Genomic DNA, 70,486 nt, shown 5'->3' with positions numbered 1-70,486 from the left:
TGCAGAAGATGACATTGATTCTTCTCTTTCCTGTAATCAATCTTAAGTAAAATGTCCAACTGTTACAATGTTTTCTTGTGTTATCATTGGGTATTTGACTCTCCTTCTTTAAATTTCCTCTCAAGGTATTATGAGAACCGCACAGGTGAGCGCTTCTCAGCGTTGGACAGCCGTCTGAACTCCATCGCTATGGAGATTGACACAGTCTCCTCCAGCATCAACGCCACTGTCAGCCACGTCCAGAGTATGTACAAGTACATCAACATCGAGAGCTCGTCCTGCCAGAGTCGCCTGGGCAGACACACAGAGGATCTACAGGTACTGATAAGTGAAGGGTTAAATCTACTTGCTTAAGCTTAAGGTGCTTTCACAACGGTGTCAAGAGTCTAGATTTATTACTGACACCACCTTTGCCACCAAAAGAGTCCCTCCTTTGAATTACTATTTGAGGCACAGAAAGTCTCCCAAGGAGATCTTTCAGAGCTTCATCGTAAGATTCCTGTCTTTGCATTCTATAGATTTTGACCTTGGTACCAATAATTTTTCTTCCTTTTTTCAGAACCTTAACAACACGGTCTTGTTACTGCTGCACTTGGCCGACACACTGAGGCAGCAGAACATGTTGTTGAACGTCCGACTGGATGTGGATGTCAGGAACCTCTCCATGGTGATGGAGGAGTTGAAGCTTGTGGATATTCACCACACCCAGCTCATAAAGAACTTCACTATAGTGAAAGGTACAGCTTTACAATAACAGTCCCATTCCACACCATGTATGGTTCTGGACAGTGGATTAAGGGGACATCAGTGTCCAGTATCTTACAGTTGGTCACACCCTATGCAGACGACTCTATCTTTTACCGAGCACTCTTTAAATATGTGTAACACACAAAAGCAGGAAATGTAAACATTGTTGTGTATTTCAACTCATCATTCTCTCTCAAAAGGAGCTCCTGGACCACCAGGGCCCAAAGGAAACCGTGGTGAGAATGGCGCAAAAGGACCAATTGGGTTGACTGGCAGCAAAGGTGACAGAGGCCCAATAGGAAGTCGTGGATCTGCTGGGGAGAAGGGTGCTGTCGGAGCCAGAGGAGCACAAGGTGAAACAGGCACTATTGGCACTAGAGGGACACCTGGAATCAAAGGAGCCAAAGGGGCTCCTGGTCTCCCAGGACCACGTGGTGAGAGGGGCCAGAAGGGTGACATGGGACCTTCTGGTAGAAGTGGTGACGTAGGACCTGCAGGGCCAACAGGAATGCGGGGCCAGGAAGGACTTCCTGGCATTATTGGACCACCAGGGCCAAGGGGAAAACCAGGACCAGTGGGCCCACCTGGGCCACCAGGAACTCCTGGACCTCCAGGCCTGCCATACCACCACGATCGAGTCAACACCCAGCAACGAGCTGTGACGCCGGCTAATGGGTCCAAGAGGCAGTAGATATATGCTCCGTGGGGGATTTGTTTGGTACGAAGAAACTGAAGGGAGGTATGAACCTGAGGAATACTGTCAACTTAGACTTAAAGGGGGAAGTTCTGTTTCTTTGGGAGTGAAAGACGATCAAGAGGCTTTGGACAAATTCAACCCATTAAAATTTGAAGTTGGCCTTTTAAGGTACTGACACTGACGCTGAGAAGAGGGTCTTAGAATGGACCAAAAAACTGCTGCCGCAAGATGAACTGTCAAGAAGTATGCATGAACAGATTTTGAAGTCAGCATGTTGGTTTGTTGGCAAATACTGCCCTCTTACACTTTCCCAAATAGACCAAGCCTCGTACAGATATCAGTACCTTTCTGGTAGGATCTTACCAGAATCACCGTCTGTCTTTGACGAAGAGATTTCAAGAGTTCAGCTCATCCCTTGTTGAATGTACAGGAAGCAAAGACTGCGTTAGGACTGATGTCAAGCCACCAAAACTTCATTAAGGGTTGAACAGATAAAAGATTAAGATGAAGGTAATGTTTTTGACTCAAGTAGTGGTCTTTCCAGTCTAGACTACTCAAGACCTTATTTCCCCATGCACTACTATATGGGTGTTGACAGTTTTGTGTTTGCTATAACATTTCGTACACATTGACACATCCTAATGGATGGCACTTTATTGGTTGTCTTAGTGTAAAAATTAAGTGCAGTGGTCTTATCTTTGACACTTCAGAGCAGGTACTCTGTAGCAATTACACCTTTGGGTGAAACTGTCATTTAATGATCTGTAGATCTCAGAATTTGACCTCTGATTTTCTTTTTTTCACACCTTTCTGGGTGACCGTTGATAATGATTGTACGTAGGAGGCAGAAGTTGATTAGCCTAGCTTGCCATAAAAACTGAACTCAAAGGAAATGTCTTTTTATGACTTTCAAAATTGTGATATCATGTGTTCAGTCCGTTGTCCACTGGTGTAAAAAGTGAAGACAGATTACAGCCTCGATGGGCCCCAAGTCTTGGGTCAAACATTAAAGGAAGAAGAGTTACCTGGCCTCGTTTCCACCAAGTGGTTCAGTTTGGTTCATCTCGATATGGCGTGCATTTTGTGGCGTTTCCACTGACTTATCCCGGTACAGAACCCCAAATAACCGAAACGAGCCGTCCCACTTTTTGGGACCCTTTCATAGGGACTGCCAGATTAAACCGATCCGATCCCGGAAGATGGAGCTACAACTCTTCAGCCCGTTGACTGGTCGAAAGAATCACCACTTACCGTGCGACAGCGGCTGTATTTCTCCTCCTTCTCTGAAACAAATTGGTGGATGTCTTCCATTGTTGCTCTTTGTTTACTGTGTCGCGTTTCTCTTCTTCAGTGGATTTATTAGCAGGGTAGACTGTCGGGCGGCTGTGGCGTCATGCATCCAGCTTACACACCACCTACCACAAGGGGGCATAGTTGGCTGACAGGACCAGACTAAACCGAGCCAACCTGTACGAAACCATACCGTTCTAAACCGGACTGCCTGGTGGAAACAGGGCTATATATGCAACAGTCACATGGACTTGAGTATCTTGGTTTTGATCATAATTGGATCCTGGGCTCTGCATCCATTGCACCAGAGAAACCAACAAATATACCCCAGTCTGTACTGGTGGCAAGTGGGTACCGATGAAGTTTCTCATCCAAGATTTTGCAAAATTCAAAAGTTGCAAAATCAGAGCCACTTTTTTGTTCTGATGATTGATGATTTCGAACCAGACCTGACTTGCTCTACCATACGCATTGGGAGACTAGCGTCCTGTATAGGGATGGGTACCTTTCACATTTGAAATGATATGATACCGATGCCTGGTACCTGGTAATTGGTACCGGTACTCAACGGTACCAATTTTTGGTACTTTTTCATGTTTATGTGGTAAAAAATATCAATTTAATTAATAATAAAATGCAAAAAAAAGCCAATTTGACAAATTTGTCCTTCAATATACAACCTTTCAATGCTGTGTTCATGTTCAGGATGGAAAATCACCTTCTCTTCCACTCCTTCACAGTCACAAGGATGCATTTAGGTACCTAAACATGGGACCTTTTGGTTTTATGTGAATCAATATCTGGTACTTTTTACAGAATTCGGTACCCATCCCTACTTGCAAGTTTCCTGTTTTATTCAGAAATTCTGGGGGTTACATAAAAAACTCAATTTAAACATTGATTTTTGAGTCCATAGAAGACGTTGTTTATTTTTTTCCAATATCTATTTCACACTTTTAACAGTTTCTACCATTAACAAAGTGGAGACACAGTGGTGACTTGTACCATCTGGACTTCATGACTTTGAGTCTAATGAAACACAAATATTTTTTTTGCCACTGAAAAAAGTAAATTACAAGAATGGAAACATGCTATTTTTGTAAACCTGAGTGTTGTAATGAAATGCGACTGGCTTGCATTGAACTTCAATAAAGATTCTTTTAACCGTCTTTTCTTTGTTACTGTCCCACTGAACTTCCACAGCAGAGTCCTAACGTTGCCCAGAAAGGGGAAGGGAGTGGACATTAATTTAAAACACATGTCCCCCCTCCCGTTACATTTTTGAGGTTTGCTTCCACTGCGTTCAAGATATTTGATTGTCTCGATTTACTTTGTTGTATTAAAGTATTTCAACAACAGGAAATGAACCTTACAGTTAACATTTTAGAGCTCTTAGAAAATACATTGATGAAAAGTTTGATGGTAGTTGTAAAAACTGGTTTGATGACATGTATTTGTGTTATGGTAGAAAGCAGATGATAACCTCCACAGCTCTGGTCTCCTGCAGGAGGAAACTTTCAGTGTTTCTCTCCTCTTCACTCAGAGCTGGAACATGACAGACCTTGTGGGATGTCAGGAACCTGAGCTCCTACAAAAACTTCCTCCAAGAATCCACCCAAATCCCTTATTCCTGCAGTCCTTATAACTGAGGAATAAATGCTCTGAATCACACGGCATTTTCACCCCAGAAACCTCAAACTAAAGCTGAAAACTTCTGCTGTTTCTGATCAGGGAAGCAATAAAATACAGCCGAGATAAAATCCAGGATTGTTCCTTTCCTCGTTGATTTATTCTCACAATGTAGAACTTTCAATTTCACTTGCTTTATTTCTTGGCCTTTCTGTCTGGGCATGTGGGAAGGGTGATATGTCGAGCACTTTCCTCACACAGGGAGCCATTTATCAAGATGTTTTATGCTGTTTTAAGTGTTGAACAGATGTCGTCAAATCCAGCCTCAGAGGAGGAACACTGACAAAGCAAAGACAAACTGAAGAAAGGAAAAGAGAAACAACAAGAGAAGAAAGGAATGATATATAACGTAGTTGTAATGACCGCTGATTTGCAGATAATTATTTGGTTTGTGTCATTGTTTTGTCCTCTTGGTGACATTCCTGGTCTGGTTCAGCTCATTATGTCCGTACGATCCGGTTTTGATACGGTTTGTTTTATTTTGAAAGTCACAGGGCGTATTTAGGTAGTGTCTGTGCACAACTTCCTGTTCGGCTTGATTTGCCTGACAGTGAATTGATGCATCGCCACTTGGCCATTGAGCAAAGTAGGATGGAGCTGGACCACAGCAGAGCAGATCCAGTGTGAGGTGACACATGGACTTGAATGGAAACCTGTCTGATCTGGTGCCGTGACTGAGAGGATCAGAGACACTTCAACCGTTTCAATTTGAAAAAAAATGTTTTGCACTTAATAAGACTTTTAGATCAGAGTCTGCAGGACTTTCCTTAAAAAAAAATAAACTCAACTTTTACGGGAGTAATCCTACTCGGTTGTCCTCTATGGGCCTTTATACACATGTGTCAGTGTCTATGTATGCCTCAACCCCCTCCTTTGCTAGTATGTTGACGTTTTGGTTGTATCAGGACGTTTCTGGGTGGAGAGTCAGCATGGTTACCTCAGTCAATCACAGCGTGCCCAGTGCTCAAGTGACTTTGTGTGTTGATAATAGCAAGTGGAAGCTAATTAGAGCAGCTACAATAGTAGACGTAGCACAAACAGGAAAAGCTTTTTCTTAAAGGATAAGTTAATACAGTTTTTACGATGTTTATAGAATGAACTAGAACAAAATACTCACCCAGAAGGCTTTCCTGATGCAAGCAGTGCTTCGTGAGAGCATGCGCAGTACTCTCTGGGGAGCTGACCCCACTTCCTCCTTTCTTTGAGGGGCAAACATAAACAAAGTCTGCGTCAGTTCAGAGGTCATTACAGCCACATAGCGCTGTCTGGAGTGACACAGACTGCAGCAGAGGACTAACCCGGAGCGGACCATGATAGAACATTGGTGAAAAACACGAGTTTTTGGACGATTAACGCAGTTTTAGGAGCAGCGCTGTCTATCCCCAAATGGATCCCATCATATGGACGTCCGCTGCACGATTTTGGATCTAAATATCTCCCGAAGCACTGCTTGGATCAGGAAAGCCTTCTGGGTGAGTATTTGGTCTACTTCATTCTATAAACAATGTTAAAGCTGTATAAACCGAAATTATCCTTTAAATGAGGATGATGCAAGCGATGCAAGTTAGCTTTCTGCTAACCGGGTATGTGTCAAATACCTGTGATTAGCTTGCGCTAAGATGCTAAGTCAGGTGCACGGCTCTCGAGTCTCTCCCATGTAGAAATGCGATGCTACAGGTGATTGCTGGCCCAGTGGATGTGTTCGCAAAGTCATGGTCGGAGGCTCTGGGTGTGTGCTGCAGCTGGCACTGAACCAAGGAGGAGGAGCCTGGTTTGGATGTTGTGTTTACCAACAATTAAGATACATTTTTGCAGACCCTACCTTTAAAATATACTGAATCAAAACCACCAAACTTGATACTTGAAGCTCATGCAATTTTGGCGCCCCCTGTGGAGAAATAGATATCTTTTTATTTCTTTGTCCTGTACAAAAAAGTATTTCATTTATTTTTTAAACTTTCTTACACACAACAGATAAACTTAACTGTGGTTTTGAGCTGCTGGTACACTCACATGCTGACAGTCTGGTGCCAATCATGAGATGTTTGGCATTGGCAGAAGGGATATGATAAGTCTGTCATTGACGTAACCCACAGATTTGGCTCTGCTTCCAAACAAACAGGCTGTCCAAGACTTAAGATTAGTATAGCAAAGACATAGTCTACAAACCTTTGCTTACTTTTTGTGCTACGTTTAGCATAAAGCGGTTTAAAAAACTGCCAAAGATACAGCCCAGAGTCCAACTCTTATCCTGACTTGTGTACTGACCTGGTAAAACTCCACTTGGTGACTGAGACTTGACTTGGACTTGAGGTTTGGTGACTCAACTAAAACCTTGGCTGACATAAAAGCAGTATTTATTCTAGTCAAGCCATGTACGAAAGAAAATAGGGACAAATATTTCACATTTTCAGCTTTTCAAGCGTCACTCAGTCTTCAGTGTCAGTCATCATGAATGGACTCATGTTTCAGATCATCCAGTGACAGCCCTGATCGACTCTGGTAAACTGGAGTATGGAGAGAAAAAGATAAGGTATCAGAGGCCTGTTTGGACTGGCAGCTGTCACTTTTTAATTTGGGTTCACCGTGTAAACCACTGGCTTAGTCTGGAAGTATATTTGGAAAACTTAAAGCTGCCAGAGGTCACAGAAGGGGGTATTTTAGAGAAGCTTAATTATTGTTTTCTAGTTATTACAGCGGCTCAGCATCTTTGATCCAGGCCTGAGAAAAACAGCATTGTTCGTATCGTACTGCTTTGAATTTTTCCTGTGTTCTGAAAAGGTGTCATTAACCTGAAAGTACAACGAGTTCCCAAAGCAGCTGAATGAAGTTATAACATTAAGAAATGTGAAACAGAGAGAAGCAGAGCAGATCTTTGCTTCGACAAAGGAAGTGAAGTGAGAAGTGAAGTGAGGAGTGTGAGAAGGGGGCATGAAGCTCTGTAGCTGTGGTGAAAAACACCAAACCCAGCCAGCACAAACTATGTGGCCAGATGTGCTTTCTGGAAACCTCGGCCAGGTCGGACTTTCCCAGGTGGAATTCATTTCACCGCTTCACCGTATATGTGTAGTTTTCTAACCCTGTGGGCTCAGCCGGGGTCTGGAAGCTCTAACTTACATAATTCATCGTTAATGACCGGGATGTAACACCTCTCTGGCTCTCTCCACATGAACACTTCAGGCCTGGTTGGCTGTGAAGGGGATTAAGTAGCTGTGATGTTCTGGAGAGGAGAAAACGGTTTGTTGCCGAATGTGCCTCGCAGGATCAGCGCTTTGTGCTGACTCTGTGGAGTGATGTCATCTCTGCACATGGTTCAGGATACATCACGTCTTCTTACATAAACCTCAACACAGGCCAATCATCTATGACTCCCAAATGATATACATGATAGTTCAACCAAAATTTTATACGGCTCTTGAGATTTACAGAGGTATCGCATCACAGCATTAGCAGCTCTGACCTCTCAGTGTCAGCCATCATTATCTGCAAAGTTGATGTCAGGAGTTTGGCCCATCTCTTGATTCTGACTGGTCGTGATCAAGAAGCACAGCAGTGGGTGTACCTAAATTTTAACTAATGCTGAAAACGCGAGATGTCATTTTGTTTGAACAGTAAAATGAAGGATATGACATGCACATGCAGAAAATTATTAATTCTTTTTAATTATTTAATTATTAATTCTATTATTTTTTTTTGTTTGTTTGTTTTTTTGTTTGTTTGTTTGGTCTTCCCTTTTGTTTTTATCCTCTGTGAGGCACTTTGTGTTGCACAAGCATGAAAAGTGCCATACAAATAAAATAAAGTTGAAAGTTGAAGTTAAATTCTGTCATCACCATGATTAATCCTTGGTCTTATGACTCCTACTGTCGCCTTCCTGAACACAGATCAGGTGGAAGTCTGGTGTCAGCTATTACTTTATAAGCTTTTCCAACTTGGAGCTTGCACGTCCTCTGTGTTGGGCAGAGGTGAGTGTAATTGGTCCCAACTTATTTAAGACATTTCATTTATTCTGAGTCACATGTCCAATAGAAAGCAAGTGCTTGGGCCACTTTGAGGTCATTTCTTTCCATTGTTTACAGTAATGTAAATATACAGTATATACCTTGTAGGGATGGGTATCCAAAACTGGTTCTTGCTAAGAATAGATAAGAAATGGTTCAGTGAATCGACATTGTTAGCCTTTTTTGCTTTTCAATTCCCTTCCCTTTTTGGTTCTTTAATTTCCCCCGGAGCTGCTGAGCCTAGTAAATGGATAACTGTTTTCAAAAAGAAACTGATTTTCCACTGAAGTTTTACTAAAGAACTATACATAAAAAGAAATTTACATTACTCTCTCATATAAGATTCCTGTTCAATACATTTATTATGTTATACAATTCCAAATGTACCAAGAACGATATGGGAAAAATAGTGCTAGCTTGCTGCTATTCTTTTACTGGAAATTGCATTGATATGCTAGCGGTAGGCTTACACTTGACACAAATACCTGTTTCTTATATTGATGTTCTTATTTGATTTTAATTGTGCAGCACTTTAGTAAACTTCATTGCTTTTAAAATGTATTATATAAATAAAGCAGATTGGATTTTACACATTGATGTAACTTAAGTGTTACATCAGAATTTCAACTTTTGTCAAAGAAACATATCATAGTCTTTGTCAATAATACTGAAAACTGTGAACGTCAAAATTCTAACAAGCAAGAAAGAAGAAAAGGTACGTGCAGGCTGACGGCTCACTTCATATCTACAGCTCAGTGTTCCAAACAACTCAAATCATTGCTATAACTACTTGGAGACACTAGATGGCCTACTTCAGTCAAAAATCTGCGTTTCCACCAAGCTGTACGGTTTGGTTCAGTACAGTTTTGCACGATTTGGTACAGTTAAGTCTGATCCCGTTTGCAAACTGTGCCCTCTTGTGGTAGGCGGCGTGTAAGCTGGATGCCGCAAGCCGCAGCTGTTAAACAATAGTGTGACGCCGTAGCAGCGCGACACAGTTTACCCCGCTAATAAATCCAACGAAGAAGAAAAACGCGATACAGTAAACAAAGAGCACAGATGGAAGACATGCAGCATTTTGTCCTCTCTGTGATTGGCATGTAGCTCTTTGATAGAAAGTCCAATCAGAGAAGACTATGTGCCGCTGTCGCAGGGTAAGTGACGATTCTTTTGACCAATCAACGGTCTGCAGTGTTGTAACTCCACCTTCTGAGAGTGGATCGGTTCAGTCTGGCACCCATACAAAAGGGTCCCAAAAAGAGTGACAGCTCGTCTCGGTTATTTCGGGATCTGTCCCAAGATTAGTCACTAACCCGCCACAAAATGCGCGCTGTACCGAGACGAACTGAACTGGTCTCCTTGGTGGAAACGCAGCTTATGTGACATGACGTGTGATTTTTACTCAATTTTATTTATTTATTTACGTCCATAGATATCCAGATCCAGTGACCAATTTCATATTTATTGACTCATAAACTTGATAAAATGTTGACACAGAAAACCTGTAAAGCTACTTTTAATAAAGAGAAATTTCACAGGACACTTATGACTGATAAGCAGAATCAATAAAGGCACCGGAGGATTGGACATAAGTGTTTGCTCTGAAGAGTCATTAACTTTTTACATTTATTAAACTGGACTGAAGAGGTAACTGAACCCTTCAGCTCAGCTGTGTCTGTACAGATTAGTGTCAAATAAATTAGATTTACAGCTGTCCTCTTGGTCTCCACGCAGGAAGCTGGTGTGTGTGATCAGAATAACTGAATCTCGTTTCTATGTGACTTTTACAACCCACGTTTTCTCTCAGCCCTCCTGTCATTTTGATTCCCGGCTCAGACGGTGTAATTTCACTCATTATAACTTCAAATCTGCCAGGAGTGTGAGGTGGCACATGGAGACATTACCTAACATGGACACACACTCACACACACACACAGTTACACATGTCCACATACAGTTAGACGTTAGCTAACCGCTGAGCTGACAGGCCCCCGAAGAGCTCATTACGTAGACAGCTGTAAAAACACACTTGGCCTTTCACTGCGGCTCAGGTAACAATTATTCTGTATATTTATGTGTGTTCAAGGGAGAGAAAGTAGAGATCACACCTGCTGCAAAGTGTCCAATGAGTCAGCATGTAGCTCTGAAAATAAACAGAGATTTTATCCATGATTGAAGGAGAAAGAAAGAAAATGTGATTACAGAGCGCTCAAATAAGACAAATGATGAGAGCACCGAGCAGCATCCACTCAGAAAATAAAAGGTCTGGACAACCTCCTGAACTCGAGTCATCCAGCTCGAGACGTTATTCTCTGTTGGCAAAGGCTGGAGTCAGGAGTGGGAGGATGGAGGGTTCAGTCAGTGCACGAGAGCGTCTGCAGAGTCACGACAGACATTAAAAAGCTCTAAATCCTGACCTTGTCCTTTCTGGATGAAGCATTTTTACAAGTTTCTCCTCTTGTTAGACGGATAACAGATGTTTTAAATCCGCATGACCTCACTGGAAGATGCATCAGTTTGTTATGAAAGAGATATAGTGGGGAAAATAACTTTTTTTTCATTACATTAATTTCCAAAGCTGCAACTCAAACAAAATTTCTACCAGACATTGGTATTAACTCAAATAATCCACACATGAAAAGAAATCACAACGTTCAGGTCCATAAATAATGATTATGTGGAATTAAGTACGATAACACAGTAAAAAAGTATTGAACACACCATGGAAAGGCTGTATACTTTGGCAAGGAAATGCACCAAACCACCTGAAATCTGTCAGTAATTATTACTTGAACTTCCAATTAGTGCAAACCAACATCAGCTGGGCTAGAGCAAATTGATGGTCCTATAAAAAAGGTTGTTTTTTCACCAAGCAGTTAAATACCACACACCTCATGATGGGTAAAGGCAAAGAGCTCTCTGAAGACATTCACAACCTGATTGTTGCTCAGCATCAGAATGGAACTGGTTACAGACTTATATCAAAGCACCTGAATATTCCAGTCAGCACCGTTGGGGCCATTATTCACAAGTGGAAGAAGCACCACCTTACCATCAACAGGCCACGCACAGGAGCTCCTTGAAGATTTCTGACCAGGGAGTCAGAAAGATAGTCAGAGAGTACTCAACCAGCCAAGGACCACCCTGAAAGTGCTCCAGAAAGACTTGGAGGCAGCAGGTATAATTGTTACAGAGAAAACAATAGGCGATGCACTCCACTGCCAAGGCCTCTATGGACGCTCAGCCTGCAGGACTCCATTCCTCAAGAAAAGGCATGTTGAAGCTGGTTTAAAGTTTGCTAAACAGCATCTTGACAAGCCTGTAGAATACTGGGAGAATGTTGTCTGGTCAGATGAGACCAAAACTGAACTTTTGGGCTGTCATACTACAGACCATGTTTGGAGGAGAAATGGCACTGCACATCAGCCAAAAAACACTACACCAACAGTGAAGTTTGGAGGTGGAAGCATCATGGCATGGGGTTGTTTCTCATCTCATGGTGTTGGCAAACTTCATATAATTGACGGAGCAATGAATGGAGCCATGTATGGGGAAATTCTTGATCTGAATCTGCTGCCATCCACCAGGATGATGAAGATGAGACGTGGCTGGACCTTCCAGCAGGACAACGATCCAAAGCACACGGCAAAGTTGACTCTCAAATGGTTTCACAAAAAGAAAATATTCCAGATTTAAAGACAATCTGTGCAGAGGAATGGGCCAAAATCACACCTGAGCAGTGTGGGTGTTAAGTTAAAACATACGAGAAGCTTCTGGAAGCTGTCATTGCAAACAAAGGCTTCTCCACTAAGTATTAAATGAGTCTCAGTTAGCGTGTTCAATACTTCTTTCCTGTGTTATCATACTTAATTCCACATAATCAGTGTTTAAGGACCTGAACGTTATGATTTCTTTTCATGTGTGGATTATTTGAATTAATACCAATGTCTGGTAGAGATTTGTTTGAATTGCAGCTTTGGAAATAAATGTGATGAGAAAAAAAAGTTGACGCATTCAATACTTATTTTTTTCCCCACTGTACTTTGAAATACGCAGGTTTTTTCACTTCTTCATAAGATGTGATGAAGTTTAGACGACAACATTTGAACTCAAACTTTGAGGATTCAGGACTCGACTCAGCCGTATGATCAAGAGATGGTGAAATGAAAATCTGAGTAATACACATGAAAACACAGAGCTTCTATTCTCACGTCACACACCTGTTTACCTTGAGCGGCAGCCCGGCCTCTGATCTGCTCTAAGACCGTTTTCCTCCACCAGAGGAAAATTAATTTCCCTCTAAAAAGGAGCTTTCTCTTTGCTCTGAAGTCATTTCAATACGCAACTCAACATTTAATACAGACACTAAATTAAAGTCTTATATGTTTGTTTGCTTTGTATGGCAGCAGGGGAGGAATTAAGCTTGTGTATCATTATTCCCATGTGTTTGGAGTTTGGAGTGAAGCTGCAGCCAGAGGAAGGTTAGACTTCAGTCACCGACTTCAGAACATTTCTGGCGTATGAGTCCAAGCGAGTACGTCTCATTTAACTGAGGCTGAATCAAATAAATGTTGTTTTCTGGGGTTTAGAAGCCTGGCAAGAAATTATAATGAGGAATGCTTCAGAAGCAGCACAACACATGTGGAGGAATCTTGTAAACTTCGTTAAAATACTTTATAAAAAAGTCAAAATAACTTGATGTAAACACGCTGTATGTGGTCAGAGTGCCAGGAAGTGATACCGTGTTATTTCAGGTCGCAATCACACACTCATCACCCCCATAGGTTACGCAAATCAGGCCACTGACCTGTGTCAAAGAAAAAAGGTAATTGCAAAAAACTGCAAGACCAGTAGAGGGCAGTCAGATATCAACACAGAGGGTTGTTCAGCAAAAAGACACCATAGAAGGAGAAGACTTTCCAGCATTATTATGCGTAGCATCACAGTTAGCCTGTTAGCATGTTGGATATGCAGCCTGTGCTGGTTTTGATGGTGTTTTTTTGGACTGCAGATGGATTTGTCGACATTTGAAAGCAAAGAAGCGTGAGAAGCCATTGTTAGTATAACCATGAAACACCTTCGACCCGGGATACAGGTTTGTTCCTGATAGATGACTTTCAGTGGGACGCATCCTTCTCAGACAGATTAAGATTATCATTAAATACTTATCTGCAGAGGAAACTTTGACACATACCCATTCAAAACTAATCTAGGATGTATCCCTGTGGACTTCTTCTGCTTCTACTGCTGTTGTAAACTTGATATCCACTGACATGTTCAGCTGAAGATCTCCAGGTGACAGGGTCACTCTTTAAACTGTAACATCTCAGAGCTGAAGAATCCCCAATAAAATAATAAAATAAAATAAAATTAAATTAAATTAAATTAAATTAAATTAAATTAAATTAAATTAAATTAAATTAAATTAAATTATTAAATTAAATTAATTAAATAAAAAATGAAATAAAATAAAATAAATTAAATTAATTAAATAAAAAATAAAATAAAATAAAATAATATTCAACTAAATTAAATTAATTAAAATAAATGAAATGAAATAAAATAAAATTAAAATTAAAAATAAAAAAATGAATAAATAAATAGAAAAAAATAAATAAAATACATATATTGAATTAAATTGAAAATAAAAATAAATAAATAAATAAATAAAATAAAATAAATAAATAAAACTCAGAGACCACCGAGCTAATTTGCCCCAGAACAACAGCCAAGATAGCAAACAGAGGGGTTATTATTATAAACTCAGATTTCAAAGCCCCTTCAGCTAATGATTCACAGCACTTAACACAGTGTGGTTTAGGGTCTACTTAGGCCCTGTTTCCACCAAGCAGTCTGGTTTAGATCAGTAAGGTTTGATATGGGTTTGTTTAGATAAGCCTGGTCCTGTTTGTGTTTCCACAGCCAACCGTGCTCCCTAGTGGTAGACGGCGTGTAAGCCGGACGTTGATAGCCGTACCAGTTACATAATATCGTGATGCCATTGCAGCATGACACAGCGTACCCTTCTAATAAATTCAACAAAGATGAAAAATGTGACATAGTAAACAAAGAGCAACGATGGAAGAAATCCAGTGGTTCGTTTTCTTTGTGGTTGTTAGAAAAGCGCAATCAAGTTTTGTTTCAGAGAAGTCTGTGTGCCGCCAGGAGAAATACAGCCACTGTCACACTAAGGTGAGGAGTGTTGTAGATACACTTTCTGGGATCAGATCAGTTCAGTCTGGTACCCCTATGGACGGGTCCCATAAAGTGGTTCCTCTCGGTTATTTGGGGATCTGTCCTTGGATTTGTCAATGGAAACACCACAAAATGTTTGTTCCCGGTCCTAAAAAATCTTGTAATCAGTAAATTGTATTTACTCACTGTGGTATTGTTGTTTCACTTTGAAAGTGGACTTTTCGTTTACCGACAACGTTTCAACTGAAAAAAACACTAAACACTAACACTAAGTGAAAAAAATCTGCGTTTACACAGAAACACTGAGGGACTGAAAACACTGTAGTAAGCAAGCCAGGTCTGTTGTCTGCTCTATAACTGTCTTGTCCAGAAGCCGCTTTTGGGAGATCTCCACCGAAGTAGAGTTGGGTTGATCATCTGGTGTATTGCGGAATACTAAGTGCAAAAGTGGAGCAACAGATGCTCATTTTGTATAAAGACAGTCAGTGTTTCCACTGAAAACGCCAGCTCAATGTTTTCATGGCAACGGTGTCGGCAGAGTTTCAGAAAAATCTCACTCTGTGGGGCTGTTTTCAAAAGTTTGCTTTTTAAACGCGAGGCTGAAACGCAACAAAACTTTTGTGTTTCACCCTAAAATCGTTGTTGTATAAATGGCCCCTAAATTTTCATGTTGATTCAGTTAGCTTCTACGGTGTCTACAATGCTAAATGCAGCTAAATCTTATCACTGTTGTACCTTCTTCTGACCAGTGCTGGAGGTTTCCTCTTCCTCATTTGATTTTCTTGTAACTGTCCCCATCTTAAGAAAATGATACATGTAAAACAAAACAAAAAAACAATCAACGAAAAAAACCTCAGGGTCATAGCTTACCACAATTTGAGAAACACTGTTTTAGAAATCATTAAATCAGAAATACTCAGCTTCTGGGATTGGACAACCAACGTTCCTAGACACCCAAAAAGTACCACCAGGGCTGATTTAAGGAGTGAATTTATGACCCTGGAACTTATTTCATCACTGGTGAGGATCAAGATGTTTTCCTGATATCCCCTCTTCTTCTACCTAAGGTGTTTTGTTTACAGCTGACTTCCGCATCCGTCTTTGTTCATCGTCTCTTCCAGACAACCTCTGTGAATGTAGAAGCTGAGGCTCTGGGTTTTGTACATCAACAGTGCTCTTCAGCAGCAGCACGATGGTGGTCTTGTTGTGGGTTGCTGGGTTTTCTCCCACATGGCAGACAGCTGTGGTAACCCAGAGGATGAGCCGTGACAGTCTCCGAACATTAAAATCCAGCTATTTGTTCTCTGACGAAAGAACATATTTCTCTTCTTCTTCGCCATCTTCTATAAACCTTCATCATCCTGCTCATAAAATACTTCTGACAGCTGAAAACTCTGGTGTTCATCAATGAGCAGTCAAAAGCAATTTTGCGAAGATTTAACACACATGAGAGGCTTCACTATTAAAGAAACAATACATCTGTATATCACTATGTCATTACATGTTGAGCAAGAAGAATGTCCCTGCTGGTTCAGATTGTACTTTTCATTCCTCGTCTTTGAGCTGTGATTGATTTCGGTTGAAGAGCTGATTATAAATTCAACATAGCGAGAGATTTTCAAGCTATGTCATCTTTGAATTGGTTTGTCTTCTAGAAGCTGCATTTACTGATGTTTTTACGTCAACAAATGGTCAAGGGATACTGCACAATGTGAAAAATGTTGCTTAAGGCAGAGATGGAGTGCTTTTTAAGGCTTTACACGATTAGAAAACCTTATCTGAAACGCTTTGTTTGAGCTACTGTCTCTTTAAGGCTCCTGTAATGTTCCACAAACCCCCTTCATTCTGATTGGCCAGCCCTCTAGAGGCCTGTCAGGGGTGGAGCTATGAGCAGACCTTGATGTTTAAGGCCCACTCCTAGTTCGTAGAGCCTTATGTGATGACCTCATCATTTAAAAAAGTCTTATGGAGATCTTGTGTTATTTTTAGAACCTGCACACGTTCAGTCTGAACATCCAGTGTTGTAATTTTGAATCTTTATTTAAAACATGGGAAAACACAACACTCCCTCTTTAAACATATTGTTCTACCCTTCTTTAAAAGATCCACCCAACACATGACCCTGAGCAGACACAGACCCTCAGTTAACCTCCTTCCACTGTTTTTGGGAGGAGCTCCTCCTCCTCCTCATTTCCCTCACTGCGTTTAGAAAAACAGAGCACAGCTGCTCCTCTGCAAACTTCACCTTTCAGGCCCTTCACTCTGCTCTCCTCTGTTTCATTTTAAGCAGAGCCGTGCCTCGGTGATTCAGCAGCTCTGCCAGAGGAATGATGTTGGCCATAACAAATCTACATGACCCCTCCTCTGTATTATGCAACATCTGAGTTTCTCCAACTCAGACTTAACATAAATATTTGCAGAGATATACACACGTACATTACATTACTTTTGTGCTTTTCTTTTATTTCTAAAAGTCATCCTATTTGTCTTGCTCCATCATTATTTGCACATCTTGTTGTTTTTATAGATTATATAGAAAGTAAACAGTCTCAGTGACGTCACCCAGAAATGGACAAACAGCCACATCATGTCCACCTACCAGTCAAATAAGCCACGCCCGTTAATCAGGACCAACCATGAAAGGTCTCAGTCCTTTTATTGTACAAAAATCTGACCTTTTCATTACATATCGATTAAAAAAGATCAAGGTTTACACATGAAAAACTATATCTTGTACTAAGATGTGATAATAAACTGTAAAAAAATAAATAAAAAAAAACTAGAAAAAAAAATGGACGTCATATCACTTGGCTTGAAGTGAGGTGGCCACAAAATTGCTCCCCCTGGTGGCTGGCTGTAGCATAGGTCAAAAACTCCATCACCCCAGCCATTCCAGATGAGCTGTGGTTGAAATTACTACAAACTGGTACACCTCATAGAAATTTTTCTCACATCTGTTTGCTGTGGTGACATGAGGCTATAAGGATATTGAGCTGCCTTGGGTTCAAGTCGTTTTTTTTTTCTGAAAAGTTTCTTTTTCATTAGTTATAGCCTAAGTCAAAAACGGGGTATTACATCACATTACACGATAAATGACAGCTGATGTTTTTGCATAGTTCGGGAATAGTAAGGTAGTAAGATAGGTTGAAAAGGAGAGCCAAGAAGAGATTAGACTGTGGAAAGAAAAAAAAGACGTATTTGTTACCCGGCTCCACACAGATTCCCTGCGGCATATACTGTCTGCAAGATGGTGGCGCTTCAGATAGGGGTATTTTGGCTACAAAACCATATAACAAGATAAGATAATACTTCATTGTCTGATTGCTCAGAAATTTGTTTTGCACTGTCCAGCTCATGCAAACAACACACTGTCAATCAAATTCAAAATAAAAGCATCACGTTAAAATTAAAATGTCCCAGAAAGTTAAGATAGTGCAACTGTCCAACAAAGGGCCAAATACAAGTACCCAAGAATGTCCAACATTGGTGTAAGGGTGTATGTGTTCATGTAACGAGCTGTGTGTGAAGCAGTCCCTCCTCTCCTCTACTGTTTGTTCCATAGAGATATAGAGTAAGAAACCAAAGAGAATTTGATAGATTCATATATATATATATATATATATATATATATATATATATATATATATATATATATATATATATATATATATATATATATATATATATATGTGGTGTGCCGACCAATACTTGAGTGATGAGATAGATACTTAAGTTTCAGTTTCACTTCTCTACATGCGCTCCTCTCATCCTCTCAATCACTCATGTGCTCATAGCTATCAACATAGATAGATAGATAGATAGATAGATAGATAGATAGATAGATAGATAGATAGATAGATAGATCGATAGATAGATAGATAGATAGATAGATAGATAGATAGATAGATAGATAGATAGATAGATAGAACTTTGTCTCTTCTGCAATAAAAACAGAAATTTGTCTTTGACACTGCTCCAGATACAAATTTAAACACACAAACAGCAAATCTCGATTTGAAAACTGGAAATGTATTGATTTTAATTTTATGGCATTTTCATGGCTTTTGTAAGACCACGCTTGTGATGGGGCTCTTTGTAGTACCACTGTAATTTTGTGGCTCTTGGTCTCTGACTGGTTAGCCACCCTTAGCCACACAGTCTATGGTTGTCACCACTTTAAAATGGGTTCTAATGGAGGTTCTTCTGCTTTACAGCCACCCTCCAGTGGATGCTTGAGGAACAGCATTTTGTTGCTCTTCCACAGTGAATTCTCTTTTGGACACAGGAGGTTGCAGCTTGATGTTTTTCTTCTTTACTTATTGTATCACAGCAGTTGACAGCTTCATTGTCCCTTTTTGTTGTAAGTTCAGTGTTGATGTCAGAACATCGATCTTTCTGAATCCCACTCAGGCCCCAAACTCCCTTGGAAAATTTCAAAAACAAACCCCAAGTTCCCATAAAACCCTTTTATTGATTTTTGGAATTTTCCATAAAGCTTTCATTCCTCAGATTGACTCCCGATGGAAACAGCCGTATTGAAATGTGACAAACAAGAGTCCTTTTATGTAAACAGGATGTAATTATTTCCATGGGAAGCTGATTGTGGTGAAGCTGTAAATGTGACAGGGCCTCAAATATCCTCACTGCAGCTGAAATCTGTGGCTTTGTAGGAGTTGGGGGTCTATCAGCCAATCAGAGGTAATTATGGGATCTCTGTTAGGTCGCTGCATGAAATACACAAACATGTTTGCACACAGACACCTACACAACACATTCCTGTACGCTCCCTCATGTAAACAGGAAGAAAAGACACAAGATTGTCCTCTAAATGTCTGCAGAGCCTTCTTATTTAGATGTGATTTGTTGGGTATTTGGAGCTAAGTCGTCCAGTCTTAAGAGCTCAAAGTGTTGGTATCCAGATAACCCTTTGATTCCTCAGAATGATGATTAAAATCTCGTCTACAAGGAGGCTAATGCTAACCCAGCTGAGTTTTTCCTGTACTTAAATTCACTCAGCTGCATCACAAACATTTCCCTCTTTTAAATGCAAACGGCCTCGTCCAGCGGTCCAAACATTCCTCTCACAGACTCTCAGGAACCCCTCCGCTGTCAGGCCCGGCCTCTGCAGACCTGGCTCCCATTAGCATTTGGAAACAGTTTAGATATTTGTATCTGTGCTCGATCGAGAGAGCCTGTTATTTACCCTGGAGTGTGTAGAGGAGTCACGAGTGGGAGTGCTGACACTTCCTCATACTCCTGCTGATACTTTGGGAAGATTTAGGGGAGAGTGGTGGAGTGTCGAGCCCTTGCCTGACCTCAGGAGGCTTCATCGTGCTGTCAGGAAGATACACGACTGTGTGAGTCATCTTTGTTACTTTAGACATGGTTTATACCTTTGACTGAAATGACTCCAAAGCCCACACTCTATGTTCACAGCCTGCAAATCCTGTGATTGGTCAACTGAGTCTCATCATTTCCTGCATCTAAAAAAAAATTGTAAACAACTTCTGCATATGACACCATCACCATTCATGGTCTGTTCATGGTATTCAACCTTCCCATCCCTCTTCACAGCTCTTATCATTTTTCAGCCTCTACTTTAGCATGCTATGCTAACAGTCACCTTAATTCCTTGGAAAAAAGCAAGCAGAAAACTTATCAGGACCATAAACATGGGATCAAGTGAAAACCATAGAAATCCCATCACCTACAACCATTTTGGTGGAGTAGTGTGGAGCAATGATATGCTCACGACCACATTGGTCACTGGCGTAGGGTCATCCCCGTAGTATCAACCAAGAATTATCTGTCATTTCAGAGAAAAACTTGCTCAAAAACCAACAAAATCATGGATCCATAGACAGGAAAAAGCAAGAGGAAGAGACAGACATGGACTATCCTAGTCTGAAACATCCAGAAGTACATAAATAGAGTAAAAAAGCTGGATTGATAGAGATGTTAATGCATTACTTAAGATTTATGGTTTTCTTTGCCCACCACAGGACATGTAACAGGTTTTTAGTGGGAATGTGGTCAAAGGAATTCATATTAGTAGTTTTTTGAGTCTCGAATGTTGGTCAAACGCTGTGTCTAAGATGTAGCAAAACCACCCCCCACCCCTTTACACATACAGGAAATTTGAATTGGTGTATTGGTGAAACAAAACACATGGGAACAATATGAGACTAGTTTAAGAAAAACAAAACAAAACAAAAAAAAAACAAAAAAAAAAAAAAAAACATGAGACTAGCAACAATTAGAAGCTAATACAATTAGAATACAATATACAAAATAATATATATAAAAAAGTCCAGACATAAAAGATATGATAGTATAAGAAAATTAAAGAAGAGATAATTTAAAAAAAAACAACACAAAATTGTTATATTTTGAATGTATACAATCATTTTTTATGCAATCACATGCTATATATGTGATGTCACTGAGTTTACACAGTTTGCTTCACAAAGTTTTATACTCACATAGTTTGTTTCACATATTTAAAGGTCCCATATTGTGCAAAAATCACTTTAAGTTTTTTAGTGAAATTTGTGGGTCCCTGGCTTTCCTTCCAGTCCACAAAATGTGATATTTAATGACAAAACCTGTACTTAGTAGTGCTTGTGAATGTAAAATCCTGACCTAAAACGCGCCGTTTGGATTTTGGGGATTTGCCGACGTCAGCGTTTCCCTTTTTTGACCAATCAGGAGCAAGTCTGTCCTGACTGGTCCACCGGAGCAGAGACCCCCGAACCCCCTCCCTGGGAGGGGAATGCCAAAGTTGAAGAGCCATCACTGCTCTGTTTTTGGCTGTAAACAGCCACATAGTTCCATGCACAAGTTTCCCATCTCGGAAGAAGACAGACTAAGTGCCTAGAGTTCATTTATCAAGGAAATGTTCCAGCTACACTCAGTAAAACTGTGCATGTGTGTGCTAGTCACTTCACGGCCGACTGCTTTTCCAACTTTGGACAGCATAACAGACCTTAGATCCTGGAAATGTGAGTATTTTAAATGCTGTGTGCTGTGGAGCAGATTTTCCTCAGTGTCCCCCCTGTCTCTGTGTTAGCTTCAGGATGCTAACTTAAGCTGCAGTTAGCCTGTTGTTTTAGCCTGTAATGTTATGGTAAACGAGCTCAGCTGTTTTCTGAACATTGTGCACTCGGAGCTCGTGGCGCCGCTCTGAGTGACGCTGAAGAGCGGGGCGGTATCAGCGGTGGCTCATTTACATATGAAGGTCACGCCCACTAAATCAGAGCGTTCTGAACAGAGGGGCTATGAGAGCCTGGAAACAATGCTGCTGTGCTTGATTTATTGGCTTTTTGGACCAAAACATGTTACTACCATTTCATGAAGACATCAATGATCCATATTAAACTGCAGAAAAGGAGCCGAATATGGGACCTTTAAAGTCTACAGCCATAATGCTAGTGCTTTACTACCCTTATATAAACAAGCAGAGATGACAAATAACAGTTTTAAACTCATAATGCAGCATTGTTTGGTTGTGGTCTATTAAACTAAGATAATGTAATAGTAACCCCTCAATTGGAGGTTGGCAACAGAGATTCATTTCACTTGTATGAATATAGTTGTTTACTTTTGTTGGTTACATTGTATTAATTGTTGTCCTTGAAGTACCACTGCAGCTTTTTCTTGTTTTCTCAACTATGTGGGAAAACATACAGTCCACAAAAGTATGGAACGTTTCATCCATGTTTTGTCATCTACATCTTAAATGCATTTATGTGACTCAAAATGAAGTATATGAGGAGGTAAAGCTGTCATATATCACAGCAGGCATATTTTAAATAACCAAGCAATCATAAACATGTTGATGCTTTGTCACGCAGGCCGACGACAATAACCCACTGCCAGATCAAACAGCAGGCGCGCACATGCTGAGGAGAAAAGATGGAGAAAGATCTCACAGGATGTCACTGCAAAACATCACCTGGTTTGTGTTAGCCGAGTTCACAACAAGTTTGTCATGAAGAGGAGGGAAACTTTTTCCTAAACTGAAAAAGGAGACAACACTTGACCCAGTCAAACAACCATGCTGTCACATAAAACTGAAATAGTTTTATTACAAAGGGGACGAGCTTTTTGAAGCCTGGCTTTAATGATGTTTCACTGGAGGTAGAGGATGGTTTATATTTGCTGTCATGATCAAAATAAGAAAATTCCCCTCAGATTCAATGTGCCAAAAAGAAAAAATAAATCATTTTCCTTGTACAAACAGCATCTGAAGTTGTATTTGTGGATGTATCATAGAGATCTGTACCGTGCACTTCCTCTCTGCACCACTCATTTCCAGTTTTGCCTGGTGGCTGTTTGAGGTACTGCAGTGTTAACTCCTCTGTGGTCTGAGGAAGGGGTGGAGCCAGGATTTCAGGTCTGGGGAGGCCAGACTAATTTTAGCTAGGCCTTAAATTACAAAAGTCAGTGGATCACTAATTATATTAATAAAAATGACTGACAGATAAATACATCAGATAGTATTTGAGTTTCAAAGCAAACGTTGCTTTGTACATTCTTAATATTTGATAGTCGTTGTTTTAAGTGAGTGTGTTTTTTTAGGCTAAAATAGTGTGGACTTCAACAACGGTTAAAAAAAAAAAAAAAAAAAAAAAAATCTTCAATCTTTCCCCAAACCGTTCCCCAGTCTTGTGTATACAACATGAGGCTAAATGTTATGTCATTACACTGTTTAGTATTATTTATTGTTTTTATTTGCTCATTTTACAAAGACAGGCCATTTAACATTAACAAAACAAATGAAAAAAATGGACATTGTTTCTTTTAAATCAATGAAAATAAATAAATAGATAAATAAATAAAAATGATAAATGAATAAAGAATAAGTAAATAAATGGATAAATTTCAAGATTTTTTTTATATTAAACTTTTGAAAAAAAACTTTAATTTCTTTCTCTTGAAAGCAGTTTTCTTTGTCACAATGTAACAAATTAAAAAAAACAAAAAAATATGTTGTTATAATAATAATAATAATAATAATAATAATAATAATAATAATAATAATAATAATAATAATAATAATTTAATGTTAATAAAAACATAAATAAATAAAAAATAAGTAAGTAAGTAAATAAAAATAAATAAATAAATAAATAAATAAAGTAAGTAAATAAATAAATGAATAAATTCAAGAAAAGTTTTGGCTGGGCCTGTTAAAAGGGTTGGGCCTGATACCTCTGGGGCCACCCATAATGCCACCCCTGCTCTTAGGAGCACTTACACAGAGCCGTCTGTGAATCTGTAGACTACTGTAAACCATGACTCCTCGTACTTTAAAGTTTTGACTCATAGAGCCTTTTTTATTGTTGGACTTTTCCAGTGCCGGGAAAATGATTTCAAAAATCAGTGACCTCATCACTCTTTAAGTCTGTGTGCAGAGCGGGAACGTGGCCTTACACAGCAGGAAAAGCACTCCTGAGCACATTAAGGAGACCGCAAACTCTCTAACAGGAAACACCGAAGCTAATAACTTTTACAAAGTACGCACCCAGTGAGTTATTCTTATGGAAATGATAACTTGTACTCTTTGGGTTTCTTATCCAAGACATTATAAAACTATGGATGTGTTTTTGCTAAGGGGTGGTGTAAAAAATGTCAATTCGTTTGAACTGAAAATCTTTAATTTTCCCAATAAGGAAAATTTGGTTTAAAACAGAAGTTAAAACACATATTCTAACAACCCTGACAAGCTCAGAAAAACAACAACTAGAAATGTATTTCAACTTAAAATTCTATGTCCACATCAATCAGAAATGCATGTCAACTTGACCATGAAGGTATTTAGGTGGAAGTGGGATTAAAACACACCTACATCATCATGTTTCTGCAAGTGTTACCCAGGTGCATTGTTGGCCTTTTTTGTTTTGTGTCAGTGACATTTTTTCAAATTTCATTTGAGTGAATGACCTTTTGTATCTTTTAATTGTAACTTGATTTAATTTAAAACCTTAGAAAAAAAAATCTTTATTACAGTGTTACAAATTACTGTAAATTTACTTGAAAATTTCAACTGTAGAATCCTGTTATTTTTGAATACAGCACTGAAAAATTACGTTGTAATAATAATAATAATAATAATAATAATAATAATAATAATAATAATAATGATAATGATGATAATAATATTTTACTATTATAAATAGATATAAATAGATAAATAAATAAATGAACAAATAATCATAACAACAACAATAATAATAATAATAATAATAATAATAATAATAATAATAGAATTAATAGTTGATTACAATAATAATATTTTACTATTATACACAAATAAATAAATTAATGAATAAATAATAAATAAATAGATAAATAAATAAATGAGTAAATAATAACAATAATAATTATAATACTGAATTTTATTTGTTACTTACTTTTTATTACTTAGAACTCTCATAGTGCTATAAGAAAAGCCAAAAAGTAAAAAAAAAAAAAACAAGAACGACAATCTGTGTGTGACAATTTAAGCATGTTTAGGGGGTCTAATAAGCGTGTGTGTGGAATAATAATAATAAGAAAGAAACGGACGAAATACAATTATGCCCTCTTCCTTTGGGTGAGGACCCTAACTAACAAGTTTAAATCAACCAAACTAAGACAAGGGTTGACACAAACATTTTATTTGATCAAGTCAGCCTCAACTAAATTTATTTTTTGTCCTAATTTTAAATTTCAAGGCAGACCTTTAACTCAAATTTTTATGTTGCAACAACAACTTACATTTATACTTCAGATAAATACAGAGTCAGCACATTTTCACTGGTGCTTCATTTCATCAACCAGGCTCTCATACAACCTGTGTAAACATCATTTTACCAGCTGCACAGACTCTTCATGCTGCCCTGCAAACTGCTTCAAACCAATGAAAGTTGACCTTTAGGTCCCTCCATGGGTGACCGCTCTGAACGCACTGTGAAGCGTGTCTGTGTGCAGGGAAACACACACTCACACACACACACACACAGGACACAAACTCTGACTTTTAACAGTTTCATTCTCCAAAATAAGCAAACACTGCTGCTAGAAAAAAGTGTGGTCCAAATTGTTTTGTGTGGTGTGTGTTCATACGCTGACATGACACTTTCATGGTTAGGTCGGTCAATATGGCCGACACATGGGGTCAGAATGAAGCAGGACGGCTGGTGGTATCCAAGGAATTTGTGTGTGTGTGTGTGTGTGTGTTTTGTGTGTGTTATGACTTGGTGCAACACAAAAATGGTTCACTGCACTTTCCTGTTCACAAGACATGGATGGCAGAGTGTGTGTGTGTGCGTGTGTGTAGGTGAGCATGTGTAGGTGTGTGTGTGGTCCTCTCCCAGCATTTTCAACCACCAGCAGATGTCTGGTTGACCACCACGGGGGAGGTAGATGTGATTTCCATTTGTGTGTGTGTGTGTGTGTGTGTGTGTGTGTGTGTGTGTGTGTGTGTGTGTGTGTGTGTGTGAGACCACGGCAGGGGTGGCAGAGGTTATTACGACTGGAGGCCTCGTACATAAAAACAACACGGCTTACCGAGACCACCACAGACCTCACTCAGTGACTCTTCCTACACACACCCACACTTGTATGGACACAAGTACATAAAAACACACTTAACACACACACACATGCATGCTCACACTTAAGTTTTGTGTGCAGACCCTGTGGCACCATGGGTAATTTAACTGTTTGACAAAAAAACGATGCCCTTTCCTTTTAAAGATGTCGTCTCTGAGTAAGTGGAAGGGATGACAACATATTTCCCCGCGCACACACACCTACACAGACACACACTCTAATGACACTCTATAACTCTCACTAATGATACAAATAAAAAGTTTAAAAATTACTTTTCAGCTTTCAGGAAAAAGTATGAAATATGAAATATACAGAATCCTGCGTTAGGACATAATTAAAGGAAAAATGACAAAAATTAATATGAACTTTATGAAACACCTCGTCAGAAAAGTTTGAGAGAGGAGGACAATGTTTCCACCTTTAATGTCTGTTTTGCAGCCGGTGGAGCTGACGCCCTTCACCACAGAATGAGACCGTTTATTCCTCGCTTGTTCAGGTGAAAGTCCGCACCGACGCGCTATTCCTGGCCTCCTGGATTGAAGGTTTTTCATTGGAGAGTGGCCATTATGGTGAACCAGACGGTGACCTCTGGATGTGAGCAACAAGATGTTTTCATTTTGTAATTTTGTTTTTAAATTGAAGGGATTAGAGTAGCATCCAAGAAATGTGAACAAGGAGTTGTTATGGTGTGATTTTTGCAATCTGTTTGGTGTCTTATTCAGCCTGTTAATATTTATGTTCCCATCTGGTTTTGGTGCAGATGAGAAGTTCAGTGAAACAGAGGCAGAAAGGCCACCTGACATGATGACTCATGCTTTCAAAACTGGTCTGCAAAAGCTTCACATACACTTACCAGCCACTAGTACCAGGTTGGACCCCCTTTTGCCTTCATGGCATAGATTCAACAAGGTCCTGGAAACTTTCCTCAGAGAGTTTGGCTCATATTGACATGATAGCATCACACAGTTGCTGCAGATTTGTCGTCTGAACATCCATGATGAGAATCTCCCGTTCCACCACATCCCAAAGGTGCTCTATTGGATTGAGATCTGGGGACTGTGGAGGACATTTGAGTACAGGGAACTCATTGTCATGTTGAAGAAAGCAGTCTGAGATGATTCCAGCTTTATGACATGGAGCGTTATCCTGCTGGAAGTAGCCATCAGAAGATGGGTACACTGTGCTCATAAAGGGATGGACATGGTCAGCAACAATACTCAGGTAGGCTGTGGACTTTAAACCATGCTCAGTTGGTACTAAGGGGCCCAAAGTGAGCCAAGAAAATATCCCCCACACCATTACACCAGCAGCAGCAGCCTGAACCGTTGATACAAGGCAGGATGGATCCATGCTTTCATGTTGTTGAAGCCAAATTCTGACCCTACCATCTGAATGTGAAGCAGAAATCCAGACTCATCAGACCAGGCAACGTTTCTCCAATCTTCTATTGTCCAGTTTTGGTGTTGCTGTGTGAATTGTAGCCTCAGTTTCCTGTTCTTAGCTGACAGGAGGGTCACCCGGTGTGGTCTTCTGCTGCTGTAGCCCATCTGCCTCAAGGTTGGACGTGTTGTGTGTTCAGAGATGCTCTTCTGCAGACCTCGGTTGTAACCAGTGGTTATTTGAGTGACTGTTGCCTTTCTATCAGCTCCAACCAGTCTGTCCATTCTCCTCTGACCTCTGGCATCAACAAGGCATTTTGTCCCACAGAACTGCTGCTCACTGGATATTTTCTCTTTTTGGGACCATTCTCTGTAAACCCTAGAGATGGTTGTGGGTTAAAATCCCAGTAGATCAGCAGTTTCTGAAATACTCAGACCAACAACCATGCCACGTTCAAAGTCCCTTAAATCACCTTTCTTCCTCATTCTGATGCTCGGTTTGAACTGCAGCAGATCGTCTTCACCATGTCTACATGCCTTCAGTTGCTGCCATGTGATTGGCTGATTAGAAATTTGCATTAACGAGCAGTTGAACATAGTGAGGAAAATAATGTTTAACAGGCTGAAATAAATCCTGCTCATTCAGCAGTAAAACACTGGATATGATGGAGGGTCTGACGGACTCTGAGGTCTGCTGAAGATAAACAACACACTTTGGAACCAGGAATTATAGGATGTGTGGGCGTTTGGCAGCACATTTTGTCATTTCTCCCCATTAATATGAAGCTAAATGACAATGACAGAGCTGGGCCTGCTCCCTGCTGAAGGAGGCTGTGCTAATTATTTCGTCCTGGTCTCTCTGCCTCTGTCACTGTCACGTTTACTGCAGCTGATGTCGGCGACCTTTTGGCCTCTCGCAAATCTCATCCCAGTATCCCACAAAATAAACTGTCCCTCTGTTATTGTGCATTGTGTAGTTTTTAGTTTGTTGCCTCTTTTTATGATCACCTGTCCTTGAATATTTGTCTTTCCTATGATCAACCTATCTCTCTAACACTGGGTTACTAAGACTTGTGCTGCTCTCATTCTTGCTTGTGGCTGATTCCTGCTTTAAGACCACACACTGTCGTAGTTTGGGCAGCTGTTTTCCCAAATGTTGTGAGAGGAGTCAATGAGGAGCTTTGGAGTCTAGGGGTGACATTTGGCGAAACAGACTGTACAGATCATACTTAAAAATCAGATATTGTGCTGATTTCCAGACTTTTTATTGTGTTTCTTTGACCAATACTTGTGCAACAGCTACAAATGATAAAAGGTCCAAAAATCTCAAAAATGAAAAAAAAAAAAAAAAAAAAAAAAAAAAATCTCACTAAATAAAATAAATAGATAAATAAACTACATAAAAAAACAAAAAAAATGTAATAAATTAATATATAAATAAGTAAACTAAAAATTAAAACTAGAAAAAAACCTCAATAAATCAATAAATTAATAAATAAATGGATAAATAAAAAACAAAAAAAGAAAAAAAAACTCAATAAATAATTAAATAAATGGATAAATAAAAAACAAAAAAGAAAAAAGCACTCAATAAATAAATAATTAAATAAATGGATAAATAAAAAACAAAAAAGAAAAAAGCACTCAATAAATAAATAATTAAATAAATAAATAATTAAATAAATAGATAAATAAGTAAATAAATAAAAACAAGCAAAAAAAAAACTATAAAAAATAAAAAAATAAAAAAGGCTCCTAACCTGCCTTTGAAAACTTTCATTCAGACTCTGAATAAAATGCTTAACTACAACAATGTCTGAGAGGCATCCTCTAACACTCCAGAAGCCTCTTCTGCTGTTGCCATGTGACAAAAGTGTAGTCATGAATTAAACTGGCAAAGTATAAAAATTTGGCACATCTTTGGACCCTAAAAAATCCCCCAGATGCTAATTCTTCAGGCTAGCTTCAAACACAAGCCCATCACACCTTGTTTTAAAGGTTTTGTGAGTTCATGCTAATGTTTTAGAGATAAACTGAACGACTGAGTCTACAACAGTTAAGTTTTCTGTTCCATGTTGATCTAAGTGTTAAATCTATTTTCTTTACTTTTGATATTCAGTTGCAATAATTTCACATGAAACCTGAAGGTTTTAATATCGTTCCAAATTAATCCCCCATCATTGTTCCTAATGATGACACTCTTCAAGAAACATGCATAAACAAACATTTTTAAAACATAATACTTATACTGTACTTTTTTTTTTAAATGACCAACAAAACAATATCCTCTGTGAGTTTGTTAAATTACACTTCAACCTAAAAAAAACCCTCAAACAAATCATCCTAACATCAGGGAAGGTAAAACTTGGTACCATAAGGTCTGATTGAACATCTTAAAATGAGTTAGAAAAGATAATTAAAGTCCAGTTTTACAGTTAAGACAATAAATAAATAAATAAATAAATAAATAAATAAATAAATAAATAAATTCATTAATTGATAGATAAATAGATGAATAAATAAATAAATAAATTCATTAATTGATAGATAAATAGATGAATAAATAAATAAATAAATAAATAATATAGACTGCAAAATAATTATTATTTAAATTTTAAATTATATTGAACACTTCTACTTATGTCAATACCAAAAAAACAACAACCCATAAATAAATAAAAATTACAAAAAAAAAAAAATAATTAAAAGGAAAAATTAATTGAGAGCTGGTGAACTTTTTGTTGGTGTTTATATAGTGGAAAATTTCTCCAATCCACGATGCACTTTGTTTTATAGTTTAAAATGGTTCAAACACCACAATTAAAGATTCAACATGCTAAAGCCTCATTGAGATTTTTATCATTTGACTGTAAAAGAAAAAAAAACTTGTAATTTTAAAAGAACTCCACCTCCGGAAGAACTCCTGTTATGATTTCCTTTCCATTCACTCTGAGCGAGCCAGCAGACAGCTGCTAATGGATTCAAAAGTTCGTCAGCCACAAAGAACAAAGCAAACTCCAGACACCGCTCTGACTTTAATGTCCAAACACAAGTGGAACACATTCTTTAGGAAAGGAAAAAACAAACACACATTTCACTAATTAAAGAACAGAGGAATTTTTTCAGCCAGGCTTTTTTTTTTTTTTTATTAAGAAACAAAGAAAGAAACTTTAAAACATAAAAGCTCACTTGTCTTTAACTGGGGTTGTGAAAAACTTTAACAGACACTTGAATACCAGCTCTGCATTGTTGTCTCAGTCTTGAGAAAAAGAGTTTCTGCGCCACCTGGTGTTGAGAAGATGAACTACTATAGATAACATATATAATGAAAACAAGTGTTTGTTTCTTTTATGTTTTTTAGTCTGGACTTGTGACAGCATAATTTCCCTGACACACTTTGTTAAATCATAAATTATATCAATTTTTAAGCAGAAAAGTGAAATTCTCCCTGTGTTTACATCTCCACTGGATCAGGACCAGCCTGGGCATGTTTCTTCCAGTAAGTGCTGAGTCTTCAGCGCAGAGGGAGCTGAGTCACAGACCAGATGGAGGCTGTAAGAGGACAGATCCATAATGAGCGGAAACCTGGCTGAACCATAAACCTCTCACATTCACTCCAAGCCAAGACCTGTACCAAGGGGAATATTAGTGTACATCCATGTGAAGACTTCAGTTTTTAAGTGTTTGAAGCAGGTTATATAAGTTCTGTGTTAGTGCCATTTCATCACACGCCAGCAATTCATTTCTGGTACATCTTGTGTGTTTGTGACAGTTTATCTTGGCATTTGGGCATGGTTTTAATTATTGTGTAGTTTTTTGGGGGGGAATATGTTGCTGGGTCTCCTGTTTGTTGTGGCTGACTGTAAAACCAGCTCTCTCTTCTTTGTCTGTTTCTTGTAATTTTTTCATCTCTTTTTTGCCAGTTTTGCATTTGGACTGGATCATTGCTTTGTATGGCTCATTTGTTGGTCATGGACACCAAACTGGTTTTGTCTTCAGTGATATTTTTACTATTTTTTCTCCTGAGTTTGTCTGGAGATCCTACATGTAATCATGGCTGCATTGTTTACATGTGAAATCAGCCATCAGCAGCCTTCAGCATGTCAATGCTAACTGGTGCTAGGCCTGATGTCTTCCCACAAGGTGAGGAGAAGGAGGTGAGGACGACGTGCTGGTTCTCAGGTGTGAGCTAAGAAGGGACGACATGGACCTGTCCTTCCATCCATCGTTATTGGTAACGTAAGGTCTATCTCCAATAAGATGGACGAGCTAGCCATGCTAACCCAGCAACAGAGGGAACACTAGGAGACAGAGTAGCATCATGCTACTCTGAGCTGGATCCTGTGGAGGTGGGGGCTGGCTGAACTGGAGAATGATGGACAAGCTGTCATCATCTACTTTCTTATGGACCTTTTTGCAGTTTCTATACACTTTCTTACTTTTGTTTTCTTGTTTGCTGCTGTGACTCCTCCTCTAGGGTATAAAAAAAAATTCTATTCTACTCTATTCTATGACTTAACACCACAGATCCAATTTTTATGACGACCTGGACAACAATGATGCATCTCATTCAAAAACGTTGTTTGGTCTTTTGATGATGTCTGTGACTGCAGAATATTCACCCCCTCTGATGACGTGTGGTATCTTTTCATTACTGCTGTTCTCTGTGATTGTTGCGCAGCAGATGTTCAGCCTGCAGAAACAAAGCAGAGGAAGTTTTACTCTCAAATCTTTAGGAGGTGTTTTGATTAATTTAAAGTGTTGCACTTTGTAAATACCAAAAAGTCAACAGGGTCCTCTGGTTTGATTTTGCTGCACTCCAGCATAGCCTCAGTGAGCGAAGGCATCACATACTTCATCAGGTAATTCCTCAGAGGAAGACAGCGAGCCTCCAGCAGCTCCTGCTCCTGTCTCTTCAGCTCACACAGATTCTTTTGCTGTTAAAAGTGAAAGTGTTTTTTTTATTTAAGGTTTAATCTGTGTTCTGTGCACATTCTCTTACTCACCCACTCTTCATACTGAGCAGCCATCTCAGCCAGAGCTGCTTCATTCCTTTGTTTCTTCTCAGCGGCCTCTGCAGCCAGTCTCTGCCTCCTCACTTCCTCTTTCTTCCTGTCCTCCTCCTCCTGCTCCTCTGGACTCAGGCCGTAGTTCTTGGGAGTCCCCACTATCTCAATGATCTTCTTCATCGCTGCCTTGTACTCTGGATCACCTGCAGTAATCTCTGGAGAGTAATGAGTCAGACTCACTGAAAGGAAAACCATATCTTGTAAAAATCTTCCTCAATAGTTTTAGACGTTGATTCTTTACCAATGTGTTCAGGATGAATCTCGATCTCGTCAAAGTAATCCAGCAGGGTTTCTTCAGCAGCATTGAGCTCTCTGTATTTCTTCAGCCGAGCTGTGAACTCCTCCTGGGTGTATTGTATCTCTTCTGCCTCTCTCTGTGGGAGCTGCTGAGCTCTCTTTGTCAGGAAATCATCCGAGGCGTTCAAGGCAAAAACGTGCTCTGCAAAAACACAGAGGAAGATGGATGTTTCTTCAAGTGCTTTTGAGCTCAGTTCAACTAAAAAGTACAAAAACCAACCTGGAATGATCTCCTTGTCGTACGCAGGTATCTGAGTCACTGACCCCTGGTCCTCTGTGGCCTCCTCTGAGAAATAAAAAGTCTGCATTCACATTATTGAAACAAAAACTCTGATACATACTATACTTTAATAAGATAAATAGTTTAAACTTACCGCTGAATATCAGCCGTGCCTCCTTATACATCTTTGGGAAGCCATCAAGAACAAACCCTTGGTTCCTGCATGGGTTTGAAAGCAGCTTTTCTCGCAACATGTCAAAGACGAGTTGATCTGCCAGTCGACCTACAAAGCAGGAGTTAAAACTTACAATGGGATGCAAAAAGTTGCTAGGCACCACCCTGTTGCAGCAGCTCTCTCTTCCTTGTCTGTTTCTTGTAATTTTTTCATCTCTTCTTCGTCAGTTTTGCATTTGGAGTAGGTCATTACTTTGTATGGCTCATTTGTTGGTCCTGGACAACAAACTGGTTTTGTCTTCAGTGATATTTGTACTATTTTTTCTCCTGTATTTGTCTGGAGATCCTACATGTAACCATGGCTGCATTGTTCACATGTGAAATCAGCTGTTAGCAGCCTGTAGCATGTCAATGCTAACTGGTGCAGGGCCAGCTGTTTCCCCACAAGGTGAGGGGAAGGAGGTGAGGATGACGTGCTGGTTCTCAGGTGTAAGCTAAGAAGTGACGACATGGACCTGTTCTTCCATCCATCGTTATTGGGAATGTAGAGTAGCATCATGCTATTCATAGACATAGCTAACTGAGCTAACAACTGACATGAACGCCAGACAGACTGCTGAAGAAGCTCAGTCCTGGACCCTGTGGAGGTGGAGGCTGGCTGACTGGACAATGATGGACAAATTGTCAGCATCTATTTTCTTATGGAGCTTTTTGCACTTTCTATACACTTTCTTACTTTTCTTTTCTTGATTGCTGCTGTGACACCTGAATTTCCCCTCAGGTATAAATTAAGTATTTTCTATTCTATTCTACCCTAACAGACTGTCCATTTAACAATGAGGTATTATTAATCCAGATATCCCAGTGTTAAAATGAAGCTCCAAAACCTTTCCTCATGTTTTGGAGTGCTTTGAATGCTTAACCTTAAACTTCTTTATCTACATCACCAGAGCAGCTCTAGCTTTGTCACTAACCTTCATTCATTTCCATGCTTTTCCTCAAAGTGTCTAGTTGTTTCTGTGCAGCAGCAGCTACCTCTTCAGCTTCATGTTCAGCTCCATTCACAATCTCCTCCTGCAAAAACATAACCTCTGTTTCCATGAAACTAATCACATCCTTCAATAACAATGTCCACTAGAGGGCAGTGTTTCTCCTCTGGTAACCTGACAGCACAGAGGGATGAAGGGAACTCACCAGCTGTGTGAGCTTTTCCTCGATGACCTCTTTGATCTTGATGTGGTGAATTTGGTAATAACTGCGGAGCTTCTTCGCTAAGGTGGTTTTACCCACAGCTGGAGGTCCAACAAGGCAAATTCTGATTGGCTGAGGAAATCAGGACTCAAAGTAAATAAATGCAACTTTATTCAAGTAGTTTGATGTTTAGGACAATTTTATTTTCATGTAAAATCCAAAGAAACAATATTTTAAGTGTTTTTAGATCTTCATTCATACTTACAAGTAGCTGCCTGGTGTCTTTGTACTCCTTTACAACACTCAAAATGTTTTCAAGTATCCCACGCTCTGATGTCCAGTGGAGACTGAAGGAGTCTCTAATGATTGAAGCATCCAGGCGCAAGTTGATGCTCAAAAACTGCAATTGTTCTGGCTAAAATCAGGGAGATATTTAAGGGTTATGATCACAAAGAGTTTTGTATCAAATATTTGCTGGAAAAATATTTCGCAACGAGACGTGGGAGGCAAACGGCAGCATCATCACTTCACTGACACTGTTAGGGGTTGCAAAATGCCTACTAAAATCCAAAACTGTTTCTTCTCTTTTTTTGCTTTTTTTTTTGCTTTTTTTTGTTCTATTTTGTTTTTGTTGTTTTGGGGGTTTTTTTCGCTGTTTTTTTCTCTTTCCTTCCTTACTTTCTTCTTTTGCTTTGAATGATTGATTTCCTTTGTTTTTTTTTTATTATTCATTTATTTACTTCTAGATTCTGCTATCAAGTTTATCACACATAGTCTCACTCAACTTTAAAGTGATACAATGCTATCTTTATCATTGTATCTGTTTACCGGAAAAAAAAAAAAAAAAAAAAAAAAATTGATTACAAAAAGTGTTTACTATTGTACATTTCATCCATTACCTTAAATACATAAACAAATATAGGGGGAAAATGACATATAATTCCATGTAAACAAAAAATATTTGTATGCTTCCACATTTGTTTGACTAAGCCAGGATAAAAACTGTATCAGTGGTGCCAGATTAATTTCGAAAACACAGCAGTATATTCACAAAGGTAGTCTAATTTTATACAGATCAGCTGGGTTAAGTATCTTAGTTTTTTTTTGTTAGCTTAAGCCTTTTTCTGTACTAGCCCATTAGTGTTTTTCTACAGCAGGCATCACCAGTATCTGTCACAGCTATTTTAGTCATGGGCTGAAAAGTTTGGGATCTAGACCACACTTAAGTTCAAGGACTCAACTAAATACTTACTGTGAAAGCTTTCATGGCGATGGCCTCATCCTCAGGTAGTATGTTGATTTTTCCAGAACCAAGAGTTTCACTTATCATCTTATAGGAAAAATGTAAAAAAAAACCACCCCACATCATTAAAGTTAGAAATATTAATTACAAAAATATCTCTTAGAAACATACAGTTCACTGTCACTTGTAAGTCTTACAAATGTTTACCATCACAATATCCTCCAAAGTGTTCTTGGAGTCGTCCACAGCAAGAATATATTTTGGTTTAATCTTTGGCTTGGCCTCAATGATGTTTTGGATCACACTAAAAAAAGGAAAAAAGTATAACCCCACTGATTTTATGTCAGAAACCAAATTATAGTATATCTGTAGAAAAACTATAAGTTAAAATCACCCTCCAAGGTCGTTTATGTGAATCATGGGGATGCAGTTTGTGCCCTGTCCGAATAAGGGAACTTTGGGGAACTGCATCAACCAAGACACCTGCTCACACGTAGAAAAGGAAGTGAAATTTACAGAACAAGAAAAAAAAGATGTCTATAAGGCAAAGTAGGATAAACACAAATTTTGACTTTCTTTTTATTACCTACCTTGAAATAGAAGTGAAACAGGTTCTCCCCCTTTCCATACTGATGACCAGAACCCACAACATAGCCCCTTAGCTTTGACTTTTTCTGAAAGATTAGAAGACATGATATTGTGCTTCTTAACAGCCATGTCCCACCCTAAATTAGTTTTACATGTGTTGAACTTTTCATCCAGATCTACTCACGCCTCCCTTCAGTTTCAGGACAAGCTTTTCCAGATTATGATGGTTTCTGAAACTGAGATGTGGTCTTCTTCTTATGTAACTTTCTTCTGTGAGCACATCTGTTTCATCCTGAAAAACAAACAAATTATACTCACACAGCTTGTGTTTCACACAGTTGTATGGTATGATTTTAATTTATGGTTTACTGGATTCGGAAGCTTTGTCATGGCCCAGGTCATCACAGTAGAGACTAAGATGAACATCTTCTGGGACTCAAAGTTCTCCATCTCCGCTTGAAGCGCTGTTTAAAATATAAAAGGAAAGTTAAGCAGCATCCACAAAAAGAAAAGAGATCAAGGAGTAAACGTATTCCTGTACCTGTAAGCGCCCATGTTGCCTCTTCAATCTGCTGTCGTGAATCAGCCTCTGATATGTTGTACACCACAACATCACACTCCAGCAGGCACTGAAGGAGCTCATCTTGAGTTGGTGACTTCCAAAATGAGATCGTACAACAAATTAGTTATTATTTCTATATTTTTAATTTTTTGCACAGTTTTTTTTTACATTAAAACCAGTTCACACCTTGAAAATCACTTAAAATGAAAGGCAGATCCATACTCAGGTTGTTTAGTATGCCAAGTATAGGTTAAATGTTGTTTTTGTGAAGTATATTCAAGCTGTCAAACAACTGCAGTTGAGTGAAAAGTTAATATTTCTTCCCCACTTTGCAGCATAGTGGGAGTATTCTCTCATACCGTGTATTGTTCGTGTAGAAAGCTGAGTTTTTCCTCTTTGCTGTCAGCAGACACAGTCCCCACTATGATAAAAGCAGGTTCATCCCGTGGGGATTCCAACGTGTCCTCTGCCTCTTCTTCTTCTGGGGTTTCCCCTGTCACACACGTCGACAAAAACTGAAAGAGTCATCAGAAAAATAATGTAAACAGACTAATGAAAACCCGGATGGTAGTTACTCCGTGAGCTAACGTTACCTTAGCTATGTGTTTCGAGGAGTACCTGTGGACGTCGTTGATAAAAATACGTTTGGGACGAGTTTGTTGCTTGTTATCCTCCATATTAAAATCCTAAAACACAAACAGAAAATTATGGGTGTGTTAAATTTCTACTTAACAGTCTGTTCTTAGCAGCTTTTGCTACGTTAGCATCAGGCTTCCTTCACTGTCTGTTGTTAGGGACTCACTTCCCGTTGCTATGGCCCATCAGCTAATGAAGTGCGTAGTAGGGGCTGCGCGTGCCTGTCATTCCTGTACGTCAACGGTTGTCGTTGTAGTTAAGAAACAAACATGGCGGAGGGGTGTAAAAGAAAGTGAAAAGAGCTTTTCACACGAGCAAATTGAAAGTGGGGATAATATAAGATAAGAAAGTTGAAATAAAACTTAGGAAGCCAAAGTTAAGGCTTGTATTGTTCGAGCCAAACAGTAGTTTGTAAGCTTGAGCCATATTAGCAAAATTACCCTCGCCGTTTTATTTGCGAGTCAACTAAGTGCATTGATACCAACAGATACGAAGATGTAATTTAGCTTCACTTTACACAACAGTTGCAATACATTATACTATTTATGGCCTTAAACTTACGAAAAATAAATATCAGGCTGGCAGGCAGCCTGTTTAAGGAATACCCTTCTTGTGCCCAAAGACATTTGTGATAGGCACCAGACCTTTGTGACACCCAAAGGGAAGATTAAGGATGATTAAGCATCTTCTGTGGTAAGTTGACCCTGTCTAATTTTCATTTTTATTCTATTTTTTTTAGCACTCCACTATTTTATCTCTTTCTTTAGGAGTTCCAGGCAGTTTTAGCCCATTTGATAACAAACAGTAGCAACCTGTGTATCAGACAAGAGCATTTTCAAGCCGTGAGGGTTATAAATCAGTCAGTGAAGCACTAGCTGAAACCTTGTTAGTGTTTTTTTTTAATCCACTGAGTCCTCAAGTATTCTTACATAGCCATTATGTCTTGTAAATACTGCTGACACAACACCACCCCTTAAACTACACACACCTCTGTGAATCTGCAAATCCCCTCACAGTGCAGGACAATGGCGCGCTGACATGGAAACTCTCAGAGCACCCCATATATTTATAGAGCTGACATTATCTGCTGGCAGTGCTTGATAGTGTCTGCTCTACACAGGCCTCAGCACTCAGGGAAACACGCCCTGTCATGCATTCAAAGCACAAAGATACTGAGGAGAACTACTCATGGATGATTGAACGTCTCTGGCCATGTATAGTAAACCTCTTTAGACTCCATCAGGACACAAGTTACATAATTAGTTTATTTGAAGGTGTGGAATTTAATTACACATGAGAAAATAAAAAAATACATGAAATTAAGCATTCAATTTTTATTCAGGTATTCATTGTGACACTGCTAACACATTTGTGGATATGATTAACAACAAAAAATTCACAAAACAGGTGTCCCTGCTGTCACATTTGACGTATCTTCTCACCTCAGAGTGATTTAAAGGACAGTAACTGTTTTGATTGTGCTGATTTATCTGTCAACCAGCAGTTGTCAGCTCCCCTCAGCTGTTTACAGCAGGCATGAAGCACGTTACGATGATGACGGCTGGTGCCAAGAACAACACTGCATGCATTCTCATTGTCAGCGACTGTTAATGAAATGTGCTCATCTATAGAGACATGTCCTAGCCAGTGTAAGCTTTTGGACTCAGTGAACAGATGTGAGACAGTTTTAAAAAGCACATTTGATAAATGATTTTAAGAAGAAAAATTCCAGCTTGCGGGAAAAATCAAAGCCTTGTATGTAGGGATATAAACAGAATTTTTTAACAAATTTACCATCTTTAGCAAGGGAAAGTAGTAACTGGAAGCATTTGGCTTGATTTCATTTCCAATTCCTCACATTTTAAGAGGTCAAAGGTCACCTGGAAAGAGAAAGTCACTCTGAACTGTTGCAAAAACAAAAATCCACCAATTTCAATCTGTGCTCCTGGCTCTTAAGGTAATACATCGTTGTATTTCAAACCATATTGTACATGGTAAACAAACCACTGTCATAACAGGACTGATTGTAAAGACCAATTGCTGCAAACAGCTGCTTAAGTGTGCCTGCATGTGTGTGAGTGTGTGTATGTGTGTGTGTTGGAGGAGTTTGGGGGGTTAACTGCAGAGGGGGCAGCTGTCAGGACAGACAAACCATGTGCTTCCTCCATGTCCTTATTAGGACAAATGTGCCTCAAAACTGTGACCCATTTAGGACCAGTGTGTCTGATCCTGATACAGAGCCAGTGATAGAGACAGGACTCGGCCAAAAAGTGCTTCCTGACATGAAGGGAGATGTTGACAAAACACAGCATGGAGCACATCCAGAAACTAACCCGATGTCTCTGCTTCAGAAATTTAGTTCAGTACAGACACTCATTGGGACTGTTTTTGTGGTTAAACTTCATTTTTATTTCAGATCATTTAAAAGTCTTTTAATTCTGATCAATAATCAAGCTGGTAGTCTAAGAACAACAAAGTCACTGTACTCTATTACTGAAACGTATTGATAAAATTTCCCTTTGAACACAGTTACTGTGAAAATCATTCACCGTTTTAATCAAACATGCTAAGATATACCCCTCAAACTTAAGAAACAGCATTAACATCCATGACTGCTTAACAAGCAACATCACTTTTTTCCAACTCTGAACGACTAGTTTTTCTTCACCACCAACTTTCAATCAATGGGACAGTGTGAAAAGCAACAACTTTCCAGTAATGTAAAGCTAATTCCATAAATTTGTGTGTACTATCCTTGCAAATGCAACATAAAACAACACTCCACTACATCAAAACATAAAAAAAACATCTAAAAAGTGCTGAAAATAAACCTCTATTGGACTTTTTCTGTTAATGCTTCATCATACTTCTTCTTTATTTGATTATAGATATTTTCAATCCGCTACTTGCATAGGGTACAATTTTACAGATATCCATCATGTCAACTCAGGATTTCAGTGCTAGGTCTCCCTTGATAAGAACGTAGTGTCCATCAAGGAATACAGTAAACTCGTCAAGGGTTCATAAACTTTTCAAAACAGGCAAAAACAAACACAAAACCCCCTAAGACACTTCATATAGCTGATTGCTGGAAGATTGGACTACCTGTGTGCTCATATTGCTATTTTTGAATTAATCTGCCACTATTGACACCATTGTTATCCTGGCTTAGTCATCTAGAGGGTCATGTAGCTACAAATTGTGACTAAGAGATCAAAAAGTTTCTGTTTGCATGGTTTAACCTCTATTTTTGTTTGTGTATTTCTTTTTCAATAATGGATTCATGACCCCACTGTCAATGTTTTGTTCTTCCCCACTTTGGGAACCACTGGGCTAGTTAGACTACATGCCATACTGCCATTTCCCACTCATATTAAAACTACTTAAATGTTTCTTTAAAGGATGCACGATATATTGGTATCAATATTGGTATCGGCTGATGTTAATTCATTAGCTGCCGGCATTTTTAGAGCATCTTGAACGATCGTTCAAGACCCAAATAATATTGTTTTCTGTGACTATGTAAACATCAAAACTACCTACAAAGAGTGCCCCCTCTTCTTTTATGTTTCTCTTTCTGTTTTTGATCCAAAAACAGACAAAACTTACCTTTTTGATCACGTTCATCCCGGGCGCTTCATCCATTGATCCTCTCCATGATCGTCTTTTCTCACGATTGTGCCGCTCTTTCTCTCTGAACTACCTCGACACATCATCTCAATTTTTTTTTTTTCCTTGTTTTAACCAATATCAAATCAGTGAATATCAGTTATCAGACATAACAACAATATTAATATCGGACATCGGTATCAGCCAAAAATTTAAATGATTATAATTAGTTATAAGAACAACTATAAACATCATGTTATCACCAAAAAACAGGGTGATTGAAATGTGTGGCTGCATGTCTGCTTAGGGCTTCCATACTTCTCAAATAAGTATTCACTGCAAATACGTACACACCATATTTTACAGTAATAATCCTCAGTTATACTAATATAAAACTGACCACAGCTTAAAGTTTATAGCTTCTAGTTGGTCAATTTCTTTGCACCAAAGAATTCTTAAAATGTGTTTTATGTTGTTGATCTTTCATACCGAGTTTAATACATCTGTCCATCATTTTATTTATGACAAAGTTAACTTATCGTATCTGGTCTGAACAGTTGGTCATCAGATTGGGATTGTACTTTGTAAATAAAAAGAAAGTGTGACGATTCTCCAGGAAACCTTCAAAATCTTCACTTTTGTCATATTTTGTGTAAAAATTGTCCTGCTATACTCAATATGAGCCACATTTAACTGATAAATCCAGACAAATATCTTGTTTTTAAGTGATTTTAAGACAAAAATGAGGCCTGAATTGCTTGCAACAATTAAAAAAATCTAATTTATTCTTTAAATAACTTGAAATAAGACATTTTTCTTGACTAATCAGGTGACTGCGGCTCATTTCAAGTCTAAAAAGACATTTTCTACTAAAATTATGACAGAACATTTGCTGAAATTTCTGTTTTTTGCAGTGTATTTTTGGGTTAAAACCTTACACATGATTAAAGGAATGAGGTACCTGTCATGTAAAAACATAGAAGTAGACAAGTGGGTTAGTAGCGTATATCTCTCTTAGGTATATTACACCACACGGCTACAAATGGAATATTTCAGCGTGTTGATGGCGTGGGGGGTATTTACATTCTTAAAGTACTCACTTTGGCCGGCCAGGGCTCCAGCATGGGGATACAGGCTCTCGGGGAGCTTATCAAAGTGACGAATAAGGAGCCTGAATTCAAGCCAGCATGCAGCCTCTGGCACCTGTTCCTCTCCATTCCCCTAAAAGGAGACACTGGAGCCAATCAGAGCTCGGGACAGACACTCGTCGCTCCAAGCACAGGCTGTCCCTGGGATCTGTCGTCTGTTGGGGGTCTGGGTTTTAGCCTCAGCTTCCTCCTCCCTCATACAACGCGGCCTATCAGTCAGCTGTCTGGCATGTCTCACCCCCTCCTTTCCCCTCTTCCTTACACATGCCACAACTCTGGCGAACTCACAGGCAGGTCTCCTTAGACGGCTCCTTAACTTGCAAGATCACTCAGACGGGAGCTCCGGTTACCTTCGCACCTTCTGATCACCCACATCCCCACTGCCCTATTTGAGCTTAGTCATATTAGCACATCCTGTGGGACCCAAAGGGCAGCTCACTAAGTATGTGAGGAGGAAAGATGCTGCAGTGTGTGAGGAACTTATCAAGTCAATGAAACTGCAGCTGAAGAGTGTGTGAGAGTGCTAATCTCATCAAATGTTGGAGAATCACAACAAGTTATCTCACAGTGAAATATTGTAAATTTGCAACTCAAGCTCAATTAATTTACATCATTTTTCTGGTTAAAGTCTCTTCCTGAATCATACTTTTGTCGGAGATCTTGTCATGTTTTCTTCATCTGAATTTCAAGTTTCAAGATGTTTGAATCTATTTTTTGAAGCGAAGCCTTAAAAAAAACATCCTGCCGCAGGGTAAATATTTCAATTTCAATGTATTTTATTTTATTTGATAAGGAGGGACAATGTACATTCATACACACTTTAAAAAATAAAATGTAAATGTACCCAAAGCTAATTTCCATTGGTAGTCCCCCCAGCTAAAATATAAAAACAAACAGGTTAAAAAAAAAAAAAAATCAATCCAATTATTTCGATCAGGCTACAAAAAGCCTCTGTTTACTTTTCTGGTGCTTCTTTTTTTAACAGAAAACATTAACTATTTTATTAGACTGGCAAAGAGACAATAGCCACTAACTGGTCCATGGGGGGCGCCGAAATCGACCCAACTATACGTTACTTAGAGGAGCTTTAAAATGTTGTTTTTACACTGTAAGAAAAAATACTTCTTCGTACTGATCACTTCCTCATCCAAGGCAACATCTCGTCATTCTCTGGACACTGGAGTCTCTTTTCTGAACCATTTAGCCAAGCAGCACTTAATTTGGGCTTGTGTGAACTCCTGAGCCCGCCCCCCAGCTCCCGGCCTCAGGACACCGGGACATATTTAAGGACCCCCTCACACCCTCACCCCTTTGTCCCAGTGGAAACTCCAGTCTTGAGGTAACAACTTGGTAAGTCCTTCACAGTCTTCTTGTGTTTCAGCTGTTGGGTGGAGTTGGGAGTGTGGGGATGAGGGAGGATGGGCTGCTGCTTCCGCTGTTGCATACATCAGTGTTAGAACATGGAGATATTTAATATTTTGAAGCTGCGTCTGGATGCTAGCTCAGGGTAGAGGAGGGAGAAAGAGTTTACAGAAAAGGGGAGAGGATGAAGTGACTGTAACCTGCTGCCAAGAAAAGACTCTGAAGTTGAAAAGATGCTGCTGCTGCTCCAGAGTGTCAGGCAGGAAGCTTTCACTTTAGATAGATGGTAAACCAGATAACACATAATGTGTCCTCTGATAGATGTAGTTTGGATTAGATTTAGCTGTTTTAACACCAAACCAACTGTGAGTGCTGGGATATTTTCATCTTATTTACAAGTTTTAGTGTCACTCTGCCAATTGTGGTCCAATAACAAAACAAAAAAATAGGCTTTCACCAGCTGAAAAAAATCAAGTTAAACAAATATTAGCAAGTCTAGCTAAAATTATTTGAGGTAGCATTGTTTAGGGTATGTCTTGACTTGAATTTTTGGGAGTAACGTCATAGAAAGCCTCATGAAGATCTTGAGAAAGAAGTTTGAATAAAGAAAGAAAGCAATCATATGTTTCTAAAGCAACACTTTGATGCTTTAACCCTTTAACATGCAGCTCAACTGTTTGTTAGAGCATTTTTTTAATATTCTATATCTCACTGAAAACATTTTGAAATTCTCTGATTTCTGGTTTCTGGTTTTCATGCTCCAACGCCATAAAAAATAAAATAAAAAAACACTTCTTTTTTGTCTTGGCTACATCGCTAAAGGGTAAAATATTAAGTAGGCTGCATTTCCTCTGCATTAAAAAAATGAAAGTTAAAGGGTTAAAAGGTCAATCCCTTTGAAAACATCAAAAACGATGCTTAAGGAAAAATAATTTCAGTAGAGCTTACAAATGTTGATTAAGAAGGGACGAACATTAGAAGAGGATGCTAGTACTCGGGATGCAGACTGCCATCAGAAATCCAGGAACCATCACAACACATGGTCTGGTTTCAAACAGAAGGGTCCACTGTGTGTGTGTGTGTGTGTGTGTGTGTGTGTGTGTGTGTGTGTGTGTGTGTGTGTGTGTGTGTGTGACAGCTGAGGATGGACTGAAACCTCTGCCGCCACACGTCAAAAGACACACCGCCTCAGCTGTTAACTAGCTACAGCTTAATGTTTAGATTGGAGAACGGAGGGGAAGGGGGGTGAGGGTGACAAGGGTCCCACAGCTTAAAATAGACCTGTGAGTGTGTGTGAGTGTGTGAGTGTTGGGGGTCCAGCCATGTCCTGTTTTGGCTTTCCAGGCAGCTGAGAGAGATTAGAGCCCTCAGAGGTGTCTTCATACTTTACATGGCGCTGCATTGTTTCGAGGAATCGCATGATCAGTGATTAAATGGATTAATTACACGTTCGAATGGAATTTTGATTAAAAAATTCAATATGCAGCTTAAGTTAATAAGGAAGACTGAAGCCATTAGACAATACGCAAGTGTGGCACAAGCTGATGTCTTACCTGTGTTTCCACGCTCTGATCTGCACAGAAGGCCATCCAATAAAGACCAAACATGTGTGACGACGACGAGACCACCGCCCTTGTGTGCGACAACGGCTCTGGCCTGGTCAAGGCTGGGTTTGCCGGTGATGACGCCCCCCGCGCTGTCTTCCCATCCATCGTTGGACGCCCCCGTCACCAGGTAGGGACCACGAAAAGAAGATTCATGTGACTCTCATGTGACACTTCTTCATCTCGTTCCTGAGTTTCTGATGTGTGTTTTGTTTGTTCTCAGGGTGTGATGGTGGGCATGGGTCAGAAAGACAGCTACGTGGGAGACGAGGCTCAGAGCAAGAGAGGTATCTTGACTCTGAAGTACCCCATCGAGCACGGCATCATCACCAACTGGGACGATATGGAGAAGGTGAGACTCTACGGCCAGATGAAGAACACAGAAAACAGAAAATGTCACCAAAACCTCCAAACTGAGACCCTAACTTTTACTATCATGCAGATCTGGCACCACACCTTCTACAACGAGCTCCGTGTGGCCCCCGAGGAGCACCCCACCCTGCTTACTGAGGCTCCTCTCAACCCCAAAGCCAACAGGGAGAAGATGACCCAGATCATGTTTGAGACCTTCAACGTCCCCGCCATGTACGTGGCTATCCAGGCCGTGCTGTCCCTGTACGCCTCTGGTCGTACCACCGGTGAGTCTCAACCATCAGCCTAATCTCCCTAGATAGATAAAAGATGCTTTCTGTGTGGGATGTCTTTAAGACTTGATTATTTGTATGAACAGGTATTGTGCTGGACTCTGGTGATGGTGTGACCCACAACGTACCCATCTATGAGGGTTACGCTCTGCCCCACGCCATCATGCGTCTGGATCTGGCCGGTCGCGACTTGACCGATTACCTGATGAAGATCCTGACTGAGCGCGGCTACTCTTTCGTCACAACTGGTAAGACGATCCATCTGTGTTTCTTGGCCATCATGTGTCTGTCAGTGTGTTTTCAACATCGATCGACTTACCTATGACATCTTCCCCTGCCAGCTGAGCGTGAGATTGTTCGTGACATCAAGGAGAAGCTGTGTTACGTTGCTCTGGACTTTGAGAATGAGATGGCCACCGCTGCCTCCTCTTCCTCTCTGGAGAAGAGCTACGAGCTGCCCGACGGTCAGGTCATCACCATCGGCAATGAGCGTTTCCGCTGCCCCGAGACCCTGTTCCAGCCATCCTTCATCGGTGAGTAATGATGAAACTGTCATATTTATCTGGTGAAACTCCACATTGTTTATTTAGTTTACTTCTTGATTGTGCTACTTGTGCATTTTCCTGAGAATCTCTCTGATCTCACCTGCACAGGTATGGAGTCCGCTGGTATCCATGAGACCGCCTACAACAGCATCATGAAGTGTGACATTGACATCCGTAAGGATCTGTACGCCAACAATGTGCTGTCTGGTGGTACCACCATGTACCCTGGTATCGCTGACCGTATGCAGAAAGAGATCACCGCCCTGGCCCCAAGCACCATGAAGATCAAGGTGAGCCCAGCCCCCTGTGAAGCAGAAAAAACTCAGCATTTTGTAAAAACATCCCTGTGCTAATATCCGCTCCTCTCTGCAGATCATTGCTCCACCTGAAAGGAAATACTCCGTCTGGATCGGAGGCTCCATCCTGGCCTCCCTGTCCACCTTCCAGCAGATGTGGATCAGCAAGCAGGAGTACGATGAGGCAGGCCCCTCTATCGTCCACAGGAAGTGCTTCTAAGTCCCCAACCAGAACCACAAACCTCACACCGACTGTGCCCGCTTACCTTCCGTTCTGTATTTCTACTGTGCCTTTTGCTGTATATACATGTACTATTGTAATAAAAATAGCTGCTTTTAACAGAAACAAGTGTGTGAAGTGTATTGGTGGATGGCCTGTATTTTCTTGTCATTTAATGCCGTTGGATTGAAGTTATCAGTAATGAGCTTTATGACAGAATGTAAGCTAGCTGGACCAAAATGAAGACAGCAGAGTAACAAAAGACAATTTTCAATAAGCTTAAATTGCTTCAATTTCCCAACTATCATGGGATCTAAACCCAGAGACAGAGGCAGGTGTCTGCTTTTTCAGGAGACTTTCAGGTGCTAGCCACCGCTCCACTGTCCACACAGTGCTGGTTAGCCAATTCAGCAGGATTCATCATGAAACCTTCTCAAGACACACTATTTTATCTACTTATTGCTCTGCTTCACAGAGTTAAACATGATAACTTCAAGTTACAAACTGAAATCACGAAGTAAATCATTTCCTTTGTAGTTTTATAAAGCCGAAAAACTTCACAGCTTGGATTGAGTAAACAAACACGTTTAAAAAATATATTTTTTGTTCTTTTAAGTACTTCAAATTTAAATCCAATCACAAACCAAATTCATAATTAGACTCAAAACATATGCTAAGACCAAGTTTTAGTGGCCCCAGCAAAATAGAGTCTAACACCATGTACAATGTTTCAATAAAACTTTATTAAACCTGTTTAAATCAAATTGGACCAAGTTGTGATGGCAGATTCAGTATTTACAACATGAAGTGTGGAAATCTGTATATTCAGAGGTAAAAAAAAATGTTAAGTGGTAAATTTAAGTTCACTAATGGTATTATGTGTAACAAATAATAAATAAATAAGAAAATGAATAAATAAATAAATAAATAATAATAATAATAATAATAATAATAATAATAATAATAATAAACATGTACATTTTCAATGTGTTTTGTTCTTCATTCAGATATGACGTCATCCCAAACCGGAGCGTCCTTCACCAGGCGACCAGCCGATCACGTGACCCCACCTGGAAATATGATATACAAAATGATAACCACAAGATGAAAAAATCCATTTCTATGATCATATTGATAAGCTTAATGTGTGTGCATGTATGTGCTTGCGTGTGTATGTGTGTGAGTGCGTGCGTGTGTACAGGTTGATCAGCTGAAGAACCGTTAAACACTCAGCCCGGAAGTCAGGTGACCTTCACAATAAGAGCCGTTACTCTGGTCACCATGGGACCAAGATGCTTAGCGTTGTTTCAGTACATGTTTAGTATTTATGAATATTAATCTGAGACACTTGTGTTGTAATATAAAGTTTGGATGGTTACAGAATTTCCCTCCTGAACTGGTACGAAGCCGTGTCTTTTGTTTCAAAGGCCCATCGGTGTGTCTTCCTGTGCGGCGGTGCGTGTTGACGCAGCGGGTGGCAGCTGGTGCGTCAGGAGGAGACGGAGATGCCATAACAGCAGCATCAGCACGGTGATCCGGGTCCTGTTATCCCCACTCTGATCCGAACCGGCTCCGCTCCGGGACATCTCTCATGGTTTGCCCGCCCCATAGCGTGACAGTCCCGGCTTCAATCTTAGCAGCGAATCGGCGGCAGCATCTGGAGCGGAGGTAAGAGGAGGAGGAAGAGGAGGAGGAGGCAGGGCGTGGAGGAGGGGAGAGACCTGTCTGTCTGTCCTGATATCTCTGTGTTCCGTTATCTGTCTGTCTGCGTCTGTCTCTTCCTCTCTGTTTCGCTCTCCCCTGTTCTCCTCTCTGTCTGTCTGTCTGTCCGCACCTCCCGCTGATTGTCCGGCCTGTGGCCGCAGATGAAGCGATGAGGCCCGGTAGGATGTTTGTGACGAGCCGCTCCGGTTCATCCAACATCCAGGGTGTGTGCACGGGCACACGCGTGCATGATAACGTGTGTTAAGCCTGTAAACAGGTTGTGTCATGGGTGTGGTTGAGCTCAGGTGATCTGATTGACGGTTGTCAATGGCGATGAAGGTGATGAAGGTGTAGATGAAGATGATGGTGATGATGATGTCATAGAGGTAGTCAGACTGACCTGCTCTGAGGGCACTTCCTGTCGATAGATGAACAGATAGGTAAAACAAATATTGCCTTAATATGATATACAGGGTGTGGTATAAAGTATCAGCTGTATATAAAGCAAAATAACCTTTTTATTTTATTGTATGTGACTGAATGCTTACTGTTTTTATTTTATTTTATTTTATTGACAGAGGGTAATTTTACATTGTCGTACCTGAGCAAGGAATATTGTTTTGTCTTATTGTGGAAAACTTGTTGCATTGTCTTGACTGGAACAAATATTGTCGCATTTCATATTTATCTGCAAATACTTGGTGCCTCGTGTGTGATTTCATTGTGTTTTCTTTGTGGAAGCACAAGAAGGTAAACACACAACAGGAGCTCCACATCCACTCTCAGACATTCACACATGACCTTCCTCTATATGACTCCGGCTGCTTCTTTACACCATTCACGAGGATGGAGCGCTCAGGCTGGGTTATTCTGCAACAAAACAGACAGCCACATTGTTCAGAATGGATGAGAAATCAGTCAGGCGCCTGATCCCTCTCAAAAAGAGGATGCCATATGAATTAGTGCCGCAAGATATGGTGAAAATGAAGGATTGGGATTATAATGGACAATATTGCCATTGTATTGTAATAAATGGTTCCACCATCACACCTTTTTGATATAATCAAACTGAGGGTGAGAAATGACATCACAGCACATTTTACACTTTTACCCAGCCCGCATCATGAAAAGGGTCTTATTAAAAGTCAGGACAGCTGCATGACCTTTGTCACATGACCCCTGATGGCTTGTTCTGTGAGGTCAGATCGACAGATTAGGGCAGAAACAAACAGAAAGCAAAGAGTGCTGGTATTTATAGCTGATTGGTTGATTGAAATATTGATCAGAGGGCCAGAAAATATGTGCCAATAAATCCTCACTTTAGTCACCAATCGATGAAAAGCAGCTGGAAATGGTCTGAGATGTTAGCGCTGCTGCTCTGTTTAACACTGCTAGCTAATGTGATAGTGTTTCTATCTGTCACACAGACATGCTGTAGTAAAATCTTAGATTTGGCCAATGGGTGGACCAAAGTCTTTGCTGTACTTCGCTGTATTTATCAGTGTAGTCAGGTGTGTTTGTAGAGAGTAGTTCAAGAGTTGTTTCTGGTTGTGTTACAGTTTTAAGCATTTTCCAAAAATGAAATGTCTGGCCTCTGTTTCCCAGGATGCACTGGGGTTTCCCAGTAGGACTGTGAAGATGAGTGTGACCTCATGGTTCCTGGTGAGCAGCTCGGGGACTCGACACCGCCTCCCCAGAGAGATGATATTTGTGGGTCGGGAGGACTGTGAGCTGATGCTGCAGGTGAGACTGATCAGAGGTACCGTTCATCCAAACTGTTCAAACCAACTTTTCAGACTAATCAAAGTATTCAATCTCAGTGTTCAATCAGACGAGGCAAGGCAAGTTTACTTATACAGCACATTTCAGCAAGGCAATTCAAAATGCTTTACAGATACAAATCAGCAAAACATGTGAGAAGAAAACAGTTGAAAGTCAATTAGAAAGCAGATAAAAATAAGAAAATACAAGCCAACAAAATAAAACCCCATTAAAAGACATTTAAAAGAGATTTCCAGACATAAGAAATAAAAGTTGCAGTGGAGAGTTGTGCAGTTAAAAAAGATTTTAAATGATTTGTTAAAATACTCCAATAGCCGTAAAAAGGTGAGTCTTTAACCTGGATTTTAATGAGCTGAGAGTTTTAGAAAATCTGACATCCTCTGGCAGTTTGTTCCAGATATTTTGGGCATAGAAGCTGAATGCTGCTTCGCCATGTTTGGTTCTGACTCTGGGGTCTGAAAGCAGACTGAGAGATCACTGATGTATTTCTTGACACTGCAGTTCCTGGAGTCTCCACTAGAGTATGCTTCCAAGAGTGAGTCAAACCCTAGAGAGCCTTATTAAGATGCCGATCGTTAACATGTTCACAGCCTGGTCCATACAACAGCTTCTGTCTCTGGAGGTCATTCCTGTATTGATGAAAACTGTAAGGGGTTGGATTTTTTGATAACCTAGCTTTATGCACTATACGAAGGACTGAAGGCAGGAAAAATTTAGTGCAAGGTCTCTTTTACTTATAGATCCTAACTGAACCTCTTTGTCTGTATCTACTTAAGCAGGAAGTCATTCACGGTCAGCATTCATAATATGGTGACCATTAGGGAGGCATATATTACCAGCATGTTATCGGTATCGGCCGATAGTGGCCTAAAAATATGAGATATTGGCAAATACTCCAAATTTTACTGACATAATAAACTGATAAAATAAGCTGCAGATATATTTTTAAGTTTTTGTGGTTTGGTTCCTGTTTGAAGTTAAACTTGAATTGAAGCAGCAGTGTTACAACCACAGCTCTGAAGGGAGTAGAGGAAGTAACATAAACCAGGTGTTACAGGTAAATTTGGAATGTTTAATGAAATAAATGGTAAGGTTTATTTATCAAATTAAATTTGGTTAGGGTTAACAACCTTTTAAAAAATCAAACTTTACTAACAACAGATCTCCGGGATGGATAATCACTTTAACAAAACCACAACGGTCTCCACTTAAGAGCTGAGCTTAGACGAGACTTTCAGGTGACAGGCCACAGCAGGTCAGCTGCTCCCGACTACAGTTGCACTTCTCATATGTTCCCTGTGAACAGAGGTTATTTTTACTGACTTTCAACTCTGAAATTGGCCAAATTTCCCCTGGATTATTTTATAATTTTCTCAGAAAGAGCATAATCCAGCTTTCAAGTAGGATTTATCTTTTTGATTTTTCTTTTGCTTGAAAGCAATCATCATAAATAAGTAAACAGTTTCAAGTTTCGTATATTTTTCTTATTTTGCACGAGAAATGAATATTACATAACAAATGTGAAAAGGGTATGCACCACAAGACAATATGCTACTTCCAATACAGAAAACAGTTGATGATCTCTGCAGTTATGTGCGCAGAAAAAGTATCCGTATCCGTATCCGTATCCGTATCGGCTAAATGAGTTGTTAAATATTGGTAAAAAATCCAATATGGTGCATCCCTAGTGACCACCATCTTTGTGCTTCTCAACCAGTTTTGACGACACTGACAGGTTTTTACTGACTGTTTTTCTCTACCACTCACCTGTTTGTGTCTTACAGTCCCGCAGCGTGGACAAACAGCACGCTGTCATCAACTACAACCCCACTACAGACCAACACCTGGTCAAAGACCTGGGCAGCCTCAATGGGGTGAGACTAACACACTGCTATACATTCTACTAATTAATACTATAATACATACACACCATACATGTGACGGTAAATGATGGAGTGGATTGTTTGTTTCAGACGTTTGTGAACGACCTGAGGATTCCCGATCAGACCTACATCACCCTCAAACTGTCCGACATCATCCGCTTTGGCTATGATATCCTTTGTGTGCACTTGACCTTTTAAACTTCTACAAAAGGAAAACTTCTAAGAGCACATTTTGATACTTAATGAAGATTTGTTATTTTACTTAACCCTATTTTCACATTCTCATGTCTACGTCCTTGAGAAAAGTCAACACAAAGTACCTGAGGAGGCCTTGAAGGTCAGTGTGTGTATATGTGTATCGTGTATGTGTGTTGTTGAAAAGTGTGTGACGGCGCCTCCTGTTGTTGCAGCATGAGAAGTATAGCAGTCAGCTGCAGATGAGTATGAAGGCTCCAGAAGGAACCAGGAGCGAGGCTGAAGAGAAGACCAAAGCTGAGAAAACCCCGAGTACCAAGAGTTTGACGCAAGGTACTGAACAGTATACAATCATAGAAATGATGCTACAGATCATTCTGGAAGTGCTACTGATTGGAATGCATGTTGTGTGTGTGTTATAGAGGCTCCAGTGTGTCGACCCACCCCTCTGTATGGCCAGCCGTCCTGGTGGGGAGAGGAGGATTATGGGAATAAAGTTCAGAGCAGTGAAGAGCCTCATGCAGGTAAAGACATATCTTCTAAAGGTCCAATATTCTGCTCCTTTTCTGCAGTTTAATATGGATCATCGATGTCTTCATGAAATGGTAGTAACATGTTTTGGTCCAAAAAGCCAATAAATCAAGCACAGCAGCATTGTTTCCAGGCTCTCATAGCCCCTCTGTTCAGAACGCTCTGATTTAGTGGGCGTGGCCTTCATATGTAAATGAGCCACTGCTGATACCGCCCCACTCTTCCACGTCACTGAGAGCGGCGCCACAAGCTCCGAGTGCACAATGTTTAGAAAACAGCAAAGCTCGTTTACCATAGCATTACAGACTAAAACAACAGGCTAACCGCAGCTAAAGTTAGCATCCTGAAGCTAACACAGAGACAGGGGGGACACTGAGGAAAAGCTCTTACATCTGCTCCACAGCACACAGCATTTAAAATACTCACATTTCCAGGGTCCCAGGTTTGTTGGAGGATGGTTGGTAATGCGCCTGGATTCAGGACCAGTCTATTGGCTAGCCCTCTGTTGGACTGTCCAAAGTTGGAAAAGCAGTTGGCCATGAAGTGACTAGCACACACATGCACAGTTTTACTGAGTGTAGCTGGAACATTTCCTTGATAAATTAACTCAAGACACTTAATCTTGTCTTCTTCCGAGATGGGAAGCTTGTGCATGGAACTATGTGGCTGTTTACAGCCAAAAACAGAGCAGTGATGGCTCTTTGACTTTGGCATTCTCCCTGCTGCTGCTGCGGGAAGGGGAGTGGGCGGGTATCTGCTCCAGTGGACCAATCAGGTCAAACTTGCTTCTGATTGGTCAAAAAAGGGAATCGCTGACGTTCGTAAATCCCCAAAATCCCCAAAATCCAAACAGCTCGTTTTAGGTCGGGATTTTACATTCACAAGCACTACTAAGTACAGGTTTTGTCATTAAATATCACATTTTGTGGGCTGGGAGGAAAGCCAAAGACCCACAAATTGCTCTAAAAGACAAAATTATAATATGGGACCTTTAACTTCATGACCGCTACTCAGTTTGATTATAGAAGGAACTTTGCAACTATGTGTTTTAAAAAAGTAGTGCACCATGAAGTTATTCATTTTTTCAATTAATGTCTTTGTTCTGGTCAGAAGTCCACAAAGACTCCCCGTCAGTGGATCCAGAGTTTTCAGACGCCCAACAAACCACCGTCTTCCCTTCGTACCATCGTGAGCCCAGTTACTTCGAGATCCCAACCAAGGACTTCCAGCACCCTAAAACCCTGGGGGCAGAGCTTCATGAGATCCCCACCAAAGACACGGATACGCCCCCAGCCCCTTCATCCCCTCCCACCCCGACCCCGCCTGTGGTTCAGAGCCACGCCTCCTTCACCATCGAGTTTGACGACTGCTTACCCGGCAAGATCAAGATCAAAGACCATGTCACCAAGTTCTCCACCCGCCAGAGGAAGCAGCAGGCTCTGCCCACCAAGACCTCCATGGCACCTGGCACACCTGGAGAGGTGATGTCAGCGGAAAGCAAGGTGGCTGATTGGCTGGTCCACAGTGATGTCAGCATGATGAAACGACGTCCGACTTGTGAGGATGTTTACAGCACAAAGAGTGACCTTGCCATGAACATCAAGACACTGAAAGGTCAGAGGTCACCAGTTTTTTATGTTTGATGTTACTGCTGTACAGTGGCTAGCTAAGCTCAGTATGTGACGATAGATTGTGTATGGAAAGGGCTTGTGCCTTTATTTTTCCTAGTAAGATGATGAATGAAGGTCTGTTTGTCTTTGGGTTGTCAGGTCACCATCATGACGATGGAACCCAGAGTGACTCAGAAGATCCAGTTCTCAAAGGGAGGAGTAAATCTCACCACTCCGTCCAGTCCGAGCAGTCAGAGGTTCAGTCTGAGGTCCAGTCAAGTCAGTCAGTCCACCACCACCCTCCTCCAACACAGAAACTCCACCAGCCTTTGCAGTATTCCCCACCTGGGCCGGCCCCAGCCTCTCCTGTGGCCCCAGAGCGACCCCTGTCGCAGAGTCCTCCTCAGACTCAATCTCCAAAAACAGAAGCCCCCAAGCAGGGCCACCCAGAGCACCTCACCCAGCAGGCCTTTATTATCGAGTTCTTTGATGACAACCCGCGCAAAAAACGCTCGCAGTCCTTCACACACAACCCCGCTCATGCTGACTCCTACTCTGCCCTGAAGGCGAAGCTGGAGCGGCGGAAAGGAGGCGAGAGGCCAGCGTCTGTGCACGGCCACATTCCCCCCACCCAGCAGGTGACAGTTCCTCTCAAGGGCCAGGGCCACAGTGGGCCCCAGAGGTCCAGCTCCCTGAAGAGGGAGAAGACCGAAGGGGAAGTGGCCTCCTCTGGTTCCTCCTCTCGCTCCTCCTCTGGGATCATCATAAGACCCTTTGGCAGCGTTGGGAAGAAGTCCAAGCTGGCTCAAGAGTTTGCTGCCGAATTCCTGAAGGACTCTGGTCGACATGACTCTTCCCCGACAAGAGACAAGATGTCCCCACCCCCGATGTCTGCACCACCAGTCATGGTGTCTCCTGCACATGCAAGAATCCCCTCTCCACAAGAACCTCCAGCAGCCTCCTCAGTCTCCTACCCAACCTCCCCCTTACAGCATCCACCAGCCTCAAAAGGTTCAGGCCCCAGCAGTGCTGCCGGCCAGACCTCCTCCCCAGCCCAACCTTCTGGACCTCCCATGTCCCCGATGCTGCCGCTGGGTGTCCGTGCCGGAGACCTCAAAGGTCCCCAGAGGATGATGAGGAACGAGGAAGACGATAGTCTGAGCGATGCCGGGACCTACACCATCGAGACAGAGTCGCAGGACAAAGAGGTGGAGGAGGCTCGTAACATGATCGATCAGGTGAACTCCACATTACTCCAGTAGAGTGTTTTCAGTTGGTGATCCAGTACAGACTGTTGTGTGAGGCAGAGACAAGCTTCCTCTGATTTATACATACTGTTCTTCACAGTGGTGGGTACAGTTGGTCTTTACTTTGAAAATAAACACTCACAAAAGTAGTTTTGCAGAGAAATCTAAGACAAATCTAAGAACTTTTTCATTAGTGAAATCTATAAATCTCTTCAGAGTTGCATGTGACCTCTTGTCCCTGTTGCTCCTTCCTCTCGCTGTGATCCGACCCCCTCCTCATGCATGCCCTGTGCTCTGACAGGTGTTTGGTGTCCTCGACTCTCCAGAGTACAGTGGTGTGAGCACAGGGACCTATAGACCTGTAATAAATGATGGCAAGGATGAGCAAGCTAACCTGCCTAGCGATGGTAGCACAATGGATCCGTTGCATGGCTTTTACCCAGCTGCTATCAGCGGCTCCCCGTCAGGCCCCATACAGGTAAAACCACTGAAAACTGACCCAGGACCCACGTAGCATGATCTGATCCCAATGCACGCAGATTTGTGTTGTTGTTCCTTCAGTTTGACCTTTCTCATGTTTTACTCTGCTGAGTCTTGATGGATTCTTTGACCTTGTACTTCTATTGTTTGAGCATTTCTTTGACTGTTGTGTTGTGATTCAGGTTCCACCTGCAAATGCAGCAGGTCTCGAAGGACCAAAATGGGTTTCTCGCTGGGCCAGTCTGGCAGACAGCTATGCCGAACCCGGATCCACTCCACCTCAAGAGGAAAGTCTGGAAGGTACTGTTGCACTCAATTTGTAAGACTGAGAAGCAGATCTGTGCACTGTCTACTTTTGAATAATCAGGAACTCTTTCTGTAGATTTGCACCTCATGAGCCGGTCGATGGGGAATTACAGCTATGATAACTCTGAGTCAGAGTCCAGCCACAGCTCCAGGACTAGACGTTTGCTGCCCCAGGTGCCTCCTGAGAAGCTGGATAGTGTTCCTCCGAGTATCTTGATTCGGCACGAACCTTACCACGGCCAGGAAGCCCTGGACCGATTTTCTGGTACTCCTCGCCACCAGGACTCCAATCAGTGCTTGTCAGTTCAGGATGAAGTGGACCCAGACAGCCTAAGTGACGCTAGCAGGTCAGATGATGGACCAGTTCTTGAGAAAGCAAAGAAAAATCAGGCCAGGACTGGATCTGTGTCTCCTGGTGGTGCTGGTCCCCAGTTCAGAGGTGCAGACAAGGTGTCTCCCTCCACCAAATCCACCTCCTTCTACATTGGATCTGAAGACACTCCAAGTAAACCTGATCAAGCCAGAAGCCCTGTGCAGTCCGAGAGGGTACAGAAACACCCAGCAAAAACTCCCCCTACGACTATCCTGATCCGACACCTGAGTGGACATGAACCAAGGAGGACAGGTGTCAAACCCAACAGCTCTGCCCCAAACCTCCAAATACAAGACAAGGACTCTGTCCCCACGCCAGACAGCGGTATATCGTCTATTGTTCGACAGGAAAGCTTCACAAAAGACCAGCCCAGTGACACAGTCCAGATGAAGAAGCTTCCCCACATCTCCAGCCATCCATCTATCAGAGACATGGAGCAGAGGAGGGAGGACACACAGTCCTTCCTTCAGGAAGCTGAGGGAACTCTGTCCTCTCTGGATACCAGGTTCCCCTCCTCTGGCTCTGGACGGAGCTCAAAGAAAGGAGGCTCCTCCACCCACATGGATGATTCTCTGTCTGGGGAATCAGACGTAGATACAGCCAGCACCGTGAGCCAGGTGAGCAGCAAAAATGCCCCCATCAGTTCTGCTCCCAAAAAGCGTCCCAGCATCAGCAGCCTTCAGAAGGAGAAATCCTCTTCCAGCCCATCCATCCAAGAGAAAGGCCGTCAGCTCTCAGCTCGTGAACGGCTTTCTGAGAAACGCCGTAACCAGGTGACTCCAGACTCATCAAACAAGGCAGAGGCGACCAAGCGCTTTCAGATGCGCCGCAGTGCCGGAAACCGTGGGTCTCTGGACCTGTCAGAGGGCCAGCAGGGTTCTGGTCAACAGTGGACAGAAACAACATCATCTGACCATGAAGTGTCTCGTCCATCAAGCCGTAGCAAGAAAGTCATCGCCCCTCTTCAGAAAGAGGACAATGGGAAGACGACAAAGACGGCGTCGCAGCAGGTTCTGACCCGTTCCAACAGCCTGTCAGCACCACGACCAACTCGGGCATCCATGCTCCGCAGAGCCCGACTCGGTGAAGCCTCAGATAATGAAGGTACAGAGACGGACCGAGCTTCCCAAAATTCTGATCATATCACTGCACCTGCCAAAGTGTCTGCAGAGGGGAAGAAGCTGTCCAGGCTGGACATCTTAGCAATGCCCAGGAAGAGAACTGGCTCCTTCACAACTCCCAGTGACAATGAGACCTCCTCCACGGGCCGCCCCGGTTTCTCTAATCGTAACTCTGAGTCTGCTGCCAGCACCAAGAAGACCTCAGGGGGTGATGCCCGCCAAGCAGCTGCTGGAAAAGGGGGTGGGGCTCCGGGGAAGCAGCCACTGACACGAACCCGGTCCAGCGGAGCCAAGTACCCCAGCACTAGTAAGTTTCGTTTGGATTTTTGTTTTCAGAATGTAGACGTACTCTTTATTTAGATACTGTCTATCCAGCATGCTTTCAGTTTCTGTCTCCTTCAGTCTATCAGATTTTGGTGTCAGTCTTGAGACCACTTTGTAAGGTCTCAAAGTCTGTCATGTCTCAGTCTTAGTCATTGTCTTGTAAAAAACAGTGACTGAGGATTCAGCTGTTGTCGCTTTTAGGGGTTTAGGGGTTGGGAGAAAAAAAGCAATGTATAGAAGTATCTGGATTTTTTTGTTTGACAATGTTAAACCATGATTTTTTGTTCAAAAATTATTATTTTTCTTTTTCAACTTTTTTCTTTTTCATTATTTAATTTAAGTCTTTGATTGGAAAAAAGTTGAGACGTCAGATCCCAAGAATAAAACCTCAAAACTGACTCACATATGATGTGCATTTTTTAAGAAAATTAGGGTTACTGATCTAGTCTGTAGACATCATCATCATTCACCTTTATTACATGGTCTGGTTTTAAAAAGGCAAACTGAAAAGTGCAAATTCGGGACTATAGAAATCCAATTTAGATCAATAGCTTTTCCAAAATCTTAACATCAACAAGTGGAACTTTGTCAGATACTTTAATTTAGACCTGTAGGTTTATATCAGCATCTCAATCCTTAAACTTTCAGTTCAACCCTTTGGTAGAGCTTTTTTTTTTTTTTTTAATTTTTGAGTCACTCCATCCCATTGAAAGTATGTTTAGATAAGTGAAACCTGAACGGGTTACACCAAGCTTAATTTATTTTTTCTGGATTTTAGGGTTTTTGATCTTGCCAAAATAATAAAAAAATGTTTTTTAAAAAAGGATTTGTCCTTTTTTTTTTTAAAAAAAAAAAAAGTATTTTATTTCATTTTATGTAGTTTATTTTACTTTTTTAAATTTTATTTTATTTTGGTCTTAGTTTTTTTTTTTTTTTTGTCATTTTGGTCAGCTTTTTTTAATTTTGTCTTTTTGAGTTTTTTGTCTTTTTGTGTTTTGGTTGTTATTTTTAATTTTGTCTTTTGATCGTTTTTTTATTAGTTGTTGTTTTGTTTTGTTTTGTTTTGTTTTCCTTGGATGAAACTTTTAAGGGTTTAAAATTAGATGTAATGTCCTTTGCATTAATATAGTGAAAGTTAAAGGGTTAACCAGGAACTACCTGATGATTGAAAACAATGAGACTATCATTTAATCAAATGATTCTCAATGACTTTGATTGATAATTGATTCTTGGTCATGAGAAAACAGCTGGCCATCTTTTGTGTATGCACAGCTGCATCAGAGATTTGTTTAAAGCAGCTTTTGTTTCCGATTTCCTCAGTGAAGTCTGCCATTTTACCACCGCTGTGGATCACATCAGATTTCTGTCCCTGGTGGGTTAGTGAAGTCTGCTGCTGTTACCATGGAAACACTGCTTCAGCGCATCAGTCTCCATGGCTCTCTGTCATGTTCCGAGTCAACATGTGCTCCAATGCATCAATCCATTTCCAGACTGTACCAGAGGGAAAGTCACATTCAGATGGTGTTGATTTATTCAAAGCCTCGACCCAAACTGCAGATCTGACGCTGCTGATACTTATCAAACCTAAATCCCTTAGACTGCAGGAGTTACACAGCCCTGACATCATCCACAGGCAAATTCTTCTGTAAAATAAACATGAATGAAATATTCACAGGTTCTCGCCGCAGACAGAAGGGTTCAGACTTCTCCTCGTCCTCCGATGAAGAATATCAGGCGAGTGCTGGGAACTCCAAAGCCAAACGCTCCTCCCATCCCTCCGCTTCTGCCCAGACACAACGCGGCCACCGCACAGCAGCCACCCGGTCCAAGTCAGTCTCCCTGGAAACAGAGGAAGACGAGGACCAGAATGATGGAGACCCCTACCAGAACTGGTCCACTCACAGTGCTGAGATCGCCAAGTAAAAACAAAACAATATCCATCATCACCTCGAGTTTGGAGATGAAACAACCTGATGACCTGCTCCTTGTGTTTCTCCTCCAGGCTCAGTCAGGACCTGGCCAAAGATCTGGCCATCTTGGCAAAAGAAATCCACGATGTTGCTGGGGATGGAGACTCACCTAGCTCTGGCATGGGCACAACCACCTCACCAAGCTCGCTGCCCAACACGCCAGCCTCCACCATCTCAGCCAGGGAGGAGGTGGGCAACAGTAAACCGCCAAACATTCATCACCTTCCCCACAACCACCATACCTAATGTAGATTCAAAAGCTGGGAACACACCAGACATAAAACTCTGCTTCGAGTTTTGTAGTGAACAGATACTGTTGGGATCTTGGAAGTACGTAATCCAGGAGTCACAGTGGAACAAAAGCGACTGTAGTTCCTCAGACATCAGTTGCTTTTGTTTCAACTTTGTGCCACCTGTTTCCTTCAGTGTGTTCCCAGTTAAACTGAGAACAATTGTTTCAGACCAGGTCTTCCTTACGTAGTGTGTCTCCATCTCTATCACTGATCTCACACCATCAAAAGTACGTTGGCTGGACAGGTTCAGCTGTCTGCAGTTTTGTTTCAGGTTCGAGGTTGAATGACAGGAGCTTCATCATGCTTTGGATTCTCATGACTCATTTCTCTGTCCTGCTGCACAGACGCCATCTTATCAGTACTCACGAGGGGTTCGACCATCTCAGGTGTCCAACTCTGATTCATCAGTCCGCCTTGCCTTGTATCTGGTTCCCCTCCTCCATCACCGTGTCCTTCCATCACTGATCCTAACACTCCCCTCTCACTGGTGTTGGATGCCCTAACTCACATTTGGTTTCCTTGTTTTGAGATTTGTCTGACAGAGTGGTGTAGTATGAAAGATTATTAATGACAAAACTACAGATAGTGCAAAAAAATCTAAGCAGGAACCATCAAGGTTTGGATGAAACAATAGGTGTACCAGTTCAAGAGTCTACCCAACCCCAAAATAGCTGATTTTTCCTTAGCTAGCCCTTCATTTTAATGTCATGTCGAGGTGTATCGGTATATAAATCTAACCAAAACCCAATGCATTATCACTCTATCGTTCCAAACTAACATGTCTTTACCCAACTTTACCCTTTCTCTACCTAAAGTACCGTATTGACCCAAATATATCTTTTCAAGACCAATCTTCAGAAAAAGACTGTTAACCAAAATTTACTTTGTGACTATTTCTTATTGAAATTCTCAGACAATCATTGACTGCTTTCATTTTTGGCTTGAGAAACAATCACTAAGATCTTTGTTTCAAAAGTATCATTATCTTAAAATCAGTATCAAAACTCTGCCAAACTTGTTAGTTAACTCGTCCAACTTTTGGTCCACTGTGCTCTGGACAATCACCGCACCTTTCTATGCTTCATCTCCTGTCACTGCGTTTCTGCCGTGATTGACACTTGCTTTACAAAAAGGTGGCAGTCTCTGCTGTTGCTAAAAAATGACACCCCCTTTATGATCAGGTCAGTACGGTAGCTTGTCTGGGAATTCTGGCCAACCTTTCCTGGTACTGTCAAACGAACTACCCAATACTATTAAGATCTCCCAGACCCCAACGTGTTCCTCTCTACTTGGCCCATCACTAGCCAACTGTACCAGAATAAACCTTGACCCAACTTGGCCCTTCCCTACTGTAACTGTCCCTGCACTTATGTACCTGACCAAAGTTACCATTTTCTACTCTGAAGACCAACTCTCCCTGTCCAGGTACTTCTTTCTACCAGACCTTGACTCACTCCTAACCAAATTCTCTCCCTGGGGACTTATAAAGTGTTTCTGATTCTGATTCTGAACAAAGCCTCACTTTGGTAATCTAGCTGAAACCCCCTGCTGTCAATGCCTACGTTGCTCTACCTCTGTTCTTCAGATGTGACCCCAACCTACCCACCCAACTCAGTTCTACCCTTAAGCTTTCTATGCTACTTCTCTCAGCCCTGATCTGAAACATTTATTATAATTCAGTAGAAGTAGGACCGTAATCCTATTAATATAGTGTATACTAGACATCTGCTGGAGAATATTTTTTCATCTGGTTGCGTTGAACAGATTCTGGCTGGTTCCTGCTCAGGTGATTTTGGACCTGTTCGGCAGTTTTGTCATTAATGAACTCAGGTACCCTTGATGAACTGGTTTTACTGTTGTCCTGACAGTTCATGCAGCTGTAGCTGGTGACCACTAGGATCCTCCTGCACTCCTACGTCTCCCTGTCGTTGTTAACACGCCGTATCCCAGCAGTACTAAAATTCACTGCATACACCGTTGCCCTCACCATCGCAGCTGCATGTTGACTTGGTGCATGAGTTCACGGAGCACCGGCTGCTCGCTGGTTTGATATCAGATATTCAGTGGTTGGATCACCAGAGCCAGACTCCCTCTACTCTCTTTCCAGCTGGTCCAACATATCCCTGAGGCCAGTTTAAACTACCAGAAGGTTCCTCCAGGTTCTGCTGCCGTCTCGGGCCTGGACGCGAACATGAATGAGCCGGAGACCGGTTCTAAGCAACGCCGTCCGTGGAACCGCGAAGAGGTCACTGTCTAAAGGCACTGAGGCTACGTTCACACTGCAGCTCAGTGTGTCTCGAAATGTTATTTTCAGAAATTGTAATCTCAACAGAAGTGGTCATGGCAACCTAACTGGTTTGTCTTAGGGGGAGTATTACCAGTTAGCTAGTTTCTGAAAAACAGGCATCGCTACATCACCAGGGCCCGTATGCATGACAACCCATTAGCAGGGAAAATGGACCATTTGTACTAATAGCGAAAAAAAGAAATTGATTAACGATATGCATGAGCAAGGCTGATGGCTCAAAAGAGCGTTAAATATAATGAAGGTATACCCCACCATTGCAGGCAGGATTACAGCGCTTGTTTGGCTGTTTAAAGGGACAAAATATGCAAAGACAGTGGACTATCCTTTGGAAGAGTGGTGGTGTGTAGCCATAGAGCAAACTTAGATTTCGGAGACATGACATTTACTCCGTTCAAGATCGCCAAACTTTCTCTTTCTCTTTGTTTACCTGATTGACTCACTAATAACAACTATTCGTCTATATATATTCTTGTAATAAAATCTCCTTTTCTCCGGCTAAAAAATGTTTTTCTTGATCTCTCAGTCACACTGTTACCGCTCGCCAGGTTTATTGCTGTTTATGAGTGGTAGTCGTGCGCAGTTTGATGCAATCTGCACCTGCGTGTCCTGGCTGATTGCAGTCCTGCATGCGGCTAACGCTGCAGCCAAACGGCCCGTTTCATAACTGAACCTTAGGACTCATGGTCCCGTTTGCTTAATGACTGAATGTGAGTACGGTCCCTGGTTTAAAAAAAACTAACATCTAGCACACTCCTATTGCCCCCTAGAGGCTGTGCTGTCAGTTACAGCTGAAGTTTGAGCTAATAGAGCCTTCAGATTGGATTGTGTGTGGTAGTAGTGGTTCGTCAGCTACTAGCTTCTGGCAGTAGCTGACAAATTATTCCGAAAGCTCCAAGTTCATAAATTGAGAAACATCTGATAAGGTCTGATATAGCACCCTTGACAGTTGATAATTTGACATAAATCATTTGTCTTTGTTATTTTGTGATATATTGGTGAATTCCTTGGCTTTCCACCAATGTTTAATAGCGCTAACTCTGCTAGTTTTCACTAACAAGCCTAAGCAAACGCTCCATGTTGCCATTGCCTTTCAGCGGTGTTCCAATTTGTTTCCGACCGACCCTTGCCTGTCGTCGAAATCAAAACAAGAAACAACTTGATAACTTTGAGTTCCACTTGAAGGAAGTGTTGGTCTTGAAAGTTGTGAAGCTAAACAGAGCTAATTTGCGCTTTTCAAACACAGTCGTTTCTGGCCCATCATCGCTACAGTCACAGCCCACAGTCTGAGACCTGAGCCTGCAGTGTGAACATATCCTACAGTTTAACAAACCACACTGACACTGCTGCAGTTAGTTTTGGTGTGCTGGGACATCAAGATGTAGACGTCTGTGCTGTCAGTGTCTGAGCCGCTTGCTCTCATTTCACTGTTGGTCTCTCTGTGTCTCTGAAAACAAACTCTTTCAGGTGATTCTGGACAACCTGATGCTGAACCCCGTGTCTCAGCTGTCCCAGGCCATCCGCGAGAACACAGAGCAGCTGGCTGAAAAAATGAAGTAAGAAAACTGATGATGAAGTGTCAAACAAATGAAAAATCTCAGAACAGTTTGTGTTTCAGTTTGTGTCCAGATCAGGTTTAGCTTTGGAACGCTTCACCTGAGCTTTGTGAGTTTTAGTTTTGTTTCCCTCTGACCCTGATCTCTGTTTGTTTTCAGGGTCCTTTTCCAGAACAAAGCCGAAGTCTGGGAAGAGATAGAGGCCAAGATCAACGCTGAGAATGAAGTCCCCATCCTGAAAACCTCCAACAAGGTTCATCAACAAATACTTCTCTTCACATGGATGATACTCTAGTTTAGGGAGAGAGTAGCTTGAAATATCTTATCGTTCTCCATTTGATTTTACAGGAAATCACCTCCATTCTGAAAGAGCTGAGAAGAGTCCAGAGACAGCTGGAAGGTATGAGGACGTTTGTTTGGACTTGATTTAAACATTGCATGTGTGATACCATGAATCCTTCTCAGGTTAGATAAAAGTTCTTGACTTTTATCAAATAATGAAGCATTGGGGTCTTTGCACACTGAGTCCATTTCTTGTCTGAATTCTCAAAGGTTAAACGCAAAACTGGCATCAATCATTATTTTTTCCTGAACAGGTTTGATCTTTTGTTTATTCTCGTATCTGCCCAGCTCATTTCCAGGGTAGTTTGACTATTCAGAGACGCCATAGCCTACTTGAAACATCACATTTTGACATTTTCTGACACATTTTTGAGAATTTCGGGCAATGTTTTAGATAATTAATGAAGACCTGATGACTTCTTAGTGCTTAATCATTCATTTTTTCTCCTTCTGCAAAGTTTTCCAATTAATAGAAGATTCAGTGTGCAAGGTGTCTTTGCTTGGCGTAACATTTTTTGTTGATTATGACTCAAAAAAACGCATCCCAAAATAACAGACTCACTGTGCCTTTGGAGTCAAAAGATTTCAGATCACAGAGGTCAACTAAATCCCTGAAAGGTGGCAACTCAATCATCAGAAATAGAGTTGTTATTACTCGTTGTAATTTCATCCTAATATGGGTTGTGTTGTAAAGGGGCTGTGAGGATTGTCTCCATGACAACACCGAGCCACTGATGAAGTTTAGTAGTAAGAAGAGAGATCTGTGTCTTTCTCTGCTGAAAACGATTTCTGTGATTAGTTTTGTAGTGATGGTGGACACTGGAGCCTAACTGTCGGACAGAAAAAGGACAGAAGAGCAGAAGAAAGATAAATAGGAGAGAACAAGAGCCTGAGCTAAATGCTAAAAGGGCTAAACTGTTTGCGCTAATGTTGACTCCAACCCACAGTCAGCAGTTATTCTGCAGTGGTCTGTTCAAACTTGAGAGTCTATCAATAAAATGAAGAGTGAGGTTACGTTAGCTCTGATTGGTAGATGACTGGAAGGACACAACCAGGATTTACTAACGTTACACATTACAGACACGTCTTAAAGCACCGGGCTATCATTAGCGCTCCATATGGATGGCTACTAAACTACTGTATAACTGTAACTGACAGTTAGCTTGCTGTCACTGTAGCATACAGATACCTTATAGCACCGGGCTGCCGATAGCACTACATTTAGCAGGCTACTGACCAAACAAACAAACTGACGACATTTGATTGTTGTCATGTCTCTGTAACTGAACTGATAAAAACCTTGCCTCTTTGCATTGTATCTGGTAAAAAGTTGATTAGAACAAAGAAAATTTGTTCCAAAACAAACATGCCTGGTAAAAAGTCACATCTTTACGACAGTGTATGTGAGACTCCAGGCCAGAAGGTGATGAGGCAGTCACATTAAAACAAATCCTTCTCATAGCATCTCTAATGAAATGAAGCTGTTGTCTGAAATCACTCATAAAACATATTCTCATTGTCGTCTGCATAAGGTATAAGTTTGTTACTAGAACGACCAAACTACGTCTCAGCTTCTCGATAAATTATAGATATATGTCACGTAACAGGATTTAGATATGCACAAATGATCAACCTGTTGTTCTTTTGTCCTGTTTTTCTTGCTGTAGTTATAAACACCATTGTGGAGCCTGGCGGCAGCCTTCATACAGCCGCTGTGGGGGCGTCCTCTGCCGCTCAGACTCGTCCTTCCTCCAGGGAGAAGAAACCCACCACCAAGCCCCGCGGTGGCCCCCCATCCTCCAACGCCAACGAAAGCACCAAGAGACCGCCTCGAGGACCCGACGGGGCCCACCACATGTAGCAGCACCTCTGGATAGTTTCTGCATCCACACCGCCCGCAGCCGGAGACGCAGTCTGAAGAGGAGCCGCGGAAACTCAAGAGGTTCTGTCTCTGCACAAGAGTTTAACGCTGGAAGCTGTGTGATGGGATGTGACTGATATTAGAAAGACTGTGACATGACACGTCTACTGCTCTTAATCTGACCTGTCTACAGCTCCGATCTGACATATCTACCCCGAACAGGAACTCTGGTTTACCCGTCTACTGCTCTTACTCAGACCAGTCCGCTGACACAAATCTGACCTGTCAGCTGCTCTGAATCTGACCCCGCTGAATTTGACGCATTTATTGCCCTGAATGAACCATCACTGCTCTGATGAGACCAGTTTATTGTTGTGAATCTGACCCCTTTATTTCCCTGACTCAGATCAGTCTCCTGCTCTGAATCTGTCCATCACGCTGATGTGCTCGTTCCTCTGATGCTCTGCAGAGTTTGTGAGCTGTGTTTCTGCGTGTTTTAGGAGTAGACTCATTCCAAATGTTTGAGAAGTTCTCCAGAGTCTAAGAAATCAAGGAGAACTCAATTTCCCACAATCCAAAGCACTCCAAGCACATGCTGAATCAAAGCCCTTTAAGTCTACATCAGACGGCTTTAAACATCAAAGTCTGCAGAGCTCATTAGAGGAGAAACGATGCATTTCACCGTCTGTGATGCTGCTCCTGGTCTGACGCGTCAGAGCTGCTAATCGTCACACCTCAACCTCGACTCACTCCCAGACACAAAGTGACGTCTTTAAGAAATCTTAACCGCAGTAGTCAGAGTGTTAGACGCCAGAGACGCTCAGATGAGACAGTGTGAGGCGTTTCAGACGGCTGCTGGAGGTGTGGATGAGGTGAAACTCCACAGACTGACCCGACGTCAGTGATCCAGTCTGTTAGCAACACTGTAGATCTGCTTCTACGCAGCACAAGCTGAAGTAAACCTGCTCTCCCCGCCGCCGCCGAACCATGACCATGTGTAAACTCTGTGCTCTGATAATCTGTCGTGCGTCTGAGCTGATGATACGCTGTGTTACTCTTTGTGTTTGTGACAGGAAGTCGTAGCTGCTCGGACAGGAAGCAGCGTGTGTAAAAAAAAAAAATGTCCTGTGAAATCTGACTGAATGTCTCAGAGCGCTGCTGATGTTACTTTCTGTGATTGTTGATTCTGCGAATGTGTGCGAGCTGAATGTCTGAAAGTAGAAACAAACCATCCAATGAGACATCCTGCCGCTCCTCAAACACAACAACTGTCAGCCTGAGCGACCACTCAGCTGTCAGACTGACGGTCACTTCAACCCAAACACACAGAGCTCAGATTTATAACCTGCAGTGTCACAAAAAAACAAATCAAACCAAGCACACACTGAGGGAGGAGTAAAAATAGGTTGAGACCGAGATCAACGAGGGGAGATTGAGTTCATAACACAGCAGGTTAGCGCCCAGAGGAGGTGTCACGCTGAGCGTCTGAATCTAGCTGGTTGTTATCTCTTATAGACAGAGATCAGAGCCACGCGTTCAGGATCCAGATGTTTTTCAGTAACCTGATCATATTTCAGCCATCACACTAGATTGTATCCAAAAAGAAAAAAAAAAGGAAATCGGTGGCTAAAATCCTGATCAATCCTCTGGTTTGTGTTGTTAAAACTTTTGGAATTCATAAACCAGAATAATCTCAGTCAAAGTGAAAGGCTGGATTCAAGCACGGCGACAGAAGCTGAACAGAAAAAAAAAGTTCAAACTAGTCAAACACAACAGTTTTGCAATGATAGTGACGCTTCAGATATGTTTTTGAATATTTTGCTCTTTAATTTATAAATCTATGCTGTTACAGATTATATAAAGCAGACTTAAGTGTAGTTAAATACAGGATCATGTCTCCATTACAGCATCAGTATCACACACCAAATGCTTAATTTCGAGCCGCTTTGAGGATCTCAACGTTTGTGTGGATTTGGCACCCCCTGTGGACAAACCATGAAGTCCAATTAACGCTTTGGCTGCCAGTCATTTTCAGAGCATCTTGAACGATCTTTCAAGATCCACAAAATATTGTTTTCTATGACTTTGTGAAGAAGAGTAGACTCTACTCTTCCATGTCTTACTTCCTGTTTCTGATCAAAACAAAAACAGAGATAACGCACTTTCTGAGAACACAATCCATCCTTTGATCTCCATCATCGTTTCTCACACTTTTGCTACCCTTCTCTCTGAACTACTGTGGCACATCCTCAGTTCAAGTGTGAGCTGCTTGAACTTTTCTCATTTGCAACCATTGACTGTATATAGAGTGGACAGCGTGGCGCCACCATTTACCATTGTACGGTTTTGAAGCCAAAATACTGAATGGAGCCAGGTGACAAAAATAATAACTATTTTTTTCTTTGGAGAGTCTTATCATTTGGCTCTCTTTACAATCCCCGAACAAAATACACAAGAACGGCAGCTGTAAATTTACAGTTCAACAGTTACATTTAGCAGATGCTTTTATCCAAAACAGCACAAGCAAAAATTTATAAAGATAGAAAAACCTAGTTAATTGCTGCAACAATATACTTCAACCTTCAAAAACATTCAGTAATTAGTGCTGAAAATTCACTAAGAGCTGGATCTGAGACTTTCTGACTCATTCTACCCCTGAAGACAAAGGGGAGAAGGCTCAGATTAAGTGCTTTAATTTTCCCTGAACAGATGAGTCTTCAGACATCTCTTAAAGTAGAAAGGGACTCTGTGGATCGTATATAGTTAGGTAATTCATCCCACCATTTGGAAACAACAGAGGAGAAGAGTCTGGCTAGAGATTTGGAGCCACACTGGGCTGGCGTCTTTCACGCGCAGAGCTTAGTGGGCCAGAAGGAGTGTAGACCTGGATGAGGGACCCCAGGTAGGCAAGAGCCATTCTTGTCGATGTTTACATGTTTTGTAAGTCAGAAGAAGAGCTTTGAATTTGATTGGAGCTGCTACTGGAAGCCAGTGAAGAGAGATTAACAGCGGGGTGACGTGTTGCTTTGGGATGGTTAAAGACTAGACCTGCAGCAATCAACGTGATGTAAAGCCTTGTTTTTAACCTCTTATAACTAATGAAAACAAAAATTTTCAGAAAAAAAGGATCTGAATACAAGGCAGCCCAATAGTATCTTCAAATCACCACAACAATCAGATGTGAGAAACATTTCTACAAGGTGTATTTGTTTTTTAAAGTTTGACCACAGCCCATCTGGAATGACTGGGGAGATGGATTTTTTTTACCCATATTGCAACCGGTCACCAGGGGTCACCAGCAGTTTTTGTGGTAACTTTACTTCGAGCAGAGCGACATGACATCATCCCTCATCTTCCCCTCATATCCATGCTGATCTCTCATCCAAAGAGTTCACAGCTCTCACCCACAGTAGTTTGGGAGCCTCATGTTGATTGACAAGCTTTGCAACACCCCGCCTCCCCCTGTTGAAAAACAAAAGTTGACGCAGTAAAGACACAGTAAATGCAATTTGAATTGACCGCTGTAGACGTCACTGGCAGCCAATGAGTTAAACTGCAAGAATCCAGATTTGCTTACTTCTTCTGCTGTTTTTAGCTTG

At 41.1% G+C, this 70,486-nt stretch overlaps 4 protein-coding genes across 8 annotated transcripts in view; 3 read left to right on the top strand and 1 right to left on the bottom strand.

The window, feature by feature from the left end:
• The window catches only part of scara3 (scavenger receptor class A, member 3), a 31,360-nt gene extending 27,457 nt beyond the window's left edge, over positions 1-3,903 (top strand). Inside the window, exons 10-12 of the mRNA XM_074685935.1 lie at positions 126-318; positions 560-737; positions 948-3,903. Of these exons, the coding sequence (XP_074542036.1) occupies positions 126-318; positions 560-737; positions 948-1,438 (862 nt within the window). The 3' untranslated portion in view covers positions 1,439-3,903. The remainder of the gene's footprint in view (positions 1-125; positions 319-559; positions 738-947) is intronic.
• A 26,834-nt stretch (positions 3,904-30,737) lies between these two features.
• Positions 30,738-37,829, bottom strand: LOC141801600 (adenylate kinase 7-like). Of its 2 annotated transcripts, XM_074684704.1 has the most exons (20): positions 37,743-37,829; positions 37,534-37,626; positions 37,300-37,455; positions 36,920-37,034; positions 36,748-36,842; positions 36,563-36,670; positions 36,381-36,464; positions 36,185-36,273; positions 35,998-36,094; positions 35,800-35,877; positions 34,813-34,962; positions 34,551-34,679; positions 34,331-34,430; positions 33,337-33,465; positions 33,183-33,248; positions 32,907-33,104; positions 32,603-32,820; positions 32,375-32,533; positions 32,219-32,289; positions 30,738-31,148 (listed from the first exon to the last, which is right to left on the bottom strand). In XM_074684704.1, the coding sequence occupies exons 2-19, from the start codon at positions 37,615-37,617 to the stop codon at positions 32,248-32,250; spliced, it is 2,097 nt and encodes a 698-aa protein (XP_074540805.1). In that variant the 5' UTR covers positions 37,618-37,626; positions 37,743-37,829; the 3' UTR covers positions 30,738-31,148; positions 32,219-32,247. The 2 variants fall into 2 exon arrangements, with proteins under 2 accessions (XP_074540805.1, XP_074540804.1); XM_074684703.1 differs by lacking the exon at positions 37,743-37,829 and having other exon boundaries at positions 37,534-37,735.
• A 9-nt stretch (positions 37,830-37,838) lies between these two features.
• Positions 37,839-47,069, top strand: LOC141801602 (actin, alpha cardiac muscle). 2 transcript variants are annotated; one of them, XM_074684706.1, is made up of 8 exons: positions 37,839-38,269; positions 45,277-45,429; positions 45,523-45,651; positions 45,742-45,937; positions 46,030-46,191; positions 46,285-46,476; positions 46,597-46,778; positions 46,861-47,069. In XM_074684706.1, the coding sequence occupies exons 2-8, from the start codon at positions 45,301-45,303 to the stop codon at positions 47,002-47,004; spliced, it is 1,134 nt and encodes a 377-aa protein (XP_074540807.1). In that variant the 5' UTR covers positions 37,839-38,269; positions 45,277-45,300; the 3' UTR covers positions 47,005-47,069. The 2 variants fall into 2 exon arrangements, with proteins under 2 accessions (XP_074540807.1, XP_074540806.1); XM_074684705.1 differs by lacking the exon at positions 37,839-38,269 and adding an exon at positions 43,432-43,683.
• A 1,381-nt stretch (positions 47,070-48,450) lies between these two features.
• On the top strand, positions 48,451-70,173 carry cep170bb (centrosomal protein 170Bb). Of its 3 annotated transcripts, XM_074684700.1 has the most exons (20): positions 48,451-48,672; positions 50,314-50,451; positions 52,275-52,364; positions 52,464-52,544; positions 52,654-52,710; positions 52,784-52,901; positions 52,991-53,092; positions 54,210-54,713; positions 54,869-55,947; positions 56,258-56,434; positions 56,619-56,736; positions 56,819-58,543; positions 60,236-60,479; positions 60,563-60,719; positions 61,168-61,209; positions 62,931-63,068; positions 64,596-64,684; positions 64,844-64,937; positions 65,033-65,084; positions 66,694-70,173. In XM_074684700.1, the coding sequence occupies exons 2-20, from the start codon at positions 50,347-50,349 to the stop codon at positions 66,885-66,887; spliced, it is 5,166 nt and encodes a 1,721-aa protein (XP_074540801.1). In that variant the 5' UTR covers positions 48,451-48,672; positions 50,314-50,346; the 3' UTR covers positions 66,888-70,173. The 3 variants fall into 3 exon arrangements, with proteins under 3 accessions (XP_074540801.1, XP_074540802.1, XP_074540803.1); XM_074684701.1 differs by lacking the exon at positions 61,168-61,209 and having other exon boundaries at positions 48,453-48,672; XM_074684702.1 differs by lacking the exons at positions 61,168-61,209; positions 62,931-63,068 and having other exon boundaries at positions 48,454-48,672.
• The last annotated feature ends 313 nt before the right edge of the window (positions 70,174-70,486 follow it).

This window comes from Halichoeres trimaculatus, unplaced genomic scaffold, assembly GCF_033239565.1.
Source record: "Halichoeres trimaculatus isolate MK-OKI-2021-1 unplaced genomic scaffold, fHalTri1.1 fHalTri1_scaffold_13, whole genome shotgun sequence".
Lineage (NCBI taxonomy): Eukaryota > Metazoa > Chordata > Actinopteri > Labriformes > Labridae > Halichoeres > Halichoeres trimaculatus.
The sequence above is the reverse complement of the archived record's forward strand: the minus strand, read 5'-3'. Positions and strand labels throughout refer to the sequence as shown.

Excerpts from the sequence above, each read along its gene's own strand:
- LOC141801600 (XM_074684704.1), bottom strand. The coding sequence starts at position 37,617 with ATGGAGGATAACAAGCAACAAACTCGTCCCAAACGTATTTTTATCAAC. Across the intron at positions 36,671-36,747 it reads TGACAAAGCTTCCGAATCCA|GATGAAACAGATGTGCTCAC; the intron begins GTAAACCATAAA and ends TTTGTTTTTCAG. Across the intron at positions 36,095-36,184 it reads CACATAAACGACCTTGGAGG|TGTGATCCAAAACATCATTG; the intron begins GTGATTTTAACT and ends TCCTTTTTTTAG.
- LOC141801602 (XM_074684706.1), top strand. The coding sequence starts at position 45,301 with ATGTGTGACGACGACGAGACCACCGCCCTTGTGTGCGACAACGGCTCT. Across the intron at positions 45,430-45,522 it reads TTGGACGCCCCCGTCACCAG|GGTGTGATGGTGGGCATGGG; the intron begins GTAGGGACCACG and ends GTTTGTTCTCAG. Across the intron at positions 45,938-46,029 it reads CGCCTCTGGTCGTACCACCG|GTATTGTGCTGGACTCTGGT; the intron begins GTGAGTCTCAAC and ends TTGTATGAACAG.
- cep170bb (XM_074684700.1), top strand. The coding sequence starts at position 50,347 with ATGAGTGTGACCTCATGGTTCCTGGTGAGCAGCTCGGGGACTCGACAC. Across the intron at positions 50,452-52,274 it reads ACTGTGAGCTGATGCTGCAG|TCCCGCAGCGTGGACAAACA; the intron begins GTGAGACTGATC and ends TGTGTCTTACAG. Across the intron at positions 58,544-60,235 it reads AGCCAAGTACCCCAGCACTA|GTTCTCGCCGCAGACAGAAG; the intron begins GTAAGTTTCGTT and ends AAATATTCACAG.